General features: G+C 37.6%; 3 protein-coding genes across 3 annotated transcripts in view; all 3 read right to left on the bottom strand.

Annotated features, from left to right (window-relative positions):
• The window catches only part of LOC140167461 (uncharacterized), a 23,007-nt gene extending 21,252 nt beyond the window's left edge, over nt 1-1,755 (bottom strand). Inside the window, exon 1 of the mRNA XM_072190768.1 lies at nt 1,680-1,755. Within this exon, the coding sequence (XP_072046869.1) occupies nt 1,680-1,755 (76 nt within the window). The remainder of the gene's footprint in view (nt 1-1,679) is intronic.
• A 23,613-nt stretch (nt 1,756-25,368) lies between these two features.
• On the bottom strand, nt 25,369-46,382 carry LOC140167460 (hyalin-like). The gene is made up of 14 exons (XM_072190767.1): nt 46,208-46,382; nt 45,611-45,871; nt 45,125-45,379; nt 44,618-44,875; nt 43,919-44,188; nt 42,832-43,086; nt 37,951-38,202; nt 34,906-35,085; nt 31,116-31,313; nt 29,815-30,059; nt 28,914-29,168; nt 27,175-27,426; nt 26,200-26,336; nt 25,369-25,479 (listed from the first exon to the last, which is right to left on the bottom strand). Exons 1-10 carry the CDS (start codon nt 46,380-46,382, stop codon nt 29,899-29,901), a joined length of 2,265 nt encoding a protein of 754 aa, XP_072046868.1. The 3' UTR covers nt 25,369-25,479; nt 26,200-26,336; nt 27,175-27,426; nt 28,914-29,168; nt 29,815-29,898.
• A 2,067-nt stretch (nt 46,383-48,449) lies between these two features.
• LOC140167459 (hyalin-like) lies at nt 48,450-60,518 on the bottom strand. Its single transcript, XM_072190765.1, has 16 exons — nt 60,440-60,518; nt 59,839-59,946; nt 57,983-58,179; nt 57,347-57,497; nt 56,538-56,795; nt 55,548-55,808; nt 54,618-54,875; nt 54,222-54,479; nt 53,124-53,381; nt 52,042-52,299; nt 51,630-51,887; nt 51,214-51,387; nt 50,405-50,662; nt 49,618-49,670; nt 49,411-49,585; nt 48,450-48,739 (listed from the first exon to the last, which is right to left on the bottom strand). Exons 1-16 carry the CDS (start codon nt 60,516-60,518, stop codon nt 48,450-48,452), a joined length of 3,294 nt encoding a protein of 1,097 aa, XP_072046866.1.
• Between the last annotated feature and the right edge of the window lie 11,571 nt (nt 60,519-72,089).

Genomic DNA, 72,089 nt, shown 5'->3' with positions numbered 1-72,089 from the left:
CAGTTACGTCTTGTGGCCTTTCGTTTGAGGGCAACTACAATTAGCTTTATACCAGAGTCCATCACTGTGTTGTCTAGATCATGAGACAATGAGAACAGTCGTTTTTCCATGGTATTCGTAGGTAACCTTAGCGAAAACGTCAAAAGTTACCTTCGAATAAATCAATTTGGACACAAATTACTCAGAATCCAGAAGGTCGGTAAACATTTAAAATGAAGCACACATGACAGTTGACAAATCCAAGTATTATCCCCTTCTAATCTTCTTCGAATCTGATTTTTCTTTCAAATGAGCAGACCGTCGTCTATTTCAGTACATATTTTTCAACAATTACGCCGTATTCAGTTTTGTATGGTGGGCATGTATGTGAATTATGATTTGATAGCAAACATACAGGCCTTCGTTATGTACCAATATGGGCATTGGCATGAATGGCGGTGTTTCACAATACTGTCATGATGTCAAATTGTATTCGTAGGTAACATTCGGTTACCGAAATTTACCTACGAATACTTGCTTTTATTGTTGACATCTCAGAAATATTTAAACGCAGGCTATTGAAACTTGGTAGAAATAAAGAGTGTATTACCCTGCACCTATTGCTTAACTATTGTTTACTATTCTCTCAGTTTGTGGAAATGACACAGCTTTTAACATGTATTCGGAGGTAATGCATATTTTTTACCAAACCTACCTTTGTGCCATTTAGAATTTCTGGCAGCTAAACAAAATAATAAAGATGTCCGAATGCAATGCATTTCAGTATTGGACATATCAAAGCTTGTATAAATTGCGCATTTATTAGTGATTTCCATTTTTTAAAGATATATCTACTGCTATGAAAAATTGTATTCGTAGGTAATGTAAAAAAATACCACTCAAAAAATTATCACAAAAATTCATAATTATGTACAAATATGTGAAAAATTGAACAGGCAATCTTTGAATACACACCTTTCAGGAAATCAATTTAGATTCAATCCAATGACTTCTTTTCATAACTGATTTAGATGTTTTAAAAATACTTTAAGAAATATTTTGAAAAAATGGGTAAAAATAGCATGTTTTGGGGTCTCTGTGTCTACGTTTTTCACAGAAGGGGGTATTATTATATATGGCGCGAAGCGTATGATCAAGGCGAATAAACACAATACAAAAACGAATGCCAATTGATTAACACTTTTAAGTTATGGCCCTGAACATGCCGTGTACACTTTTGGTTGGATTCGACCAAATGCGTAAATATGCAGCAAACATTACATTTTTACACATGGATACTTTATACAGTTCGCGAGTACAATTGCTGCAATCTCAGAGGCATCTAGTTTCCCATGTTTTAGTCTGGGTAGGTATGTTGGTTATTTGGTCTCCCCTCCCCTTTTTTTTGACGCATACGCAGAAGTAACCATTGTTGTAAAACATGTTGTTTTCTTTTTATGCCCTTTTGCAAACATAGCAAAGTATAAAATATATTTATTTCCAAAGCACAACAATTTAATTTTGGACAAAGCAGCATGGATTTTTTATTGTTGAAAAAAAAACACCCAAAAACCTGCAATTCATTGACCGGTTTTGGTGATTTTCAGAGTGGGATAATTTGCAAAAACACCAACATACCCCGCATACACACACCCCTTCCCCTACACACACCCCACACTAACACCCCTCTCCACACTCACACAAATGACCGACTGACCGCCATGCACTACTACATGCACTTCCTTTAATCACCATAAGGGATCCAAATCGCTGCATAGTTAGTTTACTGGTGTGATGGCATCACCATACAGAGCAAAAAGTGTATTTATATTCACTTAAAACAGAATATTTGTATATGCAAATGATGGAGATTTATTTATTTATTTATTTATTTCGGCCAAAGCCAGGGAAAGCCCAATAGTGCTCAGAGGCTACTAATTATAGGGATACCAAACGAATAACACGGACCAGAGTTATGGGATGAGGTCCGATTTTAGAAACAGGAGGAAAACCGGAGCACCTGGCGAAAAACTTTCTGAAACAACTCAGTGTACAATATAAATGGTAGCACCTGTTTTCTTGGCACTTGCATTTGCGGACGTTCCGTACATCGCAAATAGAAACATTCTACTAAATAACTAACATAAAACAAACACTTACCAGTCTGGCAACGAGTGCCTGTAAATCCGTTGGCGCATATACACCAGCAGCCAACGCCTGTTGTTAGACATTGACCACCGTTCAAACATGGGGCAGATGAGCATGCAGCTGATAAAAGAACAATAATTGACGTGTGAAGGCCGAATAATTTATCCTTGCAATTTCATATTTTACGGCAATGAAATTACTAAATTCATATTTTAATATTATTAATCTGTAATGCGTAAATTATGCAGCAATCATTAAGTTTGACATATGGATACTTTATACAGTTCGCTGGTACAATTGTTGCAATCTCTGAGTCTGAGGCATCTAGATTTGCCATGTTTTAGTCAGGCGAAAAACACATTTTGCCCAAATTCACAAATGCACAACAATAACACATTGTTTCATTAATTTAACAATATCTGAATCTTTAATGAAAAGTAAAATATGCTGGATATTTGAACGGAAATGGAAAAATGACCATTGCACGGACGTGGAGTGCAATAGTCCTTTTGCAGCTGGCCACAAAAAATAGCAGAAATAATCAACAGTAGTTGGCCAATCAAATGACAAATGACATAGCCGCGCCGGGTGCGTATAATAGATAACCAGCAATTTGATTGATGGTATGATACGCGCAGGTTATGAATTTAAATAGAAATTTTGTTTCAACTAAGATTCATAAATAGTGAAGGGCAAGATAATATATTTGTTAATAGCTTAACCCCCCATCAGTATATATATGTTAACTCAAAACTCACTTTGTCGTGTTACAGTGATAGTAAATCGACACAGGTTGTTCGTATTGCCGGATATATCTGTAGCTTCCACAGTAACTATGGTCGATAACATTACAGCTGCCTTATAAAGTTGTCCATATTTGCATGCACGCGTGACTAACGCACAGTATTAATTAGTGATATGTTGGGTAATGGATTGGGTCCGGAGCTTATCTCTCTGCAATCCTTGCTTCATTCTACTCTGTTGACGTTGCCTTGAGATCGACCTGTGCAGCCTCTCCCTGAAACTTCTAGTTGTCTGTTTCTAAGAAGCACAAGCTGTCCTAGGCTTTCAGCTTTATTAATTCATATGGCCTGCTTACATGGAATTCGATTGGCATTAGAAGGAAATTCGATGGCAAAGAGCCTTTAGTTTTACACCACTTCATGCAGAAAACTAAGGTGCCACCTTGTGTATTTGTCCATGTATTTAAAGATATTGTCTACATAAACAATTCAATATTATGTCACTGTACTGTCTGAACAAATGTGTATCAAAAGCATACTTCACACGCCTCTTACTTTGGCATTTGAATGACGCGCCTTATTATCGTATGGATATCTAAATGAGGAGCCTCATGTAGACAGCTTCTAAAAAGGGCTTTGTTATTCATATGAAGCAAATCATTTTTTTAAGCTTATAGATTGCCAGTTGTGTTGATACATTCACTGTTAAATTGACATGCATAGATTTCTCACAAAGAACTTCAAATCTGAGTCCACGTCATTTTCACGCTGTATGTCCCAACATTAAATCTGCCTTATAACTTAGAAAATACAGTCCTTACTTTCAGTAACTAAAACAATGAATGAGCAGCTGCCTTCATTGTCTGCGCCATCTCTCCAGGTATAAGTCACCAGCAGTATAAAAGAATTGTCCTGGCGAGTGTGATCTACTAACTAAAATGGGAGGTACACCAGATTCATCAATGTCCTCAGACTTCAGATGGTCCGATTTCTTCCCATATGATTTGTAAGATTTGCAATTGTAAGATTTTACCCCCTCAATGACCTTGAAGAAAAAAAAAAAGAAAGAAAAAAAAGAAAGAAAGAAAGAAAGAAAGAAAGAAAGAAAGAAAGAAAGAAAGAAAGAAAGAAAGAAAGAAAAAGAAAGGATAGAAAAACAGTACCCCAGCTAGGTAACTAACCAGTCTGGCAACGAGTGCCCGTAAATCCACTGGAGCATAAACACCTGAAGCCACTGCCTATTGTTGTACATTGACCACCGTTGAAACATGGTGACGATGAGCATGCATAAGTAGGACCTGATAAAAAAACAAAAAGCGCATCAATAATTGAAATATAAAGACCGAATTGTCTATCTTTGCGATTCATATTTTACGGCATTTAAATTGAGCTAAATACACATTTTAATAGCAATCTGCAATGCATAATAACACAGCAAACATCAAATAATAAAAGACATAAGGATACTCTGAACAGTTTGTTGGTAGAATTGTTGCAATCTCTGAGACATCTAGTTTCCCATGTTTTGGTCAGGGTATGCATGCTACTTATTTTGTCTCCTCTCCCTCTCTGACGCATGCGCAGAAGTATACCTAATGTTGCAAAACCTCTTGCTTTCGTTTCTTTTTATGCTCTTTTGCCATGTTTGCAAACATAACAAAGTATAAAGTATATTTATGTGTAACACGAATTTACCAAACGCCGAATCCGATTTCGGCGGCATGCTTAATTCATAACGATACACGCTTGTGAAGTTGCAGTTTTTAGTATTGCAATAATGTATAATGCAATGCAAAGACAATTAGTCCGGCTGCAAACACCATATTTTGGGGGTTAGATGGTTTTGCCAGTTAAAGTTTGTTTTTTTGCTGGTTATTGATCTTTGAGTGGTGTAGAAAAAGATTCCGTGGGATGTAAAATAGTCACCCTTGGGCAATCCAAGATATTCAAGATGGTCGCCACGTATCTCTGAAATAACATTCAAATGGTGTTTTAGTGACAAAAGGTATCATACCAAATAATCATAGTGTTTTGAGCAGTTAAAAAGTTTGTTTTTTTGCTGATAAATGATCTTTGAGTGGTGTAGAATAAGATTCTAAGTGGTGTGAAATTATCACCCTTGGGCAATCCAAGATATTCAAGATGGCCGCCACGTATCTCTGAAATAGCATTTAAATGGTGTTTTATTGACAAAAGGTATCATACCAAATACTGTTCTGGGCAGTTAAAGTTTATTTTTTTGCTGATAAATGATCTTTGGGTGGTGTAGAATAAGATTCTAGGGGGTGTAAAATTGTCACCCTTGGGCAATCCGAGATATTCAAAATGGCCGATTCGTAACTCTGAAATAGCATTCAAATGGTGTTTTAGTGACAAATGGGATCATACCAAATAATTATAGTGTTTTGGGCAGTTAAAGTTAGTTTTTTTCTTGATAAATGATCTTTGAGTGGTGTAGGATAAGATTCTAAGGGGTGTGCAATTGTCACTCTTGGGTAATCCGAGATATTCAAAATGGCCGACACGTAACTCTTAAATAGCATTCAAATGATTTTTTTTTTGTAACAAAACAAATAATTATAGCGTATTTAGTGCGCATTAATGGTAGTGTGGGCTCAATATGTAATATATGCACGTAGAGTATGAATTGACATGCTTCAGTGATCCCAAATTGCCATGATGGCGTCCCGTGAGTTGTGCAATGTATGCTCATAATTATAGGTAACTGTCTTTTCTTAACATATTGAATGGTTTGCATAACATATCATACTCATACGTTTCTTGTTATTTAATTTAATCATTCTTAACAATTTGCATAAAGTTTTACCTGTCTTTCAGACCATTTTAGCAATAGAATACACCAATTGTATTGAATTAAAAATCATTAAATGTGTATATATTGTCATCATGAAATTTGTTCTTTAACACAAATACCTGAGAATTGTAGCTATAATTGTATGACACTCTTTGAAAATACACTGTGTGAAGATATATGGTACTGTTCCAAGGGAGTAATTTGAGTAATAGCCCACATTTGTATGGACTAAGGTTGAGTTTTGAAAATGACAAACTGGCCTATATTATACAGCGAGAAAACATTCCAACGTGCGCAGAAAAAAGACAGCATAATTATTTTCTTCAGTCATTTTTTTAATTGAAAGAGTATGCATTTGTTTCAATATATCTTCACATACCGATACGGGAACGAATGTAATAATGCTCATCGTTGCTCTCGAACAATGGGCCATGAGTATGATTTGTATGTCAGCTTATGTCAGCCTGAAAAATGATAAGTTTCTTAAGATTTAACTATCATAAAAATAGTAAATACACACGCAAAACTAATATTGGCAATTATGTAGAAGATGGTTCTACCCAGTCCGCCAAACGACTACGTTGATCTTCCCCCCACTTCGACTTCCAGGAATACTAATGTGGGGAACTGTGTGAACTCCAAAAGATTCAAAGCATCCAGACAGATGGAAGCTTGCATATATGTACATATCTACACATGAACGTTATGCCAAAATTTGAGTATCTGATAGCAAAATGCGCGATCGTGGTGATAGCTAGGCAAATGAAATCAGAGAACGTTTAGAAATCTCTGTGAGTGATCTTCACGCGATGGGAATTAGGCATCACAGAGTTTTCAATTCAGTGAGTGTTCCAGGTTAAAGAAGAAATAAAACAAGCAAACAAACTGTATTATTTTACTGTTTTAGTGACAAAGGCAATACACGATGTGATGTTGCAGCATCTGAAGAAGATGCAACTGATGAATTCCTAAAACATGCTGTAGATGTGCTAATAAGAGTGGCATTTGGAAACCTGCTGAATTGTATCAGGAATGCTGCACACATTTGGAAATCACATTAACTCGTGCTGATCGTAGGTGACTCAATGACGAATTCCAAACAAACTTTACCGGAGAGCTTCTAGTTCTTTCATCACAAAGTTATTCTAGTAGTATCGTATTCCGTTGCAACTTTAACATACACGTGAAATGTGAAGTTATAATGAAACTGTTATAGGCAGTAGCATCCAAAGAGTAGCCAAACAGGTAGTACGAGAGTGCAAAGACATTCGCATTGTAAAGTCACACTACAATGTCCCTATCGACGAGGATTTGGTTGCATAATCAGTATCTGACATGCTGCAATTTCCTCGCCGAAGTTGAAGAAGTCCTTGTCAGCTTTACTGATAGTCCTGTGCAAAAGCAAACAATGGATCTTATAGTGGCATTGGGCGTCTTACTCATATAAACCACATGTACCGGGTTACATATTGCTATAATGATCGGTCCTACACTTCAAGAATTTCGGCTGCAGTTGCAGGCGCTGTTGATATTAGTCGTCAAGGAATTGAAGGCGCTCAGCTCAGGAAGGATTGGTACAAGTTGGGCAGATAATTTCGATACAGATATCAGTTCAGATATCACAAAATGGAAAGCTGTTTACCCTGAGCTGTCACTCCGAGCTGTCACCTGCAAAAAGTCTTCCAGAATGTGTTATATTTCTACCTTTCATTTTGGTGGTGGCCATCTTGGAATTTTTTTGCGATTGTAAAGAAGTAAAATGTCAAACTGGATCTGCTTAATTCTAGGGTGTACATTAATTATTGTAAGAAACACAATCTGGCAAAAGAACTTTACCTTGAAACTAATGGTTTTTGTTTATGACGTTTAACAGCGGCCATTTTGAATTGCGAGAGTGTCATGTTTAAAACTGTATATAGTTTATATTTAAAGCATCCAAAAGGAAAACAATTTACTCAAAATACTTAAGTTATCATTTATTATGGTACCGCTAGTGAATAACCCAGCTTAATTTTAGTATCCATAGCGGCCATTTTGAATATTTCTAATTGCCCAAGGGTTACCGGTTTACATCCCCCAAAATCTTATTTTGTACCACTGAAAGAGTAATAATCAGCAAAGAAAACTACTTTAACTGGCAAAACCATCTAACCTTGCTCTGCCACCGGACTAAATGCGCGGACATCCACTGCTCAAGATATCGGATCTGCACATTTAAAAATAATTTCTTCAATCACGACTATGTCTGCATGCTTGTGCTATTAAAAGGAAATAATGATCACTGTATCAGGCAATATGCATATATTGTTAGGCTGCCACGGAGATATAGATTGAGAAAAAAAAACATCAGAAAAAATAATAATCAGAAAATGGGTCTGGACGGACTGCGTCCCATTTGAAACTGACATTGACCAATTAGCCCCAGGAAGCGTGGGGATACTGTAAGTAATTTGATTTGAATATTTATTTTTTATTCAGTTTATAACATAAGATCGTTAATTGATTAATTACGGCTTCATAAGACATTTAACTTTAGTCCCGGTTTTGGAAATTGTTTGAAATTATGTTTTCTTTACGAGTTGATAGAGCAACATACATCAATATTCATTGGATGGGTTATCAATGAAGCTGGCTAAGCGTAATATTTTAAAACTCAAGGACATTTGGTGCGGACTGGAAGAAATGAGAAAGTTGCGCATTTCGGAGTTAAGGAAACTCATGGAAGAAGTCTGAGGCATTTCTGGTGGCCCACTTTCAGAAAATATGTTTCTGAATATTGCAAAACATGTCACACATGCCAAATGCTCCATTGAAGCAAATTCCGACCTTTGTCGAACCATTTAGTAGGGTTATTATTGATTATGCAGGCCCGTAGCTAGGGGATCGATCGATCGAACCCCCCAAAGCGTTTCACTAGAAATAGTAGAACATGGGCAAAATGACAATTTTAACATAAAAATTGTTATTTCTAAGCACGCATTTGTCCCGCTAATTTTAGGATCAGATTAGCGGGACAATTTGAAAATCCCCCCGGTTCCCGGTTTTTGTATGTGGAAAATAAAAAATAATGATTTAATTAATGCAATAAATATAGCAGAGTAATTTGGCTGTGTGTCTCATCTAGACTTGAAGAATTTTTTTAAATTATTGGTGTGAAACAAACGATGACCGAGAAAGCTTAGTTCAGAGATGAGGGAAGTGGTATAACATGGGAAAATAATCAATATTATTTGTGATGAAATAACGCACATGATTTGCAATATTTTGCTCTACCATGCTCTGCATGCACTGAGCACTGATATCTGTATCCTATTTTAGTTTAGCTATTTTCACTTAATAAATTTTCCTCATGTGAATATATGACACTAATTTAAGCTTTTGTTTTTAGTGTTAGTGCAAATAAGAAATTCAAAACACCAACAGCAACATATAACAATGATAACCAGATAGTAAAACATACGCTGCTGCAAAAACTATATATCCTGATTTCACATGTTCACTATCCCAGACCCTAGGATTTTACCAGAGGGCATGTTTATACAGACCCTGCTGTTAACTGGTCAATAAAGATGGCATGAATACACCAGTAGAAATTCTAGCGGTCAACTTTCAAACTATGCATTCCAAAGTTTTAAGGATATAATTTATGTCCACAAAATATACAGTAAAAACTATGTCAAATGAATACGTAAAGTAGAATTGTACATGTAGTATGAGATAAAATTGACAGAATGTTAAAAAACACAACTTAGTGTAGCATTTAAATCGGAATTATATATAAATTACACTTCCCTATTTAATGAAAGCACCAAGAGAAGCAGAAACGGAAGTGTACGTAATTGAATGGGAGGGCGGCCTCTCTGCTGTGTCCTGGCAGAACATCAGTCAATATGAGACATTAAATATTAAATGCGAGGATCCAGAGGATACGAATAAAATCATTACATGTTCTATTCGCCGGCAGATTCGCCATGAGCTGTTGTGGCGTGTAGTGGTGAGCTGAACGACATGTAATCGTTAGTGCACACTGGTTCGAATCCGAACGGTTCTGATTTTTTCTCTCCTTTATTATAATGCCAGTTTGTCTGAGCGCCATTTCTTTAATTGAATGGGAGTGAAAATGTCCCGATGGGAATGCTACCTGGTCAGTGTGCACTGCCTGACCAGGCAGCATGATGTCTCACAATACAATATTTTTTTCAAATAAAATGTTGGTTTTTTTAGAGTAAAGAAGAAGTAAGCTATATTACTATTTTCAATGGATATAAAAATCCGTGGTATTTATTCCACAAATTTTAATTAAATTGAAGAAATTTTCTTATTTAATTTAAGTTTAAAAAAAACCGTTAGAAATTGTTTTATTTGAAATAATTACCTCCAGGTGAATTTTTTTCACCTGGTGAAAATTTCTCTAATTAGGAGTAACTCAAGGAGTGTGAAATTAAAATTTCCCCTGATAATTTAGCCTGTCGAATTTGGAAGAGTTTCAAAGGGTTATGATGCCTGCGCAGGAAACATGCTGGTGTTCGGGCAGTGTTTCCTGGCAGTCAGACAGGTTGAAATGTTTAAATCAAAATCAAACTGTAACTAACAATATGCTATTAACTACAAACCTTCAATAACATTTATTCTGAAAGAGCATCTGACTCTGTTGTTGGACAGATCAGAGAATTCATAAATGACCTCAGTTATTCCAGTCACGAAACGTTGACCAGGCGTATGTGATCTGTCTACTAGGCGTACTGTTCCAGAGTTATCCGTTGCTATGCATTCGGTAAATACGATATTAGCACCACCAACACCAAGTTGAACTGTTCTGGTAACATCATCACCGCATTCACATTGAGGTGGAATACGATCAGCTACAAGAAATATAGAAGCAAGATATGTGAAAAACGAAGTTTTGAATATTTAACGGGCTATTTTCTCATTTTAGTGAAAAGTACAACATACAAAATTGTACCACTTTTGAATAACTTTTTGAGGATGCTACCAGACTTCTAAATATTGCATGTGTAGTCCACAATTTAGGATTAGCCTGTCCAATTCGGTAGAGTTTCATAAACCTATGTTCCCTCCGCAGGAACCATTCTGCTGTTCGGGCAGTGTTTCCTGGCAGTCAGACTGGTGATGTTTAAAGAAGTGTTTCGTGATCCTAGCATCCTCTTTTTATGACATTTTCAGTACATATCCACGAAAAAAGCCTATTCCCAAAATTTCAGTTGATTCCGATTTTGCGTTTGCGAGTTATGCATGATTATGTGTATTACACTGCTCCATAGACAATGCGTTTGTAATTTCGTTCTGGTGCACCAGAACGAAATTCAAATTTCACGATATCTTTGCAAAACGAATTAATCTGCAAGAAATATTTTGTACATAAACATTATGTAGCCAGAGGTTTCCAGTGATATAAAAATCTCAACTTTTTTGAGAAAAGTGGGGGATGAGGCTTTGGATCACGAAATGCCCTTTAAATCAAAATCAAACTGTATTTCAAATACCGTATGCTATTTACTACAAACCTTCAATAACATTTATTCTGAAAGAGCATCTGACTCTGTTGTTGGACAGATCGGAGAATTCATAAATGACCTCAGTTATTCCAGTCACGAAACGTTGACCAGGCGTATGTGATCTGTCTACTAGGCGTACTGTTCCAGTGTTATCCGTTGCTGTGCATTCGGTAAATACGATATTAACACCACCAACACCAAGTTGAACAGTGTTTCCTGGCAGTCAGACAGGTTGAAATGTTTAAATCAAAATCAAACTGTAACTAACAATATGCTATTAACTACAAACCTTCAATAACATTTATTCTGAAAGAGCATCTGACTCTGTTGTTGGACAGATCAGAGAATTCATAAATGACCTCAGTTATTCCAGTCACGAAACGTTGACCAGGCGTATGTGATCTGTCTACTAGGCGTACTGTTCCAGAGTTATCCGTTGCTGTGCATTCGGTAAATACGATATTAGCACCACCAACACCAAGTTGAACTGTTCTGGTAACATCATCACCGCATTCACATTGAGGTGGAATACGATCAGCTACAAGAAATATAGAAGCAAGATATGTGAAAAACGAAGTTTTGAATATTTAACGGGCTATTTTCTCATTTTAGTGAAAAGTACAACATACAAAATTGTACCACTTTTGAATAACTTTTTGAGGATGCTATCAGACTTCTAAATATTGCATGTGTAGTCCACAATTTAGGATTAGCCTGTCCAATTCGGTAGAGTTTCATAAACCTATGTTCCCTCCGCAGGAACCATTCTGCTGTTCGGGCAGTGTTTCCTGGCAGTCAGACTGGTGATGTTTAAAGAAGTGTTTCGTGATCCTAGCATCCTCTTTTTATGACATTTTTCAGTACATATCCACGAAAAAAGCCTATTCCCAAAATTTCAGTTGATTCCGATTTTGCGTTTGCGAGTTATGCATGATTATGTGTATTACACTGCTCCATAGACAATGCGTTGTAATTTCGTTCTGGTGCACCAGAACGAAATTCAAATTTCACGATATCTTTGCAAAACGAATTAATCTGCAAGAAATATTTTGTACATAAACATTATGTAGCCAGAGGTTTCCAGTGATATAAAAATCTCAACTTTTTTTTGAGAAAAGTGGGGGATGAGGCTTTGGATCACGAAATGCCCCTTTAAATCAAAATCAAACTGTATTTCAAATACCGTATGCTATTTACTACAAACCTTCAATAACATTTATTCTGAAAGAGCATCTGACTCTGTTGTTGGACAGATCGGAGAATTCATAAATGACCTCAGTTATTCCAGTCACGAAACGTTGACCAGGCGTATGTGATCTGTCTACTAGGCGTACTGTTCCAGTGTTATCCGTTGCTGTGCATTCGGTAAATACGATATTAACACCACCAACACCAAGTTGAACTGTCCTGGTAACATCATCACCACATTCGCATTCAGGTGGAATACGATCAACTACAAGAAACATAAAAGCAAGATATGCGAAAAACGAAGCTTGGAGTCTTTAACGGGCTATTTTCTCATTTGCTCATTTTAGTGAAAAGTAAAACATACAAAATTGTATCACTTTTGAATAACTTTTTGAGGATGCTACCAGACATCTAAATTTTGCATGTGTAGTCCACAATTTAGGATTAGCCTGTCCAATTCGGTAGAGTTTCATAAACCTATGTTCCCTCCGCAGGAAACATTCTGCTGTTCGGGCAGTGTTTCCTGGCAGTCAGACTGGTGATGTTTAAATCAAAATCAAACTGTATTTTAAATATGCTATTAACTACAAACCTTCAATAACATTTATTCTGAAAGAGCATCTGACTCTGTTGTTGGACAGATCAGAGAATTCATAAATGACCTCAGTTATTCCAGTCACGAAACGTTGACCAGGCGTATGTGATCTGTCTACTAGGCGTACTGTTCCAGAGTTATCCGTTGCTGTGCATTCGGTAAATACGATATTAGCACCACCAACACCAAGTTGAACTGTTCTGGTAACATCATCACCGCATTCACATTGAGGTGGAATACGATCAGCTACAAGAAATATAGAAGCAAGATATGTGAAAAACGAAGTTTTGAATATTTAACGGGCTATTTTCTCATTTTAGTGAAAAGTACAACATACAAAATTGTACCACTTTTGAATAACTTTTTGAGGATGCTATCAGACTTCTAAATATTGCATGTGTAGTCCACAATTTAGGATTAGCCTGTCCAATTCGGTAGAGTTTCATAAACCTATGTTCCCTCCGCAGGAACCATTCTGCTGTTCGGGCAGTGTTTCCTGGCAGTCAGACTGGTGATGTTTAAAGAAGTGTTTCGTGATCCTAGCATCCTCTTTTTATGACATTTTTCAGTACATATCCACGAAAAAGCCTATTCCCAAAATTTCAGTTGATTCCGATTTTGCGTTTGCGAGTTATGCATGATTATGTGTATTACACTGCTCCATAGACAATGCGTTGTAATTTCGTTCTGGTGCACCAGAACGAAATTCAAATTTCACGATATCTTTGCAAAACGAATTAATCTGCAAGAAATATTTTGTACATAAACATTATGTAGCCAGAGGTTTCCAGTGATATAAAAATCTCAACTTTTTTGAGAAAAGTGGGGGATGAGGCTTTGGATCACGAAATGCCCCTTTAAATCAAAATCAAACTGTATTTCAAATACCGTATGCTATTTACTACAAACCTTCAATAACATTTATTCTGAAAGAGCATCTGACTCTGTTGTTGGACAGATCGGAGAATTCATAAATGACCTCAGTTATTCCAGTCACGAAACGTTGACCAGGCGTATGTGATCTGTCTACTAGGCGTACTGTTCCAGTGTTATCCGTTGCTGTGCATTCGGTAAATACGATATTAACACCACCAACACCAAGTTGAACAGTGTTTCCTGGCAGTCAGACAGGTTGAAATGTTTAAATCAAAATCAAACTGTAACTAACAATATGCTATTAACTACAAACCTTCAATAACATTTATTCTGAAAGAGCATCTGACTCTGTTGTTGGACAGATCAGAGAATTCATAAATGACCTCAGTTATTCCAGTCACGAAACGTTGACCAGGCGTATGTGATCTGTCTACTAGGCGTACTGTTCCAGAGTTATCCGTTGCTGTGCATTCGGTAAATACGATATTAGCACCACCAACACCAAGTTGAACTGTTCTGGTAACATCATCACCGCATTCACATTGAGGTGGAATACGATCAGCTACAAGAAATATAGAAGCAAGATATGTGAAAAACGAAGTTTTGAATATTTACCGGGCTATTTTCTCATTTTAGTGAAAAGTACAACATACAAAATTGTACCACTTTTGAATAACTTTTTGAGGATGCTATCAGACTTCTAAATATTGCATGTGTAGTCCACAATTTAGGATTAGCCTGTCCAATTCGGTAGAGTTTCATAAACCTATGTTCCCTCCGCAGGAACCATTCTGCTGTTCGGGCAGTGTTTCCTGGCAGTCAGACTGGTGATGTTTAAAGAAGTGTTTCGTGATCCTAGCATCCTCTTTTTATGACATGCATTCAGTAAATACGATATTAGCACCACCAACACCAAGTTGAACTGTTCTGGTAACATCATCACCACATTCACATTCAGGTGGAATACGATCAACTACAAGAAATATAAAAGCAAGATATGCGAAAAACGAAGCTTGGTGTCTTTAACGGGCTATTTTCTCATTTGCTCATTTTAGTGAAAAGTGAAACATACAAAGTTGTATCACTTTTGAATAACTTTTTGAGGATGCTACCAGACTTCTAAATTTTGCATGTGTAGTCCACAATTTAGGATTAGCCTGTCCAATTCGGTAGAGTTTCATAAACCTATGTTCCCTCCGCAGGAAACATTCTGCTGTTCGGGCAGTGTTTCCTGGCAGTCAGACTGGTGATGTTTAAATCAAAATCAAACTGTATTTTAAATATGCTATTAACTACAAACCTTCAACAACATTTATTCTGAAAGAGCATCTGACTCTGTTGTTGGATAGATCAGAGAATTCATAAATGACCTCAGTTATTCCAGTCACGAAACGTTGACCAGGCGTATGTGATCTGTCTACTAGGCGTACTGTTCCAGAGTTATCCGTTGCTGTGCATTCGGTAAATACGATATTAGCACCAACAACACCAAGTTGAACTGATCTGGTAACATCATCACCGCATTCACATTCAGGTGGAATACGATCAGCTACAAGAAATATAAAAGCAAGATATGCGAAAAACGAAGCTTGGAGTCTTTAACGGGCTATTTTCTCATTTGCTCATTTTAGTGAAAAGTACAACATACAAAATTGTATCACTTTTGAATAACTTTTTGAGGACGCTACTGGATTTGGAACTTTTGTATGTGAAGTTAACGGAAATGTTGCTTATTTTAGCATACCACTGAAAAGTTCTAGTTTAATTTTAGCGCTAGAGATTTGCACGAGGAATATGTAGAGGCTTTTATTGAAATTGCTTCAACTCAGAAATAATATACCTAACACATATGAGAGTCGTGAGGCAGTCAATGAAACCTTTGTTGAAAAAAAATAGCAGAGCAAATATTTCATCAATAAAATACGTAATCAATATTCATATTAAATGTGTATTAAAGAATTTTTAATACATACAGATACTGACGATTGAAATGATTTTTGATTAAAATACTTTTTGACACAGGAAAAATCAATCAGGCGATCAGCAGGCAATCAATTAAAAAAAAAACTAACAGTACCAATCAACTGTATGATGAGTATTACAAATTGATAGCAATAGCAACATAATAGTTATGTACATTGTAAACCCACCCTCATTGACTTGTATATTGAAACTACATGACACTGTATTTCCCGAGCCATCGACGAATGTGTAAGTTATACGTGTCCTTCCAGTGTTGAAAAAAACTCCTGGATCATGACTTTTGCTTTGCAGTGTGACCGCTCCACAGTCGTCAGTTGCTCTAGGTTCATTATAGTTGATAGTTGTTCCACCAGTACCAAGGGGAACTTCCCTGGTAATGTCTTGCGGTGTAATGGTACATTGGGGTGGTGTAGTATCGACTGCGAAAAAGAAATATATTTATAATCCAGTATAATATATTATATATAGGTCAAGAAAGTGCTACTTGACAATATTCTAAATATGCGGAATATGTTCCCCCTCTTTCTTATCCAGATAGCTTCCTTTATATATATCCCCTCTTACTGTTTTATTAAAAAGGCTTAATGAATTTATTTGCGGCACACAGCGTCCACACCAGGTAAATAATCATTTTTGTACAGGCGGTAAAAGAACCAATAGAAATACGCCCTGCAGCGAATTACGTGGATTTGCAATAGCACCATCAAGCGCTGCTGAGTTACAAAACAAGCTAAGTTTATACTCCACGCTTGGTAAGCGATTGGTATTTGATCAATAGGGTAGCTCGCTTTTCCCGGAGTTCTACCTCATTGGCTAAAAACCAATCGCTATAGCTCAGCTATGTAGTATAAATTCAGCTATGAGTTGTCTTTCAAAATCCCCGGATAAAATCCGATTGATGTACCTCGGACAATAAGCTTGTATTAATAATACTAGTGTCTCAATGTCTGTATAGAATAGAAAACTCAGTGACAGTGAAGAGCATATTCATAAACAACATAGTTGCATTGAGATGATTTGAGTATTTCTTATTCCTTATTCCTAGCTATATTGAAAAAGAGTTATATGTATGGTGTATTTACAATTGATATTCAATGAATGTGTACATCTCGACCTGCCGTCGTTTTATCTTTTCTGTTTCGGTTTCTATTTTAGGTTTCGGTTTCGGATCTCATTGTTATTTTGAAGTTTTAGCATGGTACGTGTGAACAATCCTTTTATTCTAGTCTTTTGTTGACTACAGAAAAGTTGAGCGAAGATAACAACAACAACAACAACAACAACAACAACAACAACAACAACAACAACAACAACAATAACAACATATAACAGTGAGAGGGGGGTAAGGGTAAAGGGGATCTTGGTAAAAGATAGACTTGAAATACAACATAACCTATAAATCTATGCACATAATTCAACAGACGACACAAGTCACAGTTGGGGAGGGGGAGAGACAGAAAAAAAATGTGCAGTTTAAGAACATCAAAGGCCTATAGGTATTATTAGAGGACATTATAGCGAAAGGGGCGCTAGACCACTAAAAACACCGGTTTTCCACACACTGTGGGTGTTCCATAATCTTGACGTATCCAACATTTATTAACAACAGGCATCCTCTATTGAAATAAGCTGATTGGTACTTCAAACTTAACAATGAATTCAAGGAACAGATCAACTCACATAATCCCTTGCGGTTTCGTTTCTGAACAATAGAGCTCCCGAAACAGATAAGATAAAACGACAGCTGGTTAAAAATCCTTGAATATATCCTGTTATTTTTGATCTCTATAAAAACCTATTGTAAGACTTGCAGTAGAATGTATGTGTTGAAAGAATATGGTAAGCTTCAGTCTGTGCTTTGAACTTCCAGTCAGTGCCTTGATCTCAAAAACTGACAAAAAAAACCCCAAATCTTATAGCAGAAGATGCGTAATCACTGAGCGCGGAACAAACAAATGAGTCCTATAAGCCGATGAGTGGCTACGGCGCTGCGTAGTAGGAAAGAACGTACAAATCTATCCAGGTGTCTATCGTAGCCCGAGTTCTTCGGCCTCAGCGGAACAAACTCGCTATGCGCCATGAAGAAGTGCAAGTGATTCGGGATGCTATCATGGCAATTTCTAATTTATCTAAGATATCACGATGATGACGCTGTGTGGCACTTACTATGTTTGTGCTCCAAGCATTCGATATTATACTGCATATTAAAAGTATCTTTACAAATGGAAAAGTGCCCATAATTTTAAAACAACCTGGTCTCTCTGCGGCCTTGATGGTTTATGTTGATACTGTGGCACATACTTAGAGACAGCCTGTCTTTTCATACTTTTGACTTAATTTTTTTTTTACTTATTCGTCAGACCCTGCCCTCTATCGGGGGCTAATTTATAGTTTACGCTTATTGGATATCCACATTTCGCGATTAGTAATTCTTTGAAGCCCTGCGGGAGAAACTAGTTGGATATCCGCATTTCGCGGTAAGTTGTTTTAACGCTCCGTAGCCACCACAACCAGCCCCATACTTCACCCAGCTGTTTTACTTATCAAAATACATGTATATTGATGCCGTATATTCAGTACAATATAAACTGAATATTAGAGAGACCAAATTGTTTTAAAACTAACAAATACAGGGTTTCTCAAAAGTCTCGTTAACATTTTTTAAAAGCGTTCATGACTCTAGGATACAGCAACTGACCAAACCAGACATGAAGGTATCTTTGTACCAAATTTGGCGTAATAGAAATTCACAGATATAATTGATAATCTACGGTGAAATAATTGGGTATCCTGTATGGGTATATATTACACACAAAACCATACAATAAGTTTACAGCACATATCCGGATCAAATTATCTACTACCTCCTCTCAACATTATTCCAATCTTCAATTCTCTGTTCTGTCACAAGACTCCTCCACCAGGACTGTATAGGACATAACTCTCAATAATTCGCAATAGATGAGGAAAGAGAACCTGGAGGTCAATATTGAACATTAGTGTTGTTCTTCTTATCATGCTTTATATTGCAATTGCAAGCCCAAGGAGACAAAGTCTAGGCATATTCTAAAGTTTAAATGTCAAATTTGATCTTCAGTTTGTGCTTCATCATCAGTATGAAATTGACCGGGGCCAGGGGTGAAGGTGCCATTACAATTTATAACCAGTGTTAGATTGAATATTCTATGAAGAAATGATTTCAATCTATATATCATCATCAACCATATTATAACAGAATTCGATTTCACAATTCTCATCGAGAAACAAGCATTTTTTGTTACCAGTATTAAACTATTGAACATGTCGCATTTAAAGTGTTCCTCTTCGGTCAATCTTTATTTAAAAAAAAACATATAATGAAAAAACATAAACCCAGGTCACGAGCCGGAAAGCCAACATATGCAGGGTTTAACAAGACAACATCAAAAAGGCATAAATACTATACACCAAAAAACAAGGCAATATATTAACATGTACAATGTTCTAGCTATTGGAAATATGTCGACGATCTCACATTCGTTGAGAACCGTGCGTGTTGTGAGAAAGGCAACATTCAGTCTGATCTTGATGACTTCATGGACTGGTCTTAAGTAACCACCTGAAACTCAACCCTGACAAATGTCAAGCCATTCAAATCTGTTTTATAAGAAAGCCACCTTCTCTTCCCATTCTGAAGATAGGCCATGCATTGCTTTCTTTTGTTTCATCTGCCAAAGTCCTGGGCATCTTCATACAGCAAGATCTTAAATGGGATGCCCAGGTGGATCACATGTGCAAGTGTGCTAACAAACGCCTCTTCATGCTCCGTTCTCTGAAACATTTTGGTTTCAACGTTTCGGAGCTGACCACAGTTTACGTTGGTTACATACGTCCCCTTTTGGAATACTCTGATGCCATTTGGCATTCATCGCTCACTGTTAAACAATCCAGTACACTTGAGCGTGTCCAAAAAAGGGCTTGCAGAATCATTTTGGGTACTAATTATATTTCGTATGATAATGCAGTTAGTGTATGTAAGCTAGACTCTCTCTCTGCCAGGAGGAACAACACTCGTTTAAGTTCGCGCAATCGCTTGCTAAATCAGAGCGTACCAACATGTTGCTCCCTCCTAGTAGAAGTGAAGTCCATGGAAGACAGCTGAGAAATGCAGCTCATGTCTCCAAATTGAGTGCGCACACAAGCAGATTTGCCGAAAGCCCCATTCCCTACTACATTAATCTGCTGAATAAGCAGTGCGTGCTGATGGCTTCCCTTTGTACCCTTTTGCATCTCCCTGCTCTCCTCCATGCCAAGTTGCCCTTTTTCTGTTTTTTTTTTTGCTTTATAATTATGTGTAATTGGTTTCTTTCATGATATTTGTTGTGTTTCTTGTATAATACAATTCGGTCGTTTAGCCGCGATGTTGTGCAGGTTAAAATCATATCATATCATATCATATCATATCATATCATATCATATCATATCATATCATATCATATCACAATGGATGCATGCTCTCTTTCCACAGGGGTTCATGTCTGGAGTTCCAAAATGCATAACTGCATGAAAGCACAGTTTTTGAAATGTCTTTGAACATGAATCGGTATCCATATAATGGCATGAATTTACTTTTTTCCGCATACGTATCATGATATCCACTTGGCCAAACCTAATGAACAGATAAAAGATACGACGGTTCAAAATGATAAAGAGATTTTTGTGACACCCTGGAATTGGGTAAATTTATCTTAACAATACATGCATATTTTATTTTGTATTTCCCGTGCCTTTTACAAGCAAAATTACGAACATCTTGATGGGAGCAAATCGAATTAAAAAAATAACAACCTGGTCTATACAACGGGACAAGATTCCACAATGCTGAACAGAAAAGTGTGAAAGAAACCAGCAAACTTCTTGAATAAATATTGAAAAGCGAAAATAGGTATTTTTAATTGACGAGTCCGTGATGCAACTCTGCACCTAAGTTTAAGCAATTCGTCAGTTTATGTTGACTTACCTTCCGTGACAGTTACAACAAAGTTACAACTTGCTCTGTTGTTTGATGGATCGCTGAATGTGTACGTTACCGTTGTAGTTCCTGTTGGAAAGAATGATTGCCTAGGACGATGACTTTGACTGACTAAGGTAGCTGTTCCTGAATTATCCGTTGCTGTAGCTGCTTGCCAAGTGACATCAACTGTCCCACCAGTGCTGCAAGCCAGTGTTTTCGATACATCTCTCGGACAGTTCGGAATTGGATTAACATCGTCAACTTTGAATACGAAAACACAATAAAGCACAATTAATAAATGTCAGATTGTTTTTGGTAATATACCAAAATATGCAAATAGTAATGTGTATTTGTTTCGAAAGAACGTCCAATCATAAATCATTAGGACCAAAATAGCAACAATAATGAAAACATCAGCAACAAACACGTAAACCACCACAAATAAGATCAATATATATTATTATAGTATGTCCAGTATGAGTTGAAACATAACCCCGGGCATAACCCTATCCATTAAGCTTTGTTATCTCATACACTCCGTCAAACACCATGCTCCATATTTTTCGAAACATGAACTTTGCCTCATTTGTGTAAGATCACTGAATCTTGAGTGTACGTCACGTTCCTCCTTATACTGAATAGACTATAGTCGTGCTAAGACAATCGTTACTTTTCGGTACGCCTAACGGCACACGTGGCCTCCTTTGTCTTAGAGTAAATATCACGTACAAAAAGTGAGATCCCTCTTCTTAAAATACCGTGCCCTCACTTGCTGGTGGGATTTTTACGGGATGAAACATGAAATCTTAGCTTTTAATAAAGTTACCATATTGTAATACCCACCTTTAACTAGTGTTATGTCAAAGCAACATCCGGCTATGTTTCCAGTTGGATCAGCAAAAATGTAACAGACAGTAGTGATGCCAACTTGGAAGAATGATCCAGATTCATGAGTCTTTGTTTGAATGGTAACCGTACCAGAGTTATCCGTTGCCTCTGGCTCCGGGAAATTTACAGCTGTACCCAATGCTTTGGGGGCAATGGTAACACTAATATCATTAACTCTGCTGCAAACTGGTGCAACGTCATCATCTGCGAAAAGGTAACCACGAATACGTTAAAGAATATTGCGCAGAAAGTTGAATTCGTTCAAAATGTACGACTTTGAAGTCGACTTTGAAGTCGACTTTTAATGTGCTTAAAATCCCATTTTGTTCCGAGACAAACTAACCTATCGTTTTTATTATAAATATTATAATGATAAGTCTATTATTGCCTTAAACAACCTGGGTCATGTAGTAGTCGTATTTAAACAACTATTTAAACTAGTAAATTGCATAGTGGTAGTAAGGGTAGTGGTGGTTGTGTTAGTGGTACTAATAGAAGACGAAGGTAGTGAATTTAATAATTGTTGACCAGGTTGTTGGTTTTTTTAGTTAGTTACCAGGTCGAAAGCAAGCTGATTCAATTGTGGCTGCATTGGCGCTTGTTGTTTGACCTCCGGAGCAAGGAATACACCCTCTGTGGCCTGGGTTTGGTTGGAAGGTTCCTACAGGGCATGGCTGACAATTAGGTTGCAAACCTGAATAGGAGTAATAGCCAGGAAGACATGCATCTGAAAGTATAATGCAGAGTGGTACAGTGGTTAGTATGTATGATTCTGGTGCGAAAGTTCCCATCTTATATAGATCACCATTGAGGAAAAGCGTACTAACTGCATTTAATATTTGTGGTGTAGATGCAGTACATGACAAAGTCCCAAAGTTAAAGAACTTCTGTCTATAATTATCACACGATGATATGCGTGTGGATGAGTTAAAACAAAGCATCTGAAATGAAAAGTGCACGCTTGGACATACGATTGCCTTTTTTTCAAATAACTTCCGCCTGAAAGTCTCACAAGTTCTCATTGTCAAAGACCATGATGACAAAGAAGTGACCAGGGAATTATATCTTCATATCTGTCACAGGCTGATAATGAAAGGTTTATATTCCCCGGCGATAGTAAAATCAGAATGTTGCGTCTGACTTCACCTGTCACTCAAAGTAGAATCGTGCTATGATTGGCTGTCTTGCTATTGACCTAAAACATTATTGGATCAGTGTGGCCATACGCGCTGAATGCTTGAGTACTTGCTACGCCCCTCATGGGTGACATTAGACATTAGATATAGTAGAATGGTTACGTTTCCATGTAGACACGTCAACAGGCATACCTTGACAATCATCTTCATGGTTAGATCCTGTCCCCAGTGTAGATTTACCCTGTGGACATTTCTTGCAGACAAGTTGTCCTTTCTGATTCTGATATTCACCAATTTCGCATGGGAGACATCCTTTCATCTTAAGGTTGTAACGTGTACCCAACGGACAAAGCACTAAACAAGAGAGTATAACTAGGTTAATAACTAGAGACGAGAGACGAGGGGAACTACTTTCTTCCGCATATTTTCGACCAAGTCCTAACAGCGCCATCTACGCCAGCTCCATCCGGAAGCAGCCGACGATGTGCAGGAATTGGTCTGTCAATTTGAGAAAGTGCTAGCACGAAACTGTCATTGAGGTACGTAACATCAACCCAAATTTTTGGATTTGTACAAAGAAACCTTCAAATATCTATTTTACCGACAATCCTGATTTGCGGAGGTTAATAACTAGTTTCATTGTCACTAAAGAGGTGCTGTTAATAAAATTATGAATTGCCCAAAATCCGAAAGTACATTTATATAAGTATCACATTAAGTACTGAATTTAACAAAATAATCAAATTAATGTAACCCGCTACTACAAACATACGCGGTGGAAGCGCGGGGTGGGGCGGGGGTGGGGGCGTTAAAATCACAACAGAGGATAAAGCAATAATTGCCGTGTGTATTTGCTTTTTTAGTACAAAAAACACCTTGTTTTAGGCCCAAATAGTGTAAAATTGCGCGCACTGGCCCACAAAATGGCAAAACACATCAGACATGATTTGCAGAGCATTTTGCAGTTATCGAGATGAACCATTCCCAATTCCCAAAAATCAATTCATATTGTCAAAGAGCCCATTAGATTGGGGGTTATTATTCTGGTTACAAATTCTTTGTTTCAGTTGTTGCAAACAATGCATATACAATAGTCATATTTAGGCATTTATTTAGAAATTTTCAAATGCAGCATTGAACTTATCATCTTACCACATCTCACACCAGCAGCATCTTGACTGGCATTACAGTAAGTATTAATAGGTCCACTTTCTGCTGAGACAACATCAAATTCTTCACTTTGATTGTCTATATCTAATGTAAAGCTATCCTGGGGAAATAGATCCGAAACGTTGAGTGCCATGACTTGTTCAGGAACAGATGCATCAGCTGAGTTAATCCTGACCATAAATATAAAACAATAATAAATATGACCATGATGAGCTATTATTAAAAGCTGATTAACATGATTCAAGCTAATTAAGACTATGGTGGCTGGGAATGCTCTACATGTATATGTACTAAAGAAATTTAAATATTACACTCTAGCTCAAATCTGAAAGTATCAGAAATGAAACGTATACGCTTGTGCAGACGATTTCTTTATTTTATATCATGATGAAAAAAGTCTCACTACTTCAGTTCTCTTAAGGTTGGTCTTAACCCTGGAATTATAGAAACTTTTGGACCTCATAACTGCTAAATTGTTGGTCTAAAGTATATAAAAGTTTTCAAAATATAAACACAGATTTTATTATATTACACTACACAATGTTTCATGGCGATCTTTAGGTGAATGAATGAGGACCTTTCTAAATCAAAACTCCGTAACCTGGTAACAAAATACAATACGCACACGCAACGCACGCCAGCGGTGTACATCGCGCCAAACACATCTAGCGCAAGTTTCACGCACCAACAATTTAGCATTTATGAGGCCCAAAACTTTCCATAATTCCAGGGTTACGACCACCCTTAAGTGTCCATGATCAAAAATGTTTCCTACAATATCAGGGTACACTTATATGAAATATCTTTTGTGTGTGTGCGTTTGTAAATGGGTGTAGGGGTGGGGTGTGTGTGTTTTGTCACATTCACACTGTGGAGTCTGCTAACAACCGTGGAGCTCCACAGTTGAAGATAACCTCAAAAATAGGGTTTTTTGAGCCATAGAGGGGGGTATACCACCTGTCATTTTCTGATTAAAGCAACTTCCACAGTATGGCGGTTGCTGTGAGATTTGTGTAAAAAAATCTCCCCAGTTTGAATGTGGGTGTGTGAATCTCCCCAGTTGGAAAACACACACACCTCCACACTTGGCAGCATCTACAAGAGGGGGTGTGTGTGTGGATGATAATGAGAACTAAACCAGATGTGTCACATCTGAAACTGTCAAAGGTTTTTTACACATTCATGAACCTTAATATTTCTCCTTCCATCGAAGTAAACATAGATTTTGAGCTGCAGTTTTGACGATGTTAACAACAACACAAACAATAACAAGCAATTCAGCAAACAATCCTAACCACATTTCATTTCAATCAAGTTCTGTTAAACTAACCTGAGCACTTTGATCCCAACGTCTACAATTAATAGTTCACTCGATTCACTTTGCTGCCTTTTACATAACGTGCTAACTGTGATATTGCATATCGAATCATTTTCAGATTCACAAGCAGACTGAAAAAGCAATGAATAGTGATCACAAAATTATATATCTATAGTTTGATCGCAATCGGCGGGAATTGTTAGGCTTTTGCCACTACGCCGAAAAGTAGAACCATGTTAAGAGTGATATAGTTGACCTTTCTGGTCTATATTGTGCGTGTTGAAAGAAAATAGACAACGTATAGGACTTACATGAATAATATGTGATGCTTCTGGCGAGATATCACAAGACAATTCTCGAAATACACAATTTAAATATTAATCCGCGATGTTATAAGGCCCGCCGATTACGAGCTGATCAAACTATAGTTAAATACATTGTATTTGTGCTTCTGTGGAACCATATCATCCAACCAATCAATTTGCACAGTAATGTTGTAGATATTTATATTAATAGCATACTTGGTTGCAAATCTATGAGCTTTCAATGCCGGTAATATAGTGAGATTTTTAAAGCCCCCTAACTTTGCCCGTCTCTCTTGCAGTTGCCGACTTTGGACTGCTTTGATTGGTTCAACAACATGAATTTTTTTTATCCACATGAGGGGTCGTTTCATGACAATAATCAATGAATTTCTTCAATACATCGTGTTAATAGCAGGGCGATTGTTACGCCTCTTACGTTTCCAACCGTATTTTGTAACAGTGTCGTACCTGGCGAAATTCCATGCACAAATAATGTATAGCTATTTAAAACAGGCCACATATTAGATTAAATTTGTTTGTACAAACCTTAGTCATGTTTCCAGCGCTATCCTTAAAGGCAAACCCTAGGCGCATCTTTGCATTGTTTTCACATGGATTCTTTCTCTTTCCTTTTATCATAAATTTGTGAGATTTATCCACATCGATTTTATAGTTGGTTTCCACTACAAAGAATATAATCAAAAGAAGTCGACTTAATATTTTTTGAGTAGTTTATGTGCAAGTTTACCTAAATACCTTTTCCCTAATGATTGTGTAATAGATATTACAATATACAAAACAGTTTCATCAACTTATATGATATATTGTTGTTCGTTAGTACCGTGTGGGCCAAAAAGAACCAAAGCGATTTTCAACCCTCTGACGTACCACTACCGCGATTTTGTTACTTAAACTTCTTTTTCTCTCACTTTTCACCACATATTCGTAGAAAGATATATAATTTGAGTATGTAATAATATTGAGAATTGCTGCTCTAAACTCTGTGAAATTACCCTTTAAAATTGGGTAAAGTTCTTTTTGGACCACTCTGTATAAAATGGGCTATTAGGGACGTAGCTCCGGTATGTGGCTAAAGGGCAAGGTTATTTGCACAAATATTACTAAATATGTCATAATTAAGATGAACTTCGGCCTTAAATGGTGTCTCATAATGAAATGAACCCAAACAATATTTTTTTTTTTTCGTTTGGACAGACAAAAAATCGATCGTTTAATGTGTCATGACTATATATAAATTGGTCGCCTCCTCCAACACTGCCGATGTCCGAGCACGTACCCCCTATATAATGGCGTGTCTTGTCTCAAGGTACGAGTATTACACCATTAGTGTGTTTGCGCGGTTACGGACAATTCGCCCTTCTATTCACGTGTATACGGCCCGCCCGATTAGGTTGGCGCGTGAAGACGAGACATATATAGCTACGCCCCTAGGGACTAAACTTTTTCTATAACAAACTAGAACGTATCTTATGTAGATGTTAATATTTAATAGCAAATTACCTGATGCGCATCCCTGTGGCTTCGAGAGTGGGTCCTGTCTTAGTGACTTTGAATAGGGGTCCTTACTGCCTTTACCATGTTCAATTCCTTGCTTTGTACAAATAAGATTCAAAGGTGTTCTGCTCAGTGCGACTGTTCCATCTGCACAAATTATATCACAGCTTTTGCAGCCTCTTGTTTCCCCGGTTATTGCACACTGTAACGTCGCGTTTGGTGGATTACTGTTCAATGTTGGGCAGCTACACTCCGACGCTATGACAAACCAATAATATGTACGAGTTACACGATCTTATCTACGTTCTGCTATTGTTACTGAGTTTTCAACAAAAACGTAATTTTTAGGTCAAAACTGTGTCACGTTTCTTGATCTTGGCGAACATTGTGGCAAAAGCGGGGAAAGTTTAATATTATTTTACCCCGGACAAACAACAATGTTTTATCCCAAATACGGTTTTTGTAGACTATCTCTGACACAATAGGTCGTAGATAGCACAAATTATATCCTTCATTAATAGATTCTTGTTCATTGATTGGTTAAAAGTGTGTCACGTGATCAAAAATAAAAACACTATTCTGGAACGAAGTGGAAAAAGTACTATTTACGTCCGTAAATAGTACCTCCAAGCCGTAAATAGTACTTCTGGATATTTACTATTTACGGATAGCAGCATACCCACGTCGCAGTCCATAAAGCATAAAAATAACATTGAACGTCGACATTGACAATGAGAATATTTTATCACTGCCGTAAAACGACAACACAAAGATGGCGAAATTATGAGTGGCTGCTAGTGCTACTGCCGAAGAAGATTCACGATTTCAGCTGTTTAATTTGAACTTTCTTACCAGTTCTAGCGCAGGAATATTTACTGAATTCAGACCAACACAGTCAGATTAAGAGCGACACTGACATGGTAAGCTTAAAAACAAATACTGACAGTGCGAGACAAGTCTCGGACCGCCATGCATGCATGAAAGCCATGGATGAGATGCATGAGATTTATATGTAAATCTATGAATGAAGGCACAGTGGAATGTAGATACAACTTGAACAAATAAACACTGACAATGAGTATTCAAGCTTAAAAAACCACTCACATTACAGTGCGAGTCCTTGAACCGCCTAAACCGGCCTACCGTGCATAGGCCCTACCTATGCCTATCTTGAAGCATGGCGGAGTTTTCATGTAATCTTTTAACCAATCAATGAACAAAAAATCTATGAATGAAGGATATAAAACAAATATATACTGCCTTCATTCGAGGTTGTGGTTAAAACTATGGTCCCTCGCTGAGATCAATAGTACTATTTTCCTTCGGGGCTGCGCCCCTCAGGAAAATAGTACTATTGATATCACCTCGGGCCAATAGTTTTAACCAGAACCTCTCATGGCAGTATATATTTGGGTTTATCAACTTAACAATAGGATATTATCTAAAGAACGTGCATTTAGGGGAAATGGTATTTCCAAAAATATATAGTTTCATAATTATACTGTGAACTTTGAATTTTGGAAATATTGAAGTCGGAAAATGGTCCATGTTTTTTGCCCTTAACAGACAAGAATTGGTAGATTGGAATATTTGAATAGGTTTCCTCAATACCGTAATTATTATATTATTTTTTGTAATTATTATATTATTTTTTGTAAGTACCTATTTTATGTACATCTACTACGTTTGTAATACCGAAAGGTTAATGGTTATTATTTTCAATTGAATTATAGCAGCAATCTTACAATTAGTTGCCCTGAAGACGTAAACACATTGAGCAGTGTTTCCAGCCGCATCTTTAGCTGTGTATGTTACTGTTGCTGGATCCCAGGAATGGCTAAGGATAAACCTGTCAGCACTGTCCGTATCATTGGTTATCTCTATGACGTCCACATTGTCTGTAAAATGTGGACGAACCCAGCGGTACAAAACTGGGAGTGTTTGACTCACAAATTCGATTGGTTCGTTTGGACAAAGCACTGGTTTCGGAGGTTGGGTATCTGAAAATAATGTGAGTACATGGTGAACGACAATTAGTGCTTTACTAAAAAGCATCTTGATAGTTAGAGAATAAAGGTATTGGTTTTAGCCACTGGAGTGCATCTATCGTCCCATATAACACGGGCGACATCATTATTTTAAGTAAAACAACGAGGCGAAGCCGAGTTGTTTTACGCCAAAAATAATGATGTCGCCCGTGTTATATGAGACGATAGATGCACGACAGCGGCTAAAAACAATACCTTTATGCTCATTCTTAAATACTTCAATTCAAATAGAAATATCATTAGTAATTTTAATCAAATTAAATCCTAAATTTTACAAGGAACTAGCTAGGGCTTAAAATCGATCAGTCCCGTTGTTGCTATGCGCCTCCGATTGGTTCAAATAGCGAGTACGCGTATCGCGTTGATGCACACGCGCCGACCCGTGTGATATCGTGTCATACCACACGGGTAAGAACCAATGAGATTGCAGGAACGATCTCAAGTGTTTAATAACATATTTGATAACACTTTTCGCACTGATGACTCTTCGAACTATTGGACTATTCCCGAAAATATAGATGTAGAGTATTGGCCTATCCAATTTGGGCAAACGGGGAAGTTGGTAAAACGTTAAAGCCTTGAAAAAAATATGCATTACCTAACACATCTACTGTAAACCTGCAGTAAGCCCTTTGTCCAGCTTCGTTTTGTGCCACATATTCCATCTGATGTCTCCCATATTCTAGGTCAACAGGGGTGTAAGACCATCCGAATGAAAAATCGGAACTTGCTGTCCTTCTATTGCTGCCGTAGGTATCGTCCAGGTAACACTTGCACTGCTTGCTTCTTCAGGAAGAGTTACTATGAAACTTCCAGGACAGTTAATATTTGGAGCTCTATTGTCTATTCCATATAAAATGATATACAATAGATACAGTTCGGAGGTTAATCAATATTCTTTGTTATGCAATACGCATATTGCATTGTGGGAAGGAATTTCGGCACAAAATGACTTCCGGTAGAGAAACCCTAAATCCGCATATTAACATGCTTTTATCATTTTATATGAAATCCGCGTATTGTGTGAAGATCCAATGTTTCATCATGTGAAATCATAACAGCCTTTATAAAGGATATATATTAGGGCGAGCCGGATGGCAGGAGCCACATTTTTTGCAGTTTATCGCTTGATAGTATTAATACGTTTTGGGCATATCCCCCTCCCGAGAAAAATCATGTACATGGGGCGAAATGACACCTCTTTAAATGATCTAACGCATACCATTCCGCTTGTCATGCTTGTGTGTCAGCTTTATTTGTCTCCATATTAAAATGCAAACAGTGCTAGTTCATGCTCCTCTCCAAATAAATTTGGTATGTATGCATGCAACGAAGTGACAGGATGACAGTGATCGGTTGCCACGAGGGAGGTACCAGGATCGATTTCCGTCAGCGCCCGATTGTTTGTATTTGTTTTTGCTTCTATTCATTGTACGGAAAATTATTTATTTTCGTGTGCTGGGAACTATATCTTTTGCCGTTTTCTTGCATGGTAGCGAATAATAAAAGCCAAAAATGTACCTCGGAAAATTAGTGCGATCAATTTGCGGGCAGACAGGCAGGCAGCAATAAATTTCCAGCAGACATTGTTGCCAGCGTGCCGTCTGGTTCGCTTTTTATACTGGCTGTTGCCGCATTGAACTAGGCATGACCTGCTATGGAGCAACCTGGTGGAAACACAGCCTGGCGTTAAAGGGGACCAAAGAGATATGGTGCTCACATATCCCTCCACCCCACACCCACCTCAAAAGTATCAAAATAAATTTGGTGTCATTTGAAAGCTTATCTTTACATCCATTCAAAAATCTCAAAGAGTAAAGAATAAACATTTTTGGACCTTTGTGGGAACGTTCACATTTTACATATTCTGAGTAAACATGGTAAATGGGTAAAACCAACCTTGGCAAGCAGCATTTGTTAAGTCTTGACTCCATTGACCAACAGTTCCATCTTGTAAACAATCAACAAATGTGGTATTTTCAGTGAGCTTAAATCCAGAATTACATCCGATATAGCACCGGCTTCCGACACCAAGAGGCTCACTTAAACAAAATATGTACCCGTTGGCTAATTCTCCTAACGCATCACAGAGTATCGCTGAAAGATAATCAACATTTCAGAAGCGTTATATCATTATTGGAAATAAAATGCAAATAAAATCTTCCACAGATACAGAGTAGAACTTTTGTTTCAACAGCCAGCATGTTAATGTGTTTCTTGTCTAGCATGTTTAGTTTCCTTATTTCTGATTTTATAATATGTATTATTATTATTCCGATTAAGGTAGTGCATTAATTGGGCAACCGCAGACAAGTTTAGGCCAAAAAAATGTGTCAGCGTCCCGTTATTTATTTAACTACAGTTTTATAAGCCGCCCTTGCTCGTAAGTCCAACAAAATCCAAAATACCCATTTTGTTACGAAAGATGTCTTATTTCTATCTGACACTTTTGTTTCTAATTTTGCAAAAACCGACTGCGATATCGGGCCAGAAAGTCCATTATTGTAATAGTGCCGTTATGGTATATGGTAAGTAACAACTGGAGTGCTTCTGGGTGATGTGTTGGCGCAATTGCTGTTCATTATCCTGGTAGACAGTCCCTTCTGAAGAAATCAACTTCTGGAATTGACGCTGGAATTCTTACCTACCCACATCGGTCAAGCAGGTATCCTGCTAGGATGCTGAATGACCTGGATTTTGCTAATGATATTGCCGTTGGAATCTTCTATAGCCCTGGCCCAGTCACAGCTTACTAGGACTGCAGCAGCAAATCATCAGCGCACCTAAGACAGAATATATGACTGCAAACTGTAATGCCCAGCCAGCACTTGAAGTCTATGGTAGTACCATCAACCATGTCACAGACTTCAAGTACTTGGGTTCCAAGATAGGCTATAGTATATTGGAGACCTAAAAGGAAGAAAAGCACCAGCCTTGGCAGCTTTCTGGAAACTGGGACGCTTTTGGAGAAGCGAGTAATGGGTAATCACCAAGGACATGGAAAACAAAATCAATGCCTTTGCAACATCTTGATACGGAGTCATGTTAAACATCAAGCGTGTGGATGGGATTCCATCTACAATCTGACCAACACCACTCCACTGGTTGCCAGTCAAGATTCATCAACTCAATTTTTCGGCCATTATACTGCGTCTTGGAGACGACGAGTCTGTGAAAGAATATGCCCTTTATATTCCAGCATATGGGAAGAGGAAACGGGGACGGCCGCGCACACTGTACTTAGAATATGTCCAGCACCTCCTGGGAGATGCTGAAAGGATGCTGCAGCCGAACGAAATTATTTCGCTTGCCTAAGATCGCAATAGTTGGAGAAAGCTTGTAGTCGCCTGCACCACAGCCGACTGATTATGATGATGATGTCCAAATCAAAAGTTGCACTTGATGATACTGACAATGGGCATTTAACAACACATAGAGTGTGCGTTAATGAATACATGCAATAAATTTACGTGTCGTGATATTCATATTGCCAATCTCAAAAAATCTCTTGAACGATAACTGGTTTTCTGGTCCGATATCACCGTCGTTTTTTGCTCAAATGTTACAAAATAATTAGTTATTAGAAGACATCTTCCGAAACAAAATGAATTGCAAATGTTTGTTTTGTTGTACGACTTACGACCAATGGCGGCTTATAAAACTTTATAAACATCTCAAAATAAGTAACCCCCCCCCCCCTTAAATCATGCCCATTATTCAAAAAAGGACTATCGTGTTACAAATCTGCAAAATGCGTTTGGAGGAGAATTTATTTCTGTGCATTTTGACACCTCATTTGATAGGACAGCCCAGAAAACAATAAAACATATAATGTAGTGAGGTCCAGATTTGAAAGTTGCACTTACCTACAATACAAAAACACTCAGATATCATTACACAGATTTCCTTCCATTATACTGAATACAAAATCAATACAATTTACTGCAACTTTCAAATCTTGGGTTACATTGATTTAAATGTACGCTGCACGACGTCAATATCTAGTCAATTGCTACAAATGTAGTGTCAAAATGCGCAGAAATAAATTCTGCTTCCAACGAATTTTACAGATTTGTAATACAATCGCCCGTTTTCAATAATGGTCATTATTAAGAGAGGTCATGATGCAGTCATGTCTACAGTAGAATTCATCTCGACCTTTGCAGGACTTAACCCCATTAAAGGCTATTAAACCAAGATAACACTCATTGAAACAGCTCAACTGATTAGGCCAAGTAAAAATAAAAACATGTTTCTCGTCCGGGTTTTTAAAAATTAGGAGAATGAGGGGCTTTTTATTTTTTATTTTTTATTGGAAAACGACGCTAAATACCTGTATTTGGCAACATGTTTCAGGTACTCGACATACAGATTGATATCTGCTAAAAGGAGGAGGCCCTTTTTATTTTATTGTTTTGAGAGGTAGACCCTCTAGTGATCACAAAACTCTTCTTAAATGATGTATTATGCATTTACAAAACCGTAAAATAAGTTTCAACTTCTGAAACATCTTTTTCTACAAGTTATAACTGAAAGTTTACAAAATAAAAAGAAATTTGAAAAATCTTCAAAAAATGAGGAGGGCGCGGACGAGAAACATGTTTGTTTTTTTACTCGGCCTTAAATCGGATCTTCTCTGGTTGTGCACAAGTGTCTGTTTTCATGTGCGATATCACAATAAAGCTGGTATTATAGCTTCAGTTGGGTAACCGATTATACAGGAAACGAAAGGAAACAATGGTATGTGTACCTTTGTTCACGAAATGAGACAATGGTATGCTTTTTGTAAACCAGCATTCTTGAAAATGAGCAACATAATGATTGTTGACTTAACACGGTTTGGAAATAATTTCTTCATATTTTTGGTGTTATCTGTCGTTTACATATCCTTCCTAAAACACAAAAGTACGACCCTCTCCAAACACCTAAATTAGCTAAAATTTAGGACATGTTACAAAACTATATTGTCTAGAATTTTAGAAGATTTTAATATTGGCCGGTTATTTTTCACACAGCGACGTTAACTAGGCAATGTACTATTACCTATAACATTAACTAAACCACTAAAGTACGAATATTTCCAAACATCTAAATTAGCTAAAAATTAATTTAGGACATGTTAAAAAAATATATTTTCTAAAACTTTAGAAGAGTACTTTTAATATTGGCAGGTTTTTTTTCACACAGCGACGTTAACTAGTCATATCCCCATACTTTTAACGTAGGGCTATTTGTAGAGGTCACGCGTCAATGGGAAAGAGCACTGTGTATTGTGTATAGGAAAACGGACAGTAACTGCAGTATGTTTATTTAAGAGAGGTTAGTTACTTTTTTTTATGTTTAGTTACTTTCTGTGGTAGGTTATGTAATGTAGTAGAAAGCGGAATATACAGAAATAATAACACGCTACAGTGGCGTACCCATATCAAGGTCGAAATACCGGGATAAATGTTACAAAAAATTATGTTTCAGACCAATATTAAGTTTGTTTTTGGACCATTTTAGCATTAAAATTGCCTTTTTAGTGTGCTTTGAGCACATTTATTCCGGGTAAAGTAACAATGTGACCGAATATATAGGGACATTTTGGAATTTTCTCCCTTTGGAATTTTCTCCCTTTGAAATTTGCTCGGTACGCCACTACATTTTTGTCCCTCCTCGGCAGTGAAAATATTTATTTTATTTATACCTTCACAACTTGGTACCATATTATTCCAATTCCCGTCATTTCCACATTGCAAATGAGATTCACCAATCACCCTATACCCTTCGTCACACTGATATATAACATCGGTACAGTTTGAGCTTACAATAAATCCAAATTGAGGTGCGGCTGGGGGCTCTCCGGCGGAGTCTCCGCAATCAAAACCTTACAAACCAAAGACAAAAATATTTATTGAAGAAAGAATAGTCCAAGTTGTTGCCCTTTCAGTTGTTGCAGCAATATAAAAGGTAACCAAATGAAAGAATAATCTTGTGGATTAACGATCAAAGAAAAAAATATAAAACATAAATACATGACAATTACCATGTAGAGGTACATCTAAACCTATTCAGCATAATGCACATTTTACTCTACGGTTGCAGTCACGATCTTTGCAAATGACAGCTTTTTGACAGCAAATCGAATTATGTAACATCCCGTTTTAATGTCTTTAGAGTAGACTAGGTATTGTTGGTCAAAGCAGCCAAAAAAAAATCAATTTTCATTATCAAAATCGCTATGGAATGATCAATGCAAATTTTGCTAAAGCTCACTACCATTCACAATATACTATGAACTACCAAATCGAAACAGTTTCAAATAGTTGCTAGCCTTTTAAAATACACAATTACTAATATATCTATATTTATTTATGCAGTTGAGCACTCTCTGACTATCTATGCTAGTACAGGAATACAGACCGCCACTGGAATACATGTAGTTTGGCTGATCATGGAATGTAAATTCTCCCATTCCAAGGGGATGCTTGTCCAGCCAAATATTCGCCATCGTGTTATCTGACGATTGCCTTTCCGACTTCTATTCCGGGAGGTCTAAAATTAAACACGCACTCCCTTCTTGGAATTGAGCACTCTTTAATATTTAAAAGGTAGTCTCAATATGACTTAATGTTGTTATAACGCTCCTGTAATGCAGTTGAGCACTCTATATCTATGATAGTACAGGCCGGCTCTGTAATATTTTGGCTGTTGACACCATGGACCAAGGGAATGGTTGTGCTGCCAAATTTCCTCCATCGTGTCGTTTGACGATCGTTTTCTATTCTAGAGGGTCTTAAAGGAGGATTTCGTGATCCTAGCATCCTCTTTTATGACATTTTTCAGTACATATCCACGAAAAAGCCTATTCCCAAAATTTCAGTTGATTCCGATTTTGCGTTTGCGAGTTATGCATGATTATGTGTATTACACTGCTCCATAGACAATGCGTTGTAATTTCGTTCTGGTGCACCAGAACGAAATTCAAATTTCACGATATCTTTGCAAAACGAATTAATTTGCAAGAAATATTTTGTACATAAACATTATGTAGCCAGAGGTTTCCAGTGATATAAAAATCTCAACTTTTTTTTAGAAAATTGGGGGGATGAGGCTGTGGATCACGAAATGCCCCTTTTAACTTTGAATTTTTATATTTATCTATTTATAATGATTAAGAGTTTTTGTCTGTGATTTACGCCCCTCCCAGTCAATAATATGGTTTTCTTTAGAAATGTGGTCAGTAATGGTGGACTTATTAGAGAGGTTGCGATTTCCAAACGTAGACATCGGACGTACGTTGATCTATTCAAAACCACTCTCCTGTATCGAAGCGAGGTCACGTATTTAGCTATTTTTGAAGATATTCCACGTGCGAAATCGACGTATATACATCGTTGAAAATGCACAAAATTTGTCCATTTCACAATATGTTAAAGACAGTCAAGGATAATGAACATACGAAGGATAGTCTAATTATTATTATGATCCTTTTTGTTTGTAACAAATCATTATAATAAAGGTACAGCGATGTGTTAAAAATGGACTAAATTTAAACGCAATATTCATATGCAGAGATTGTCTATTGAAATGTGTGTGATACTTTGCGTATAAAAAATTACCTTGCGATTTGACATTTTGGACTCAACGTAGCATTAAAACGTACGTTCCACCATGGTTCCACGTGGAAATAGGCTGATTTTACCTCGAGTCTAGGTAAAGGAAACGTAGAGAACGAGTGTTTCTCTACGAATGTTATAGTCAAAATATCATGTGTTTTTGTACAGCTGAGGGGTGGTGCAATAACTTTGTGTATCCCCGAGGTGGTGAAGTATTATAGAGGGTGGGGGTGGGGTCAAAGATTGGTTGACAGGTCAAAGGGGGGGGGAAGCATTTTTTTGCAGGTCGAAAGGTGGGTGGGGGAGGGCAAGGAAAGTTTGGCTCAGATATTTTAGGAACATTAGGAACACGTTCAAATATGCACAATTCCTGATCGGTTATTTATTTATTTATTTATTTATTTATTTATTTATTTATTTATTTATTTATTTATTTATTTATTTACACACAAATTCAAAGTATAGACCTCTGGCAAGGCAACGGTTCACTCGCACCTATAAGATTAGTATTTTTGAAAAGAGCTGTATTGTATTCAATCTATGTTTGCAGACATACACAGGTGATTAGTGCAATCTGCTTGTGTTGGTATGGTTGGGCGATCTATTCAAACATTGTATTCATCTATTGCGATTATTACGTCACTTCTTAACTTATAGAGGCCCTGCATTCTTTTATTGATTGGCTCCAAACAAAGGATTTGAACCGGTGTCCTTCACCGTAGTTATGGCGGAGTACAGTTCAACAAAAGCATGATTGCAATCTACCACGACATTTCGGCTCACACACATAAGAAATGCACTACGATAAAATAGGGATTTTCAACATATAAGAATCCAAACAATCAAGTACCAACATGCACAGTTTTGTCCTTATATCACTTTTGGGTTTATAACAAAATGTTTTCAAGCCTCTATCGTGATTGGCATGTGTCTACGTTTGGAAAATCGCAATCTCTCTATTTTGTTCAAATCAAATACACCAGGAAGATCCACGAAGCAATATGGATTCGCAGATGTCATTCCCTGCTATCGAAAGCTAAAAAATGTGAATTTAAATCTTTGGATTTGTCTATCAGATCTTTAAAACAAGAGGTAAACTGACAAATATAAATAAATTATCAATTTCCACCTACCTCGAACATCAATTGACACCGTGCATTGATCTATGTTGCCGACAGCATCCCAAGCTGTAAACACTCTCTGGTGTATCCCGACGTCCAGTATTTCCGCAAACGGATTCGGTATCACTGTTACTGGTTGAGAATCGTCAGTTGGCATCGCAAGCTCAAACGATACGATCACTTCATTATCGCAGGGAGTTGGAATATTTTCCACTCTTTCATAGGGACAAGGGGGCTGAAACTGTGGTGGCGTATCATCAACACCTAAATAAGATTATTATAGAAAACTATAATGTAATCAATGATTTCTGTCAACAAGAATAAGCCCAATCGGCATTGTAACTTCCGATTTTTGAGAGCAGTTTTGGGACACGTTGACGTTTGACATATCGGTGGGGAGGAAATTGCTGTAATTATCATTCATTCATACTATTTTTGTAATAATGTTATCATTAACATTTTATCAACTCTATCAAGTCACGACAACTGCCATTCCTGGGTCATATCCTGAGGATGCAGGAAGATGAACCATGCAGAAGATATGCTCTCTACACCACATTATATGGTAAAAGAAGGCAAAGAATTTCCTACTTGTCTTATATTACAAAATTACAATTAGTCAAATTCGATGAAAAATTTGTCAAACAGGGGATATAAATTTGTCATGCAAGGTAATTTGTCGGTTGACTATAATCACATCTATTCGACAAATTGTACAAACTACCAGACAAATCATTTTAATCGCGTGACGAATCAAAATTAGTGATCGACAAATTTTAATGATTGACAAATCTGCGTATACAATATGTATTGGTCATGACGAATCCAGTTCGTCAGGAGATGAAGAATTGACAAGTTAATACACGTATGACGAATCGTGCCGACAAACTTTGTTGAACACGACTAATTAAATTTTATAGCTGACAAGTTCCATTGACGAATTAGCTAGAAGCAACGGGTTTCCGAGCCTACGTGCAAGACACCGCGTCGCCATTACCAGCATACATGAGCATGCAGACGTGAATCCCGGTTCGTAAAATTCGTTGTCTGATCTACAGCTTGGACAGGTAAGAATTTGTTTTTTGCCATGTTTCAATTGTAATATTTTGCACAGTGACTTTTGTGCACTGTAAATGTGACAACTAAGGCTGGAATTTGGGGCCAAACCATGAAAACATTGACACGATGATTGATGTACGGCACCACACATGTACACCGTAATGCACTTAAGCTTACCGTGCACACAAGTCACTGTGCAAATTATTACAATTGAAACATGGCAAAAAACAAATTCTTACCTGTCCAAGGTATAGATCAGATGACGAATTTCACGAACCGGGATTCATGAATAATCGTCTGCATGCTCATGTATCATATGCTGGTAACGGCGTGGTGACAAATCACTGTCACCAATTTGTTAAGTGACAAATTAAACAAGCAAACATGACAAGTTATTTTTTCAGCACGACAAATTAATTTTCATGCATGACAAATTAATTTTCTTGCATGACAAATTATTTCAGAAATTTGTCGTTTTAGACACTTTTTGCATGACAAATCAAAAGTAGTCATACGGTGCATGTGCATGACAAATGATAGTTTGTCGTTTTAGATATGCCGTATGACAAATTTTATTTGTCAATTGACTAAAGTATATTTTCAGCGTATGTGCAAAAACTGTTGGGGGACTTCGACAATTTTTACTGGCAGATACCATTACCACCTTGGCTTCAAATCGCAGTACATGGAGAAACTTTGTAGTCGCCTGCTTCGCAGCCGAATGAAATAAAACTATCATTAATAATATTTTAAATAATAAATGTATAAACAAATTTTAATCGTGTTTTTTAAACAATTTTTATTCTTTTATATTTATAAAACATTTTTAATAATATTTTGTACGCACAAAGAACAATTTTCCCGATAGGTTACAGGTAAATATTGTCCTAAAACTGCACAAACGTTCCCACAATGCATTGCAAATTACAATGCCGATTTGGCTTATTCTCTAAGAAAAGTTGGAAATGAGGTTACACATCAAGTATCCCTTTGGTATATGTGGCACAATCTGATCCAACCTAGTCAAAGGTGGTAATAATAATATCCCAGCAAAACACAAAATGTTTAACAGAAAACGTGAAAAAGGGCTTATATAAAGGGTATAAAACGTTTTAATAACTTTCAAAAAACATTGTGAAACGAGATGCAAAATATTCTTACAAAATGTTAATTAAGCGTTGACGAAATATTTTGCAAAAAATGTTTGCCAAAATATTTTACAATAACATTTTGATAACATTTCTCAAATTTTATTGCCGTGGTTTTTTGTATAGAATGTTTTCATAACCTTTATATAACCCGACATCTAAATAATATTAAAATGTTTTGCCCCCAAACACTTTTATAACATGTTCGTAAAGTTTTAAAAACATTTTGTGTTTTATGGGTTGTTCATCACTGTTGTCAGTTTTTGTATTAATGAAGACAAGAATTCAATAGGTTTAATTGCTAAGAAATAACTTAGGAGACTATGAGTATGTGTGGCATAGACTGCTGTCCTCATTCGTCACCTGTCTGGATTGACGACTGAGAAAACTACGTGAAAAAAAGCGACGGATTCTGGTTGCACCGAGAGCTACAGAGCGCGATTTAGTCGCAACGGCGCGGTACACCGCGCCGCTAGCCCGTCGCGCTATGTCTTCTAACCAAAGTCGCGAGAGAATATTTTCATAAGTCCGACACGCTATCAACTATAGGTTATTCAGTGGTCACTACGAAGCATAACACAAGTACATAATTGCAGTGTAGACATGTGATGGAGTTATTCTATATTTGATGTAGTTAGAAGGTAAAATTCAAGATGCAAAATGCCCGGGCAACATGTATATTAATATATACACTCCTCTAATATAATAATGAATATATTAGCATTTTTGAAAACATAGGATAATTTTTATGATGATAATATTATTGATAATTGTATATTACATCACTTGTTCCTTAAGTTGTAGACAAAATTTTAAATTTTCGCTATCACCCACAACTTGAGGGGAGGAGGAAAATGGAGGCTAAAATTTCGATTTTGAAGCCATTATTCAAACGTCACCACGGTCAAGGTCAAGTCACATATTGAGATGGGTTTGTGTATGTGACGTTTGTTTGGGTCTATACGTCACATTAGTGGGTATAAGATCTCCCGGCCCCCTCCTCACATATCGGAGGGTACTAGGGGTCATAATTGACCTTCCTTAATAGTGCAACGTAATGCATAAATGAATACTATATAATTATGTTCTGTACCATTTAACGATCACGATTAAGACCCATTCCCTCAGAGAAACGAGGAGGGGCCGGATGGTAATCTTTTGTACGGTTACATTTAATGACTTTCCCCACCCCCGGAGATACATTGAGGGTATCGTATACCCACTAATGAGACGTATAGACCCAAACACCCGTCACTTACACACACCCACCCTAATATGTGACTTGACCTTGACGTTTGAAAAATCACTTCAAAATCGTAATTTTGGCCTTCATTTTCCTCCCTCCGCTCACAATGTGGGTGATGGCTGATATACAGGGTGTATCAAAATGATTGGTACCGGGCTATGTGACATTTGCAAAAATATAAAATTGCTAAATAATATAGTTTTTGTACTATAAATAAAAAGTGGCATGTGTTATACTTAAGGATCTAATAATCTGAAGATAATAGGTTGATGCATCTGGGACCTTGGCATTTAAACGAAGATCGACGTCATCATGGTTTTACTTACAACACAAGATGAATAGGTTCACTGCGTGAACCATTTATTGCATACATGCTCTTCAATATCTCACCTCTGTTTACATAACATAAAATTGCTTTACACATGGTTTTAGAAAGATAGTTCCCGGGTTCCTGAAGTCCCTGCCATACGACTCTGGCAGTGTGAGGTGAAGCCCTATCTTGAATGAACTTAACACCTGGTATGGATCCATTCTTTAACTGCCCATATCAAATTTTGAAATATTGCAAGTTATAGCATGTTTGCATGGGATATTCCTTGCTCTTAGAAACTGTCTTCTTAATCGTCTCTGCACTTCTCCACAGCTTCGTGTCAACTAATAATTCTTTACTATGAATGCACGCTGAAGTGTAGAATACTGTGGAGCCATTCCAACTTTTACCAGGTCTAACCCAACAGACACGGTCTACACTCTATAACCATTCTACCATCTTCTTAGTAATCTCAATGCATCTATACTACAATTTAACTTACCGCCCTAAAAGGTGTTGATACACAGACTTCTTTCACCCCACCTAAATTATTCAAGTCAATAATATTACTCTCAACAAATAAATATTGATTATAACATTTATATAATATTATGAATGAAGAAATAGGCAAGGAAATAATTTAACATTTCCATGATTTTCAACATATCATTCTTCAAGGAATTTGTAGTAAAATAGAGGTTTGAAAATGGTGCGCTACTGATCCAGCGTTACGATTACAAGTGTAAAAACACCTACTTCCCTTTAGAATCATGTAACTTCTGAACGGAATGTGCTATCTTTATGATCTAAAATTCTTAGAGAAGATAAAACTACTATAATTTCAAATATTTAAACAATTGACCCCAAACTGGTACAAAAAATAGTAAAACAAAATCGGAAAAAATGAGAAGTCATCGGTACCAATCATTTTGATACACCCTGTATGTAATGAGTGAATTTTGTCTGCAGCTTAGGGAACAAGTGATGTGATGAATGATCAAGCACAATTATCAATAATATTATCATCATGCATATCCTACGAAAATGCTGATATATTCATCTGATCCTTTAATTCTTTTGAGGAGCTAGTGTAGGTTAACAAAATCTTTGAATAATTTCACATTACTTACGTTGCACTATAACATTGAAGGTACACATAGCAGTATTACCCGATCCATCTGTGAATGTGTATGTTACCACAGTTGTACCAACATTGAATTCTGATCCCGGAGTATTCGACCTGCTACGAGTTGGTGTTATACCAGAGTCATCAGTAGCTGATGGTTCTATCCATTCGACTGTGGTACTGCTGGTTGCAATAATTTCTGTGCGGTCATTTGGGCAGTTCATGATTACAGGTGGACTAGTGTCAACACCTCCGGACGCTAAAAGTAAACAATAAGTAAACAATTACAGAATAATGCTAAAGTTACGTCAACTCGCTGTTGATGCTTATATTGTTATGTAACATAGGGGAGCTACTGGGACCAAAACTTAAATATTTCATCCAATGGTTTCTGAGTGACTCCAAAATATAGTTTAATGGATATGTCAGAAGTCTGGGAGAGGGTGGGTCTTGGTTGAGGTCCCATATTTATGCCAAGGTGTTGAGAAACATCCCACCGTCGCGTCCTTCATCATTTGGGTGGGTATCTATATCGCTACGGTGGGAACTTATTGTGTACATTTCCCGATAGCAAGTGCCGGCCACACAAATTCAACGGACTGCGAGGTAAAAAAAAAACCGCGCGCAGTGCGCCGTGTCATGTTGGCTCCCGATCACCTAGCATGCTGTGCGGATAAACTTACTGGAGACCATCACGATCTTCCGCTACGTGTTGTAGGGCTATTTATTGTCCAACCTAGTGGAGAGTCGTGTTCCGTTAAAAAAAGTGTGTCAGTATGATAACAGTCGATGTCTGTGCCGACGAAACTAAGTTGGACGTGGACAACTCATCTGCAAGGGGTACTGAAGTGACCTAAGTAGAACTGATTTTTTTTCCAAATGGCTCCTATGTCGAACTTAAAGTAGCAAAACTCAATTAAAGTAGGCCGAAATAGTATTAAAACTATTACTCGTATATTCGTCATTAATACACCATTGGGCATTACAGTCATGCAAAAATAGAAATTCGAGAAAAGTCGAGGGTGTCGCTGTGGAGCAAATCACACATTTATCTGGCTTTAATTTCAGAATCTTACTTAATTTCAACTTACGCATTACAACAACTTGGAACTGACACATAGCTGAATTGCTGGACATATCTCTGAATGTATATGTAACTGTGGTTGAACCGATATTGAGACAATCTCCTGGAACGTGGCTTCGCGTACGTGTTGGCGTTACACCAGAGTTATCGGTAGCTGTAGGCTCTGTCCAGAATGCAAGTCCACAGACGACTCCAGCGGGGGTAGATACGCTGAATACGATGCTGTTTATAGGACAGCCTGATATTACCGGTGCAATAGTGTCTCCGTCTCCAGATGCTACACATAGACAATTAAAGAATAAAGTATTTACCATAAAATCTTACACTAACCACACACAGAGTGTGCCTCCCATAACTTCTTAACCAAAAGTTTCTAAGTAATATCCTATTATTATTGAGCGGAACTTCATGTCATGCACCACCTGGAACGTATAAATATGACGTAAGACGAATAGCTAAATGCACTCAGTTTATACGTCACTAATTCAATGATACACATGTACGATAAATCGGTGAACACGGAATAAAACCGGGGATATCCGGATTATTATAAAAACTTACATTTTTCTGTAATTCACGGCATTTGAGTTAATAATTGGGCATTACAATGATGCAAAAAGTATAAATTCGAGGAACATATTTGAGGGCGTCGCTGTGGAGCAAATCACATATTATGGCTTTAAGATCGTTAAGTCCGTATACTTACTTGACACACTGATATTAAACACGCACTCAGCCCGATCCCCTGCGTCACTTGAAAATGTATAGGTAATCTCATTCACAGATGGTACCTCAAAAAACCTAGGTGGCGTATGGCTGGAAATTACGGACACAACGCCGCCATTGGTGTTGATTGCTGAAGGTTCCTCCCAGTCTGCCTGGTAGAAGGATGTTCCTTGCGGGGCAATCATGTTCATATCATTTGGACAATTGTTGACAATAATGTTTCCACCACCACCTGATGCTGAGAAAGACAAAAGCAAAGTGTCAAAAATGCTACATGCCTTTACCTTGCTCCTCTTAAGAGAACTTATTAGTTGATCTTGGCACTATTGTATTAGTGCTGGGTTACTACTGGTGCTCATCGTGTACCATAAAATGTTTAGTATGTCCTCCGTCATGGTAGGGCTGAATACATTGCGAATTCCAATTAAGAAATCTGCACAAATTTACTTTACTAACTACATTTTACTAACAATTTTAAACAACTAACCTGTAACAACCACATCAAATTGGCAGGTAGCAACGTTACCAGATGGATCAGAGAATCTGTATGTTACTACGGTTGTACCAACAGGGTAAGACGAACCTGGTGTATAAGACCTCCTGCGTACTGGTGTCACACCAGAATCATCAGAAGCTGTAGGTTCTATCCAAGTAGCTATGGCACTGGCTCTTCCAGTAGGTGCTGAGACTTGTACAGTATTAGGGCATCCGGTAACTACTGGTGGGATGTTATCACCAGCTGCTGTATGAAAGTGACGAAATTAAAATTAACATAATTAAAAAAGGGGGGGAATGCCTGCCAAGGCTTAATTAGCTGCACAATTAGTAGCTATTAGTTGCTTTGATGTTGAATCAAATGTCCCATAACAACTTTCCAAAGTGTCTTAACCAAGAAAAAATACAATACAACAGTACTTGTTGTTATGACATAATCAAAAGGTATACACAACTTACAGTAAGTACATACACTTACTTGATACTATCACCTGGAATATGCATGACTCGGTGTTGCCAGATCCATCACTGAATATATATATCACCGTATTTGCACCAACAGGGAATTCGGAGCCTGGTGTATGAGACCTTGAGCGAATTGGTGTTACACCAGAGTTATCAGTAGCTATAGGTTCTACCCATGTAGATGTGACAGTGTTGCTTCCAGCAGCTGCTGAGACTTTGATGGTACCAGGGCATCCAGTGATTACTGGTGGAGTTGTGTCTCCACCTGATTCACCTGTTAAAGGAAAGTATGACAATGACAGGTGTAATGTTAATGACAAACGACACCTACACAGTCAACTGATTTTCGGTCCCGGTTTCTGGTATTAAACCGAGCCACCAAATGATCAACAAACATACATTTGTCAATTTAATCATAATATGTTATGCTTATTTTCTAAAAACACTGCATAGGGAATATGAATTTCAAATAGGATTACCTGAATGGGTGACTCCATTTGAAATCTACATTCCCTGTGTGGGAGATGTCTTCCATCATGTCCACAGGGGGTGTATAAATTTCAACTCGAATAGCCCATTAAGGTGGTAATAATTATTAATTGCAACATACGTGTGACAGAAACAGTAAACGTGCAGGTTGCTTCATTTCCAAATGGATCCGAGAACCTGTAAATAATCTCCACAGGCCGATTCACTTCAAAGAATGATCCTGGGAAGTAGTTCTGGAAATCCAAGGCAGCTGTACCGGAGTCGTCAGTTGCCGTTGGTTCATCCCATTCCACCATTGCAAAGTTTCCATTCGGCAGGTTTCGTATGATGTCAGTTGGACAACCACTGATTGTTGGAGGTGATTCATCAGTTCCACCACCTGGGAAAGATGTTCAGGATTTGGAGATTAATCCTTGTCTAATACCAATGTATTTTTCTGGATTTTTATTTTGAACCCCCTATGCTGTTTTATTTCATACCAATGGATAGCTATGAGTCTGATCTATCCAGTGATACTAGAAATAAATACCCACAATATCACATAGAATATACTTTACAACCATCAATAGATATTAGACAACTCCAAATTGAACAAAATTCGGAATTTGATATTTGATTTCCAATATTTGAGTGCAAACACCGCTAGGTCGTTCTCCTTTCCAACTCGCCTTAATGCTCAGTGATGTTAAATTGCATTTAATCCCTTTACAGCTCTCCTAAACATGCTTAGTCCATGTAATGGTTCTTGAATTGTTTCCCTGTGGGGCACGAAAAGTTATGTCGTTTTGGCAACCTTGAGATCTCTGGTGGTTTATTATCTTCAATGTTGCTCGCTGTTGATGCAGTCTTATTCGCACAAAGGCAAAATTACAGTAAATGAGCAATATTGATCGACATAGCTTGACATCGGTCGAAATTAGCATAATGCATCCGCCCAATCAATCAATTGATTTTGATCAATCCAACAATCAATGCTTATCAATCAATCAATCATGCATTGATGCCAGTGACAAAGTAACTAAAAAGAAAAGTAAATGTTATGGATAACTTGATTCTGATGCAATAACACTCACGCGATACATCGACATCAAATTGGCAAGTCGCAATGTTACCAGATGCATCTGAGAATGTATATGTCACCGTGGTTATACCAACAGGGAAATCTGAGCCTGGAGCATGAGAACTGCTGCGTGTTGGTGTTACACCAGAGTTATCAGTGGCTCTTGGCTCCGTCCAAATGGCTGTGGCAGTGTTGCTTCCAGTAGATGCTGTGACTTGAATATCACGGTTAGGACAGCCTGTTATGACTGGTGGGATGCTATCTACTTTACCTGAATGGATAAAATACTAACATTGTAATGAATATGGATCAACAATAGAAATCTGACAACAGGCAAGGTAAGATGTCTATGCCAGATAAACTGGGTTTTTTTCTTGTTCAATGTGTGGTACAAAATGAGATGGAGGGGTTGCTAAAATACCAGGTCAAACGTCTTTACCCCATCCCTAAACTTCACCCTAACCCATAATCTAAACCCTAAACATAAACATAACCCTAACCATATTCCTAAACATAACCTTGACTCTAATCATAATTCTAACGCTTCTTCTTTCTTCCGTCAATATTTGATATAATTTGTCTAGCTGGACTAATGACAGTTAAATAAGCCCATGTAATAGTTCTTGAATTGCTTTACTGTGGGGCACGAATAGTAACGTCGTCTGAGCAAACTGAGATCTCTGGTGTCGTAGTATGGTCAATACTGCTCGCTGTTAATGCAGTGTTATTAACACAAAGGTAAAATGACAGCAAATGATCGTGCAACATTCATCGACACGGATTGACATAGGTCTAGATTTAGCATATCGTATCCGCACCCATCAATCAATTATTAAATAAGTCAATCAATCAATCAATCAATCAATGATTATCAAACAAATCATCAATCAATCAATCAATCAATCAATCAATCAATCAATCAATCAATCAATCAATCAATCAATCAATGCATGCATGCATTTATGCTACTATGCCAACATAACTAAATACAAAAGTAAGTTTTATGGATAAGCAATGCTAATGCAACACTCACGTGACACATCTACATCAAATTGGCAAGTCGCAATGTTACCAGATGCATCAGAGAATGTATATGTAACCGTGGTTATACCAACAGGGAAATTTGAATAGATGTTGTGACTTGAATATCACTGGTAGGACAGCCTGTTATGACTGGTGGGATGTTATCTACTGCACCTGAATGGATAAAATACTAACAACAATCAATCAATCAATCAATAATCAATCATGAATGCATGCATTTATGCTACTATGCCAAAATAACTAAAGACAAAAGTAAGTTTTATGGATAAGCAATGCTAATGCAACACTCACGTGATACATCTACATCAAATTGGCAAGTCGCAATGTTACCAGATCCATCAGAGAATGTATATGTAACCGTGGTTATACCAACAGGGAAATTTGAGCCTGGAAAATGAGACCTGCTGCGTATTTGTGTTACACCAGAGTTATCAGTAGCTCTTGGTTCCGTCCAAATGGTTGTGGCAGTGTCACTTCCAATAGATGTTGTGACTTGAATATCACTGGTAGGACAGCCTGTTATGACTGGTGGGATGTTATCTACTGCACCTGAATGGATAAAATACTAAAATCAATCAATCAATCAATCAATCAATCAATCAATCAATAATCAATCATGAATGTATGCATTTATGCTACTATGCCAAAATAACTAAAGACAAATTACTTTCAGTAGGTGCTGTGATTTGAATATCACTGGTAGGACAGCCTGTTATGACTGGTGGGATGCTATCTACTGCACCTGAATGGATAACAACATCAATATTGTAATACGCGTGATAAGTACATGTATGGGTCCGTAGTAGAAATCTGGCTACAGATCAAAGCAAGATGGTTTTGCCAGATGAAGTGCTTTTCTTTGCTGATTTATATTGTTTAATGGGTGATACAAATGGGATGGGGAGGGGTGTTAAAATGCCAGCTACAGGCCAAGTCAAACGTCAGAAGAGTCATTAGTCTGAAAACCTAATACGAGTCGTTATAAACCCTTATCCTTACCCAAACCCTAAACTTCATCCTAACCTTAACCTCTAACCTTAACCTATAGCCTAAACTATAATTCTAAATCCAAATATCCCAAAGCTATTCCTACACATAACTCTGACTCTAATCCTGACACCTAACTCTAACACTAACCCAAACCCTATTGATAAAGCATTCATTAAAAGTCGACAAACACCACAAAAGTATATAAAAAAATAAATAATAAAAAACCTTACGTGTAACAATGATATTAAAGGCACACGTAGCTATATTGCCAGCGCCATCTGCAAATGAATATGCAACTAACGTTGAGCCCTCATTGAATGTATCGCCTGGTGAGCGTGTTTGTACACGTATTGGCTCTACACCCGAGTCATCGGTAGCTGTGGGCTCAGTCCATGTAACGGTTCTTGAATTGCGCCCTGTGGGGCACGAACAGTTATGTCGTCTGGGCAACCTGAGATCTCTGGTGGCGTAGTATCTTCAACGCTGCTTGCTGTTAATGTAGCGTTATTAACACAAAGGCAAAATGACAGTTAATGATCTTGCAACATTCATCGACATAGATTGACACAGGTCAAAATTTAGCAAATCGCATCAGTTTCATCAATCCATGATTCGAATCAATCAACCAATCAATCATTTGATCACAGGGGGGGGGGCACTCCCACTTTAGAGGTGACACGTATGTATAGGGCTGCTAAAACTCCTTTTTCAGCGTCGCTGTCACCCAAAGACACCATAATTTTCCAAAAAGGAGTTTTTACAGCCCGAAGACCCTGTATTTTTCCATTTGATCTGTCACCCAAAGACACTTATTTTTCAATTTGAACAGTAACTTTCATTTATGAAAAAACTAAATAAATTTGAAGCCTTTTAGAACTACAAATTCAATGTTCGAGGTTTCTGTGGCGCTGTTTTGGCTCTCACCCAAAGGTTCCATTTAAGAAAGGTCATGTTCTCACCCAATGACCCCATATTTTTACAATTTTCTCTTACCGAATGCCAAATATCATGCTCTCGCCCCTAATGACCCTATATTTTTTTCCATTTTGCTTTTACCGAATGCCCCTTAATGTGAAAGTGCCAGCCCTACACCTATATCCATTTCATTTTGAAGTGCCCCCCCGAATCAATAATGCATTGACGCTACTAACAAAATAATTAAAAACACAAGTACCGGTATATACATTTTATCGTTAAGGAGCATAGTGCTGATGAAACACTCACGTGATACAACTACATCAAATTGACATGTCGCAATATTGCCAGATGCATCAGAGAATCTATATGTCACTGTGGTTATACCAACAGGGAAATCTGAGCCTGGAGCATGAGACCTGCTGCGTGTTGGTGTTACACCAGAGTCATCAGTAGCTCTTGGTTCCATCCAAGATGCTGAGGCCAAATTACCTCCAGTAGGTGCTGTGACTTGAATGGCACTGGTAGGACAGCCTGTTATGACTGGTGGGGTGTATTCACCTGCTCCTGAATACATACGAGCGTAATTATTAATATAGTGTATCCACAATAGAAGTCCGGAAGCAGAGCAAAGGTTATTGATGGGTGAAGGAGCATATGTATTGCTTGCTGCGCTTGTTCAAATACGCAGTACTAAATTAAGTTAGAGCTACCCCTCCTGCTCATCTACGAAATCAAAGATTCATCATTCCATCAGATCACTCCAAGTGTGTAAAATTGGGATGAAACAATGAGATTTAGTGTCAATTCGGTCACCTTTGAATTCTGTTCATAGTAGGTAGTTTATACCGCGGATACATGGATGTACAGCTGAGAAGGAGCCAGGAGAAAGGTAACGTTTTGATGTTTAAGATTCGGTGGTAGATTCTGTTGGTAAAACTATCACTGTGGACGATGGGGTTGACCTGAGTGAGCTAATAACTGGGCAAGTGAGTGAGAGAGTGAATAACAGCCGCACTTACATACTGGTCCCCAGGGCCAAGCAAAATGTAATCAGTAGCTAAGTTTCAGGCACCGCCCCTTCTCCGAGTTTGATCCTCCACCCAAAACAAACTTACTTATTGCGTACTCTGCTCGGAATCCTGATTGCACAATAGATTCATCAGATCTGAATTGTAACCATAGATAATTTCTTCTTGATTGAGCAGTTTCTCTATCCAGGCTGGTGCCGCAATATCCTATTCTGTCGCTTATTTTGGTCGTAAGTATCTGAAAAATATAAAATAGCACCTCTGTATCAGACATATTTTAAGATACACACTATCTTAGTTTTCTCTCACCTAAGTCTTGTCTTAGAAAACACGAATGTTGCTGGACAAATTAAAGGCCGATTTATATCTTTAATCAATCAATCAATCAATCAATCAATCAATCAATCAATCAATCAATGCATGCATGCATTTATGCTACTATGCCAACATAACTAAATACAAAAGTAAGTTTTATGGATAAGCAATGCTAATGCAACACTCACGTGACACATCTACATCAAATTGGCAAGTCGCAATGTTACCAGATGCATCAGAGAATGTATATGTAACCGTGGTTATACCAACAGGGAAATTTGAGCCTGGAAAATGAGACCTGCTGCGTATTTGTGTTACACCAGAGTTATCAGTAGCTCTTGGTTCCGTCCAAATGGTTGTGGCAGTGTCACTTCCAATAGATGTTGTGACTTGAATATCACTGGTAGGACAGCCTGTTATGACTGGTGGGATGTTATCTACTGCACCTGAATGGATAAAATACTAACAACAATCAATCAATCAATCAATCAATCAATCAATCAATAATCGATCATGAATGTATGCATTTATGCTACTATGCCAAAATAACTAAAGACAAAAGTAAGTTTTATGGATAAGCAATGCTAATGCAACACTCACGTGATACATCTACATCAAATTGGCAAGTCGCAATGTTACCAGATGCATCAGAGAATGTATATGTAACCGTGGTTATACCAACAGGGAAATCTGAGCCTGGAGCATGAGAACTGCTGCGTGTTGGTGTTACACCAGAGTTATCAGTAGCTCTTGGCTCCGTCCAAATGGCTGTGGCAGTGTTGCTTCCAGTAGATGATGTGACTCGAATATCACTGGTAGGACAGCCTGTTATGACTGGTGGGATGCTATCTACTGCACCTGAATGGATATAAAATAACATTGTAATAAATATGGATCAACAATATAAATCTCGCAACAGGCAAGGTAAGATGGCTATGCCAGATAAACTGTTTTTTTTATATTATTGTTTAATGTGTGGTACAAAATGAGATGGAGGGGATGCTGAAATACCAGGTCGAACGTCCGAAGTGTCATTAGTCTGAAAACCCAATAAGAGTCGTTGTAAACCTTTATCCTTACCCCATCCCTAAACTTCACCCTAACCCATAATCTAAACCCTAAACATAAATATAACCCTAACCATATCCCTAAGCATAACCTTGACTCTAATCATAATTCTAACCCTTCTTCTTTCTTCCGTCAATATTTGATATAATTTGCTCTAGCTGGACTAATGACAGTTAAATAAGCCCATGTAACAGTTCTTGAATTGCTTTACTGTGGGGCACGAATAGTAACGTCGTCTGAGCAACCTGAGATCTCTGGTGTCGTAGTATGGTCAATACTGCTCGCTGTTAATGCAGTGTTATTAACACAAAGGTAAAATGACAGCAAATGATCGTGCAACATTCATCGACACGGATTGACATAGGTCTAGATTTAGCATATCGTATCCGCACCCATCAATCAATCATTAAATAAGTCAATCAATCAATAAATCAATCGATCAATCAATCAATCAATCAATTAATGATTATCAAACAAATCATCAATCAATCAATCAATCAATCAATCAATCAATCAATCAATCAATCATGAATGCATGCATTTATGCTACTGTGCCAACATAACTAAAGACAAAAGTAAGTTTTATGGATAAGCAATGCTAATGCAACACTCACGTGATACATCTACATCAAATTGGCAAGTCGCAATGTTACCAGATGCATCAGAGAATGTATATGTAACCGTGGTTATACCAACAGGGAAATTTGAGCCTGGAAAATGAGACCTGCTGCGTATTTGTGTTACACCAGAGTTATCAGTAGCTCTTGGTTCCGTCCAAATGGCTGTGGCAGTGTCACTTCCAATAGATGTTGTGACTCGAATATCACTGGTAGGACAGCCTGTTATGACTGGTGGGATGCTATCTACTGCACCTGAATGGATATAAAATACTAACATTGAAATGAATATGGATCAACAATATAAATCTGGCAACAGGCAAGGTAAGATGGCTATGCCAGATAAACTGCTTTTTTTGTTGTTGATTATTGTTCAATGTGTGGTACAAAATGAGATGGAGGGGATGCTGAAATACCAGGTCAAACGTCCGAAGTGTCATTAGTCTGAAAACCCAATAAGAGTCGTTGTAAACCTTTATCCTTACCCCATCCCTAAACTTCACCCTAACCCATAATCTAAACCCTAAACATAAACATAACCCTAACCATATCCCTAAACATAACCTTGACTCTAATCATAATTCTAACCCTTCTTCTTTCTTCCGTCAATATTTGACATAATTTGCTCTAGCTGGACTAATAACGGTAAAATAAGCCCATGTAATAGTTCTTGAATTGCTTTACTGTGGGACACGAATAGTAATGTCGTCTGAGCAACCTGAGATCTCTGGTGTCGTAGTATGGTCAATACTGCTCGCTGTTAATGCAGTGCTATTAACACAAAGGTAAAATGACAGCAAATGATCGTGCAACATTCATCGACACGGATTGACATAGGTCTAGATTTAGCATATCGTATCCGCACCCATCAATCAATCATTAAATATGTCAATCAATCAATCAATCAATCAATCAATCAATCAATCAATCAATCAATCAATCAATCAATGATTATCAAACAAATCATCAATCAATCAATCAATCAATCAATCAATCAATCAACCAATCATGAATGCATGCATTTATGCTACTATGCCAACATAACTAAAGACAAAAGTAAGTTTTATGGATAAGCAATGCTAATGCAACACTCACGTGACACATCTACATCAAATTGGCAAGTCGCAATGTTACCAGATGCATCAGAGAATGTATATGTAACCGTGGTTATACCAACAGGGAAATTTGAGCCTGGAAAATGAGACCTGCTGCGTATTTGTGTTACACCAGAGTTATCAGTAGCTCTTGGTTCCGTCCAAATGGTTGTGGCAGTGTCACTTCCAATAGATGTTGTGACTTGAATATCACTGGTAGGACAGCCTGTTATGACTGGTGGGATGTTATCTACTGCACCTGAATGGATAAAATACTAACAACAATCAATCAATCAATCAATAATCAATCATGAATGCATGCATTTATGCTACTATGCCAAAATAACTAAAGACAAAAGTAAGTTTTATGGATAAGCAATGCTAATGCAACACTCACGTGATACATCTACATCAAATTGGCAAGTCGCAATGTTACCAGATCCATCAGAGAATGTATATGTAACCGTGGTTATACCAACAGGGAAATTTGAGCCTGGAAAATGAGACCTGCTGCGTATTTGTGTTACACCAGAGTTATCAGTAGCTCTTGGTTCCGTCCAAATGGTTGTGGCAGTGTCACTTCCAATAGATGTTGTGACTTGAATATCACTGGTAGGACAGCCTGTTATGACTGGTGGGATGTTATCTACTGCACCTGAATGGATAAAATACTAAAATCAATCAATCAATCAATCAATCAATCAATCAATCAATAATCAATCATGAATGTATGCATTTATGCTACTATGCCAAAATAACTAAAGACAAATTACTTTCAGTAGGTGCTGTGATTTGAATATCACTGGTAGGACAGCCTGTTATGACTGGTGGGATGCTATCTACTGCACCTGAATGGATAACAACATCAATATTGTAATACGCGTGATAAGTACATGTATGGGTCCGTAGTAGAAATCTGGCTACAGATCAAAGCAAGATGGTTTTGCCAGATGAAGTGCTTTTCTTTGCTGATTTATATTGTTTAATGGGTGATACAAATGGGATGGGGAGGGGTGTTAAAATGCCAGCTACAGGCCAAGTCAAACGTCAGAAGAGTCATTAGTCTGAAAACCTAATACGAGTCGTTATAAACCCTTATCCTTACCCAAACCCTAAACTTCATCCTAACCTTAACCTCTAACCTTAACCTATAGCCTAAACTATAATTCTAAATCCAAATATCCCAAAGCTATTCCTACACATAACTCTGACTCTAATCCTGACACCTAACTCTAACACTAACCCAAACCCTATTGATAAAGCATTCATTAAAAGTCGACAAACACCACAAAAGTATATAAAAAAAATAAATAATAAAAAACCTTACGTGTAACAATGATATTAAAGGCACACGTAGCTATATTGCCAGCGCCATCTGCAAATGAATATGCAACTAACGTTGAGCCCTCATTGAATGTATCGCCTGGTGAGCGTGTTTGTACACGTATTGGCTCTACACCCGAGTCATCGGTAGCTGTGGGCTCAGTCCATGTAACGGTTCTTGAATTGCGCCCCTGTGGGGCACGAACAGTTATGTCGTCTGGGCAACCTGAGATCTCTGGTGGCGTAGTATCTTCAACGCTGCTTGCTGTTAATGTAGCGTTATTAACACAAAGGCAAAATGACAGTTAATGATCTTGCAACATTCATCGACATAGATTGACACAGGTCAAAATTTAGCAAATCGCATCAGTTTCATCAATCCATGATTCGAATCAATCAACCAATCAATCATTTGATCACAGGGGGGCACTCCCACTTTAGAGGTGACACGTATGTATAGGGCTGCTAAAACTCCTTTTTCAGCGTCGCTGTCACCCAAAGACACCATAATTTTCCAAAAAGGAGTTTTTACAGCCCGAAGACCCTGTATTTTTCCATTTGATCTGTCACCCAAAGACACTTATTTTTCAATTTGAACAGTAACTTTCATTTATGAAAAAAACTAAATAAATTTGAAGCCTTTTAGAACTACAAATTCAATGTTCGAGGTTTCTGTGGCGCTGTTTTGGCTCTCACCCAAAGGTTCCATTTAAGAAAGGTCATGTTCTCACCCAATGACCCCATATTTTTACAATTTTCTCTTACCGAATGCCAAATATCATGCTCTCGCCCTAATGACCCTATATTTTTTTCCATTTTGCTTTTACCGAATGCCCCTTAATGTGAAAGTGCCAGCCCTACACCTATATCCATTTCATTTTGAAGTGCCCCCCGAATCAATAATGCATTGACGCTACTAACAAAATAATTAAAAACACAAGTACCGGTATATACATTTTATCGTTAAGGAGCATAGTGCTGATGAAACACTCACGTGATACAACTACATCAAATTGACATGTCGCAATATTGCCAGATGCATCAGAGAATCTATATGTCACTGTGGTTATACCAACAGGGAAATCTGAGCCTGGAGCATGAGACCTGCTGCGTGTTGGTGTTACACCAGAGTCATCAGTAGCTCTTGGTTCCATCCAAGATGCTGAGGCCAAATTACCTCCAGTAGGTGCTGTGACTTGAATGGCACTGGTAGGACAGCCTGTTATGACTGGTGGGGTGTATTCACCTGCTCCTGAATACATACGAGCGTAATTATTAATATAGTGTATCCACAATAGAAGTCCGGAAGCAGAGCAAAGGTTATTGATGGGTGAAGGAGCATATGTATTGCTTGCTGCGCTTGTTCAAATACGCAGTACTAAATTAAGTTAGAGCTACCCCTCCTGCTCATCTACGAAATCAAAGATTCATCATTCCATCAGATCACTCCAAGTGTGTAAAATTGGGATGAAACAATGAGATTTAGTGTCAATTCGGTCACCTTTGAATTCTGTTCATAGTAGGTAGTTTATACCGCGGATACATGGATGTACAGCTGAGAAGGAGCCAGGAGAAAGGTAACGTTTTGATGTTTAAGATTCGGTGGTAGATTCTGTTGGTAAAACTATCACTGTGGACGATGGGGTTGACCTGAGTGAGCTAATAACTGGGCAAGTGAGTGAGAGAGTGAATAACAGCCGCACTTACATACTGGTCCCCAGGGCCAAGCAAAATGTAATCAGTAGCTAAGTTTCAGGCACCGCCCCCTCTCCGAGTTTGATCCTCCACCCAAAACAAACTTACTTATTGCGTACTCTGCTCGGAATCCTGATTGCACAATAGATTCATCAGATCTGAATTGTAACCATAGATAATTTCTTCTTGATTGAGCAGTTTCTCTATCCAGGCTGGTGCCGCAATATCCTATTCTGTCGCTTATTTTGGTCGTAAGTATCTGAAAAATATAAAATAGCACCTCTGTATCAGACATATTTTAAGATACACACTATCTTAGTTTTCTCTCACCTAAGTCTTGTCTTAGAAAACACGAATGTTGCTGGACAAATTAAAGGCCGATTTATATCTTTAATATATCTTTTATTTAGCTTTTTTGCGGGTAAGCTAAAGTCTTTTCTTGGGCCCATTACATAAGGGCCCGTAAAAAGTAAAGAAAAGACACTGAACCAATAAAAGGCAAAGAAAAGAGACCTTAATGGGCCCGCAAAAATCAAGCAAAAGAGGCCTTGATGAGCAAAGAAAAGATACGTTATTAGGCCCCTAAGGAGCAAACAAGTGTGTGGGCGCGTAAAAAGCAAAATGTACTTTAAATGGCTTGTTCGCTTCACGTGAGATTGTGGGTGTCATCATCATCATCATCGTTATTATCATCATCATTCACGTCGACGTCCTCGTCATCATTACAATTTAAATATTGTTTACCTCTAGCCAATCATAGCAGCCATCTTCTACTGATTCCTCCAGAGTAAAATTAGTGAACATGAGCTGTATGTATGTCCCTTCGCCACCCCGGATAATCCACGTACATTTGGCATCATTTGGGTAAAATGATGGATAATTTGGAGTCGTTATCACACCAGAGGTCGCAGTTAGTATTCCACCACATGTTGCTGGTGGGCCTGAGATTAAATAAACATATTGAATAATATTGTCCTTTGACCAATTGCTTCTTAATTAAAAGATTCAAGTGAAAATACACCACAACTGCAATTTCTCATCCACGTATTCAGATAAACTTGCAAAATTAAATATCATCGCTCTACACACTTTCCATAGTGTAGTTATTCTGCACAACAAACATGATTCGACCTGGTTAACAGGAAATTACTCAAACAAAATCAATCGATAAAGTCTAGCCCATCCTCCACATTGAATGGTATTGACTTTACTTATGCCCAAACATGGCACTTGCCAATCAATAATCACTCACTTGAAATCCCCTGGCTCGCTCCACTGACCAAAGTTATGGACAGATATGGGAGTTGTTTTTTATTTGTCCCTTACATATTATGGAGGTACGAACATTTGCAGATGCCCTACCTACTCAGTTTTTAGCCTACATGTAATATATACATTATTCTTGATTAACATCAAGTACAAAAAATATCCGTCAAGTGGTTTAGCTTTAATGCCCTTCGAAAGAGAGCGTTCCACAAGGGAGTGATAGTCACTAAAAGTTGCATTCGATTTACACAGGGAATTTTGCAGGCCATGCGTGCCCTTCCTTACTAAATCACCAAATGCCGAATATTTTCAAACATCTAAATTAGCTAAAAATTTAGGACATGTTACAAAACTATATTTTATAGAATTTCAGAGAGTACAAAACATATTGGCCGGTTAGTTTTCACACAGTGACGTTAATCAGGCAATACCCTACTATACCTATAACATACACTGTTTGTAGAGGTCACGCGTCAATGAAGAGAGTACTGTGTAGTGTGTATATTATAGGAAAATGAACAGTAACTGCAATATGCTCTATGAACTGACAAATGTACACAGTGTATATCGTACCGAAAATAAATTCATTCCAAGGAGGCAAAATTGCCAAACGTTTAGCATATGTGACTCCTCTCATCCCCAGCCACATGGTCTCTTATATCCCTCAGGAACAGTCAATAATTTAAATAAAATGAGTTCTGGTACAGATCCAATAAAAATGAAAGTACTCACTCTAGATATATTTCAGTTGCCGTTTTGAGATGATCTGGTCATAGATTCTGTCCAATTTGTATGCCCCCTCGTCCTTGTTCATAGTGTTTTTTCCCCTGCTCCTGATCCAGGTGGCTTCTTTTAGCCAACGCGTGGTTTTGTCTGCCTCTTGATCTATGATTGCTGCCTCGTCCCAGTTGATAACATGGTTGCTGGCTGCGACGTGCTTAGTTATTGCCGAGGACGAGGGGGCATACAAATTGGACAGAATCTATGACCAGATCATCTCAAAACGGCAACCTACAAATGTGGCAACACCATCACTGCCACCAAGGACTGCCGACATCTAGAAACACTATAGTCATTGCAGAGTGAACAAGGTTCCTGATAGGAACTGAAATATATCTAGTGAGTACTTTCATTTTTATTGGATCTGTACCAGAACTCATTTATTTAATTTGACTTTGAACGATCCTGATGAATCTCATCAATAAAGTCAATAATTTGGTTTACTATAAATCTATACATTTGCCGAACCTTAATGACCATAGGAAACGCTATAACTTTCACAACAAGAATTAAATAATAAACATTTTTTGTTAGGTTCTAATAATTATGCTTACACGATTGTTCGTCAGAATTATCTATACAATCAGTTTCTCTATCACACATGAACCCGTCATATATGCACTGATCATTGGCGCACAAGAAGTCGAAGGCGCCATCGCAATCTTAAAATAAAATGTCAGAAACAAAACCTGTTAAAACTCGGGAGAACTACAAAAGCAATACAATGTCAAATGTAGGTCTATAGTCATGATAATGCGTCTCGTCTCAGGTTGAGAGTAACACCATGTTAGAATACTTAGTGGCAGATTCGAATCAGTTCGTTTACGCGATTGTGTCCCAAGCGTAAAGACAAATCGGCGTTATACGCGTGTGTGTGCGCCCCGCGGGATTAGGTTTTAGCGCGCGTGATTCGAATCAGCCACTGCGAACTCCAACATGGCGTTACTCTCACGTTGAGACGAGACTCACTATAGACAAGATATTTGCCATTATTCCTGTTATATTGAGCGTCGGAAATTGTAATGATTTGAAATGTGTAGATTGTACAAAATTCCGTTTATTGTAGGACGATGAACCGTAAAATTTAACGAAAGCATTGCATTCTTTGAGTCTATGAGGAAGTAAATGTAGACATGGTGTATACGAATTACATACCAGTTTGTCCTTGAACTATCTGGTATTGACTGGTAGACAACAACAGAAAACCAAAGATAATTATTGGCAGTCCCAACATCGTACTGTGGATTGTGAAAAACAAAATCGCTAAATTAACTTTGTAAGCTATTGTTTTCATCCAGAAAATTAACACATTTTGTGGGGGGTGGATTAAAACATATAGGCTATTATCTTGTTTTGCCAAATGAAATACACCCTAATCATAATCCTTTAGATGGACCTAACTGGCAATGAAACGGGAACCTATCAAGGGGAAGGGCTGCAATTTCGCATGTTTTCATACAATCGCATGCAGTGACAAAATTCAAACATTTGGCACAAGTCTAAGTAGTCCAATAGAATCCCGTAGAATAGAATAAATCAGTAGTGATATTTATCTAATGTACGATGGTACAATGTTATTCAAATAGACGTTCCATAAACTAGGAATATGTGAAATGGCTATCAATCGATCAAACAATCAATAATAAACCGATGAATCATGAATTACTTACTATTCTACCAAATAAATAAATAAATAAGTCAGTAAATAAACAAACAAGTAAATAAATAGGCATAAATAAATAAATACATAATGCAGAATGCAGTTAGCATTTTAGTTACAAAATTCCAAACATTCTATTATTTATAATTTTCTGCTATACACGCAAAGGAGCTGTGCCAAATTATTCTTACTGGTTACAGTGAGGGCAAATTGTTCCTCTCATCACAGGGTACAAAAGAGTCAATTGTCATATTTTTCTACGGTGCCTAGTTCAGGAGTTGATAAGGTCGAAAATGTCAAAAATTTCATACACAGAGGTCAAAATTAAAAAATGGTCCGATTTCATCGAAACTGGTCTCAAATTTCTCCCCTTAACATAAGAAATCTCAAACATATACTTAATTTACAATTTTAGTGAATTTTTGTATTGGCATGTCCCACTTCAGAGTTAATGCAGCCAGTGTCCGATAGAAATATTTACAAGCATAACATTTGACCCATAATTTCATCCGATTCTGAGGTTATAAATTTCTCAAATAAACTATTTTCATATTTGGTTTGCCGAGAGGAATAATTTAAGACAAATTTTATTGAATCGGTGCATTTTAAAAATCGGGCTTCTGTGCATGACATATTTGATATTGACCTTATTTACTCTATAACTCCTTAACTACGCACCCTAATGCAATATGACAATTGACTTATTCCTAGCAATGAGAGGAACAATTTGAGGTATATTACAGCATGATAGAACATAATATTAACTTTTGGCCCCATTATGACCTACGACCCCTCGTGGGAAATATACATGATATAGGGGCATAGAAAAAATGGAACCAATTCTAGTTTTATCCTTCGAGGTGTAAGGATGCCAAAAAAATATTGGTTCCACTAATGTAGAAAAACTAGATACTATAGTCAAAAATCACCCAATTGCTCCCTGTACCATGCTGTACTATATTACCACTAAATCAGCGAGGGATGAGCTGCCATAGTGGGAAATTTAATGCTGTTTTACTCCGTTTGTGGTCAAAGGGGAACCTTACCTCAAAAGAACCATTTTCACGCTGGAATTTGGGCATGGGTCATAAGAGTCCAGAATCAAAATCTATTTGGATGAATCACATTTGACCAGGTCAAAATCAGTTTTGTTTAAAAACCAATTAATATAATAATAGTATATTATGAAGTACACCGCTGTTTTTTAGTTAAATAGGTAAAACTAAAAACAAATATGGCTTCCGCCCTCCCATTTGCCTTTAATCATTTATTGATATTCAATAAGAACAACAAAATTACAATTTGACCGAAATCATACAATATGCCTTTAATTGGAGGAAGTATGTAAATCTTATTTGTTTAATTATTTCAATAACACAATAATTAAGCTAACCAGTTTGCAGATGACAGATTGCCATAAATACATTTCAATTACACAACCGATATCGGGCCTAGCCCTTCTTCGTGTGTAAAAAGTAATACAGGATTGTATGGGTATTCCCAGAAGTCGCTACTGGTTACTGTGCAAATCATGCCATGAACATGGCAAGACATTATGATTCTTTTGTTTTGTATGTGCCATGAACATGCCATAAAATCCTCTATCAAGGATTTATGGGTGGTTAATATTGAACCCATTAAAAATGTAATTGACACCCTTGAATAAAGAATTCATGGGCATGGAAGTAGAGAGAATTTGACATTGACCGCGATTCATGCCCATGAGCAACTGATGAGTTACCCATGAACATGCCATGAACATGTCAAGACAACAAAAAAAGCATGCAAGGGCATGAACATTCATGTGTGAGCATAAACCCATCAAAAATTCCCAAATTCACGAAAATTCATGCCCGTTGCTAGCAAAAATGGGGCATGTTCTTTACGTGTTCATGGCAAGATCTCAAGTTGGCATGTTCATGGGCATGACTCATGCCTGAAGTTCTGCCCAAGTGAAGATAATCTCACCTTTGTCTTCAAAGTTGGTTACGAGTGTAGAATGCTTCAAGTGGTAATCACACGATTTCCTCCGCCATGTCCGCAGAAGCTCAGTGAAGTTTGATTTACATTAAAGGTATTATCACATTACTCCTTTAGTTTAATATCAATCCGCTGTTGCTTTACGAATCACGAAATCTTCTATAATACAGATAATCGACTTTGTTTTTCCAGAGAGCGGCCCACAACACTCATTTAGTGCAGATTGGTGTACAATTTGCCCAATTTAAAGATTTCTTACTTGAGTTAATCGATGATTAGAAAACGGACTATGTTTTCAACCTTTTTACACCGATATTGATTATCCAGGGTTCTCGATTAAAGGGGCATTTGGTGATCCACAGCCTCATCCCCCCACTTTTCTCAAAAAAAGTTGAGATTTTTATATCGCTGGAAACCTCTGGCTACATAATGTTTATGTACAAAATATCTCTTGCAGATTAATTCGTTTAGCTAAGATATCGTGATATTTGAATTTCGTTCTGGTGCACCAGAACGAAATTACAACGCATTGTCTATGGAGCAGTGTAATACACACAATCATGCATAACTCGCAAACGCAAAATCGGAATCAACTGAAAGTTTGGGAATAGGCTTTTTTCGTGGATATGTACTGAAACATGTCATAAAAAGAGGATGCTAGGATCACGAAATCCTCCTTTAAGTACAAAACAGCCTAGTATAATGAATGAATCATGGGTCATTAACACAACAGTTGTGTTACTTTTTTATTTATAGAATAGTTTAAAATTACCATTGATGAAAAAATGTGTTTTCATTATATTAATTTTTAATACCTCAATAGAGTGAGGGATATTGCTATCAAAAACAGAAATTACAAATCATTTTGCAAACAAAAAGCAACAGAATGATTTTCAAGGTTTGAAACTATAAATAATTGTTGTTGTTGTTGTTGTTAAGGAATTCCCCTTTAGCTTCCCTGTAATCGCGTCGTAACCATAAACCATGTCAACCGTGGCAGACTATTCAAACATTATTTTGGCAGATTTAGCATTTACGACATACTGAATATGTTTTGGGTGAATAAGTTTTGCACGTGCTTCTTCATTCTCTATTATAGTTCAGCTGCTGAACGTAATTTGAATATAGAAGCATGTTTTGGCGCCAAAATATGTTTCCCAGCCCTCCGTAGCTCTCTGTCTGCATAATTGGTCAATTTCAGTTACAGACTCACAGTCAAAACTCAAGACTCACCATGCTATTCCTCTGGTCATAGGGATTCAGAAAAAAAAGTTTTTATTTATATGTGACATAACGCTCTGGAATTATAAGCAGAAAGGTCGAAGGTCAAATTCCACAGTGTACAACCCTGGGGGTACAACACCTCCAAATGCTCCAATCTTCACCAAAATAGTCTCAAATTGTTCATCATAGAAAAGCACAATGTCTTCCATGGTTAACATCATGGCTATAAAAGAACGTTTATATTTGAATTGTTTATAGAGACTAGTTTGATAAAAATCGCAGCAGTTTTCAGGTATTGACCCCTGTGGAGACCAAATTGTGACCTTCAACTTTTATACTTGTTACAGATATGTAAAAGTACCTTTTTCTGTATCCTATGATAAGAGGTATAGTTGGTAACATTTTCAACAACACTTATGTAAAATAACACAACTTAAGGGGTGGGGTATGAACGTTTGGACAGTATTTATTGTGGGACATTAGAGAACATCAGACATATCGAATAGCATTCTGAATACGAAGAATGTCATTCTGATATCAAATAATTTTGATTTTTGAAATTCGCAATGTAATACACATTTTATGGCAAATCATTAAAATTGATATTTTGATATTCAACAGTACTCAAAGTAAACTTTATAAATCTGATGATTTATACTTAACGTGTATGTAGGTGGGATGAAAAGCCGACGATCAATTGAAAATTTTGACCTTTCGTATTGAAGATATGGATTTTTCCCAAAACACCAAAAAAATTAGGTCTTTTTGGGAAAAAATCCATATCTTCAATATGAAAGGTCAAAATTTTCAATTGATCGTCGGCTTTTCCTTCCAGCTACATACACTTTAAGAATGTATCATTAGATTTATAGAATTTACTTCGAGGACTGTTATATATCAAAATTTTTTATAATTTGTCATAAAATTTGTATTATATCGTGATTTTCAAAAAATGAAAATTATTTGATATCAGAAAGACATGCTTCGTATTCAGAATGCAATTCGATACGTCTGAGGTGCTCTCATGTTCCATAAAAAATACTGTCGAAACGCCATAAACGCTCATTCCAGATCCCTTTTGAGACGCCAAAATAAGTACATATGACTGACAGCCGGAATATATAGGTTTGATACAGCTTTGTGGACAATATACATTGCGAATGACTGCATAGATTCTATATACGATTTTATGACATTATTACCATGAACTCTTTATTTAAGTTTAAGCATTGTGACATTTGGTGTCTATTCATGTCATCATCATCATCATTATCGGTCGGCTATGGAGCAGGCGACTACAAGCTTTTTCCAACAATTGCGAACTTGGGCAAGCGAAATAATTTAATTTGGCTGCAGCATCCGTTCAGTATCTCCCAGGAGGTGCTGGACATACTGTAAGTACAGAGTGGGCGGTCGTCCCGGTTTCCTCATCCCATCATCCCATGTGGTGGAATTATTAGGGCATATTCTTTCACAGGCTCGTCGTCTTCATGACGCAGTATATGGCCGAGAAATTTGAGTTGATGAATCCTGATTCTGGCAACCCCATGCGTATGGGGTGTGAGGATGGGGTTGGGAGTGAGAGTGGGGTGTGTGTAGGTTTGTAAGACATTAGAAAAAGTTGGAGGACAACTCCCAATCACCCGTGTGTGGTGAATTGACAACGTAATAACACACTCAAGGATATAGGCCAACTGCACGTATCCACTCCTTTCGAAAGCCGTATCTTGCTAAACAAATGTATTTAGGCCAAAATATCACATTTAATATTGATTTGAATATATTATCTTCATATTTCACGAAAAAAAATTAAAAACTTAAAAAAATGACTCAGGTACCGATGTAATTTCAACCAATCGTTTTATGGTTTCGTAGTAAATCAAGGCATTGGATAGCGGTGTGCAACCATTCATACTACAGTTCATTCATAAAAATATCAAACTCACTCGATACCATTAGGTATATTCGAGTCAAATTAGGACACCATCCGGGTATTTTGCCCGGGTACCATGCAATATTCATAAATATACCACTATAATACCCTTATTTGGCAAACCATTACACAAATATTATACACAAGTGCGCGAGAAATTTGGTGTCATTTGTTGACATGGAAAACAGCTAGCTCCTCTTTTGATGTTTACTGAGGTTATGGAGAGTGTGGCGTTCAACACGTACAATTGGGAAGGCTATTTAGCATAATAAAGGGTTAGTTCCCGATACACTGTGGAAAGTGGAAAGTGGTTATTTGCATAGTAAATACACTATTAAATCACGGCGACATGTAAATTGGGTGATGATGTCACACACAGCTCATTCGAGTTTGTCACTCGGTCTATTGCAACTTGTTGTAATGAAGGGTCAGGGTGGCGTAGTTTATACTTTAATGTAGCACATGGTCCATGACTTACAGCGAATTCGTTGGTATGCCGGCTGATCATCCGGACACAGGAAAAAGTACTATACGTCGTGCTAAATTTTTAAACGGTGCGGGGAAGCAGTGGTAACTTGAGTAACATGTGGCACAGTGTCATCGCCCCGATATCTTCATGGCAGAAATCGCCATGGTAGATTGAATCCACAGCCACGCATGGCCATTATGTATCGACCTGTTTAATAATTTTGAGTCGCATAATAGGCCGAAGGACATCTGACTAAGGCTACTGACAATAGCCCCGATTAGCTCGGTGACTGACCTCGCTGTGTGTCAGTCGAGCATGGTAGCCATAGGTCATATTCTTTTAGACTACCTTCACGATTGGCATATACACTGCGCTATATAATTCGGAATATTATTGCGGAATTATTGTCAGTTTTTGACTCAAGACGCAAGCTACTGTCTCAAGACGCAAGCTAACGACTATCATATCTTTTCAAAATATATATTTTTGTGCAAGGAACCACATCTGGTTTCTTTATACGAAATCATTTACGGGAGATATTCATCATTTTCTACACCGGTATCCAAAGATCCATATCAAACTCGTGCATAAGCAAATTCACGTGTATCGATCCCGGGTATTTATTTTAGTATCTCTGCTGACAAAGTAATTATTAGCCAGGCGATGTCGGTGTGTGTGGTGCTGTGCAGTTTGAGCACTGACTGGTCATCTATGGCAAATTACGGGTGCAAAGTAAGTAACTGCAGTCCAGAGCGTAAATTATAATCATAAACAGAACGTGTGTTAGAACTGGTTACCTAGAAGCAGGGAAATCATTTTGTAATACTTTGGTCACCCAGATGCGGGGAAGCAGTGGTACTAGTAAATACCCAGAGTAACTTGTGGTAATGTGCAGTTTGAGCACTGACTGGGCACCCAGGGCAAATTACGCGTGCAAAAGTAACTGCGGCCTAGATCGTGAATTATAATCATAAACAGAACGTGTGTAAGAACTCGTCACCTAGAAGCAGGGAAATTATTTTGTAATACTTTGGTCACCCAGATGCAGGAAAGAGTGAATAATGAACGGAAGGTATTTAGACCTTCAGCAAACACAAAACATGATTAAAACGTTATAAAATATTTTACCCTTAAAGGGACGTGGTCTGGTTTCTATCTTGCTTTGAGACCTACCATTAAGGTTGGCAACTGTTTTAAACTGTTGCGATTTGGTAGTTCACAGCATCTTGCGAATGGTAGTGAGCTTTGGCAAATATTGCATTGATCATTTCATAGCGAGCGTGTCACAAATGTCACAGATATTAGAGTCACGCGGTAGCCGTGACCAGCAAGTTTTAAAAAAAAAGACTGTTAAAGAAGACTAATAAGATGCTCCCGCGAGACTATATTTACACCTAACATTAAAACACTTGACTTCTATTGTTCTATGATATTTTTCGCTGGGTACAAAGTGTATCTAAAACCATGTTTAATGTCATTTAAAGTCCCAAATGTAATATCTTGACAACTCATTAATTCAAAAAGGGACACCAATCCTACAGTCAACCATTGTTTAATAATAAACAAACACTTTTGCTTCATTTCACCCGGTATTTCATAGCGAAAATTAGTGGAAAATAATGCTGATCCAGATTTTTTGGACAAGGCTACAGCACTAGCGGGCAATCACCTACACACTACTTTTTCAGATTTACTTCCAATTATACCCTAGCATTTTCTGAGATACCCTACATACAAATTCTGAGCCCCATTCGCCAAAAAATCAAGTTTTTCACAATTCTTTTGTTCTTTCCGGACGATGCACCCATTCATATAATAAATAATGTACTTCGACACAGCAATTTATATCAGAGTCCCGTAGCTCAATGGTTTCGGCGTTCGACTCCGGATCCGGGGATCCGAGTTCGAAACCCCGTGACTAACTTTTTTTTTCAATATTGTATTAAACAATAATTGTCATTAATCACAATTTTAATCATCCAGTGCTATTGTGATATTATTTTTTTTATCAAAGCAAGATGTTTGATTCTCAGGTTTATTATTTATTATATTAAGGGCCTATTTAAAAAAAACCTATAGTGCAGCCGCTAGCAGAACAAATAATAAAAGAAATCTCTTTATTACTTTCTTTATTTATTTAAATCTGAACAACACAACATTCTGAATAACACAAGAAACTAGATCAGGTTACCAATATTTTCTCATTTAAATAAAGTTATGTCCTACCACGGGGCGATGCGCATGATAATAGGACAATAAAACATGTAATATGTATGAATGGTTGTTGAATCGATCTAGAGACCTGTCCCTCTGTCATCTTCAGCTATCGTAGAACTGTATTCCTACATGACTGTCATTTCAATTGTTATACCGTTCCGGTTGGTTTGTTGCATACACTCTATAGACGAATCCAAGTAGCCAAGTCATGGTCAGGATTTGGTCGGACATCTTTGGGTAGTATAGCACCAACATGGTGCTTTGAGCGTCCAATTGTGCAAATAAAGGCCGCCTAACACCTAGAGAAGATGCAAGGACGAGGAGGGTTAATAGAATAATAGCTAATAATATATATAATGGAGATAATTCCGCAGGTAATCCCGTCGCATCTAGGCCTATTCATACATATAGTCCTTCGCAAAGTACATCAATGCATAGATACCGCGTGTAGTTAATCCGATTATTATGTCACTTCAACAGCGAATAGACCATGCTGTGTGTTTTGTCGAAGGGAACTGTATTGTGTTATTCTTTTGTCTGCCTGTGATGGAATGCAGTTTAAAATTTCCGCCAAGGCCGAATCATTTCGCATTTTGAGTGCATTGTAGCCGACGGCTACCCAACTAAAGGCTGCTAGTCAGGTGTAGGAATGCGTGTATTTGGATTCGTCTATAGGTGTGAAAAATTGTTCCACTAATATGGAAGGCCAGCAGGGACAAAAACGTATCCAAAAAGAGACAACCAAATATGGAAGGCCATTAAAGTCATACTTAAAGACAAATTAGCAAAGCGGCAAAAATACACAAAGGCCTATTGAAAGGAGGGACTGTCCCCACCACAGACACACAGAACAACTTGGCACAGCCTATAGGAATGTGCAACAAGATTTTCCACAGGGCTGCAAAGAACCACAAGCCGCGAAATTTTGATAGCCAACAAGCTTAAGCTATTTAATTAACCCTCGATAGAGAGCAGGGCTTGAAGAATGAGGGAAATTAAAATCACAAACCGCGAAAGACCGCCAACAACCGCCGCTCAATAGGGATGTCAAACTAGATTGCCCCACATGGCTACAAAGAACCACAAACCGCGAATTTTGGATATCCACCTAAATTGCCCCGCGGGCTACAAAGAAGTATGGTTATCCAACAAGCTTAAGCTATAAATACCCCCCCTAGAGACTGCAGGGCTTGAAGAATGAGGGAAATTAAAACCACAAATCGCGAAAGACCGCCAACAACCGCCGCTCAATAGGGATGTCAAACTATATTGCCCCGCAGGGCTACAAAGAACCACAAACCGCGAAATATGGATACCCAACCAGTTTAAAAGACAAATTAGCCACCGACCGATAGAGGCCAGGGCCTGAACAAGTAGAGAAATTAAAACCACAAACCGCGAAAGAACGCCAAAAACCGCCGCTCACTAGGGATATCAAACTAGATTGGCCCGCTGGGCTACAAAGAACCACAGATCGCGAAATTTGGATATCCAACAAATTAAAACCACAACTGCGAAAGACAACCAACAACCGCCGCTCAATAGAGACATCCAGCTATATTGCCCGCAGGGCTTCAAAACCACACACTGTGAAGTATAGTTATCCAACAAGCTTAAACTATAAATTAACCCCCGATAGAAGGTAGGGCATAAAGAATGAGGGAAATCAAAACCACAAACCGCGAAAGACCGCCAACAACCGCCGCTTAATAGGAAATCCAACTAGATCTATAAATCTAAATAACTATCAACTGCGAAATTTTGATATCCAACTAGATTGCCCCGCAGGGCTACAAAGAACCACACACCGCGAAGTATAGTTATCCAACAAGCTTAAACTATAAATTAACCCCCGATTGAGGGTAGGGCATGAAGAATGAGGGAAATTAAAACTACAAACCGCGAAAGACCGCCAACAACCGCCGCTTAATAGGGAAAATCCAACTAGATTGCCCCGCAGGGCTACAAAGAACTATCAACCGCGAAATTTGGATATCCAACTAGATTGCCCCGCAAATACAAAGAACCACACACCGCGAAGTATAGTTATCCAACGAGCTTAAACTATAAATTAACCCCGATAGAGGGTAGGGCATGAAGAATGAGGGAAATTAAAACTACAAACCGCGAAAGACCGCCAACAACCGCCGCTTAATAGGAAATCCAACTAGATTGCCCGCAGGGCTACAAAGAACTATCAACCGCGAAATTTGGATATCTATTTAAACTATAAATTAACCCCCGATAGAGGGTAGGGCATGAAGAATGAGGGAAATTAAAACTACAAACCGCGAAAGACCGCCAACAACCGCCGCTTAATAGGGAAATCCAACTAGATTGCCCCACAGGGCTACAAAGAACTATCAACCGCGAAATTTGGATATCCAACTAGATTGCCCCGCAGGGCTACAAAACCACAATCATTAAAACATAATTATCTTGCTAAGTCGTGGCACTTAGACGCTTCCGTAGTATAAGTCTTGCTACATAGTTTCAATTTGAAGTAAATCGGACTGACTCTGTGTCTCGCTGGCATCGTCAACATTGGGTATGTGTTGTTCATATTTACATTTTCTTAGTTGCCTTGAATAATTAAAGTATATTATAATGTATATGTATCCCTATTAACATTACAGTCACGCGGTAGCAGTGACCAGCAAGTTTTCAAAATAAACGGCTGATAAAGTTTTATTAAATTATTTACTGTCATAAATCAAGAATAACATAATTTCAAACATCTATTGTTTTATTCGTTTTATGGAATACTTCGTAACCCGATGACTTTCCAAGCTTAGAGCTGCTTGGCTACATTCATAAAAAGAAAGAAAATCCACCAAAAAACGTTGACAACGTAAAGAAAGCAGCAAGTTTAAAAAGCCCCCACCTCGGCTCACTTTTTGAAACTTGGTCCCATTTTGAATATCAACAGCAAATCGGTGTTTTTAACGTTTAAACAATAGCATCATTGCCATTAACATGCCTACTTGTTATTCGTTTAATTCAATCATTGGTCATGAACTTAATTATTATTATAAAACAAAACATATATAGGATATTGGGCAAGAACAACATAATAACCTTTCTGATCGTTCCAGAATGCTAACAACTTAATATCGCATCGGCACATTAAAGATACATAACACTTCTGGAAATGTTTTAAGTTGATAATTATGACAAAGATTAAATCAGTATCTTTTACAAATGGGACCAAGTTTCAAAAAGTGAGCCGAGGTGGGGGGCTTTTTAAACTTGCTGCTTTCTTTACGTTGTCAACGTTTTTTTGGTGGATACTTTTGTAGGTCCCGTGGTTCTTGAGTTATGT

This window comes from Amphiura filiformis, chromosome 13 (genome assembly GCF_039555335.1).
Source record: "Amphiura filiformis chromosome 13, Afil_fr2py, whole genome shotgun sequence".
NCBI lineage: Eukaryota > Metazoa > Echinodermata > Ophiuroidea > Amphilepidida > Amphiuridae > Amphiura > Amphiura filiformis.
Note: the sequence above shows the minus strand (reverse complement) of the source record. Positions and strands in the feature narration are given on the sequence as shown.

Bases quoted from the DNA above. Each gene is read 5' to 3' on its own strand.
- LOC140167460 (XM_072190767.1), bottom strand. From the start codon at position 46,382: ATGGTGGAATGGGATGAACCAACGGCAACTGACGACTCCGGTACAGCT. The intron at 44,876-45,124 runs GTTAGTTGTTTA...TGTCTTTCTCAG, and splicing joins ATTTGATGTGGTTGTTACAG to CATCAGGTGGTGGTGGAAAC. The intron at 44,189-44,617 runs GTAAGTATACGG...GTCTATGTGTAG, and splicing joins GTTTAATATCAGTGTGTCAA to CATCTGGAGACGGAGACACT.
- LOC140167459 (XM_072190765.1), bottom strand. From the start codon at position 60,518: ATGTTGGGACTGCCAATAATTATCTTTGGTTTTCTGTTGTTGTCTACC. The intron at 55,809-56,537 runs GTGAGTGTTTCA...CTACATTAACAG, and splicing joins ATTTGATGTAGTTGTATCAC to CAAGCAGCGTTGAAGATACT. The intron at 53,382-54,221 runs GTGAGTGTTGCA...ATATCCATTCAG, and splicing joins ATTTGATGTAGATGTGTCAC to GTGCAGTAGATAGCATCCCA.